Source organism: Catharus ustulatus, chromosome 3 (assembly GCF_009819885.2).
Source record: "Catharus ustulatus isolate bCatUst1 chromosome 3, bCatUst1.pri.v2, whole genome shotgun sequence".
NCBI classification, from domain to species: domain Eukaryota; kingdom Metazoa; phylum Chordata; class Aves; order Passeriformes; family Turdidae; genus Catharus; species Catharus ustulatus.
This window is the reverse complement of record NC_046223.1, coordinates 26,601,335-26,673,423: the sequence shown is the minus strand read 5'-3', so window position 1 is coordinate 26,673,423 and position 72,089 is coordinate 26,601,335. Positions and strand designations below refer to the sequence as shown.

At 39.8% G+C, this 72,089-nt stretch overlaps 2 long non-coding RNA genes across 3 annotated transcripts; both read left to right on the top strand.

Annotated features, from left to right (window-relative positions):
• The first annotated feature begins 18,306 nt into the window (after nt 1–18,306).
• On the top strand, nt 18,307–26,840 carry LOC116994555. Its single transcript, XR_004417510.1, has 3 exons — nt 18,307–18,610; nt 21,615–21,716; nt 26,614–26,840. It is a non-coding gene; the product is annotated as an uncharacterized LOC116994555 (long non-coding RNA).
• A 9,885-nt stretch (nt 26,841–36,725) lies between these two features.
• Nucleotides 36,726–48,735, top strand: LOC116994569. Of its 2 annotated transcripts, none has more exons than XR_004417514.2 (3): nt 36,726–37,175; nt 40,464–40,531; nt 43,936–48,735. It is a non-coding gene; the product is annotated as an uncharacterized LOC116994569 (long non-coding RNA). The 2 variants fall into 2 exon arrangements; XR_004417513.2 differs by having other exon boundaries at nt 36,726–37,179.
• The last annotated feature ends 23,354 nt before the right edge of the window (nt 48,736–72,089 follow it).

The following is a 72,089-nucleotide window of genomic DNA, read 5'->3' as shown; positions in this document are numbered from 1 at the left end:
CATAAATGCTGTGATTGTCCATTGTTTTTGTGGGAGTTTATTGCTGCTTTAGGCTGGCACAGCCAAGGAACTTGCCTTCAAAATAGCCTCAGGGTGTGTGTATGTAGGTGATGCTGATTCCCTTTGGTTCTCATTTAAAATGACAGGGTCCAATACCTGAGGTCTTGCTCCAGTTGGAGGATGATCACCTTAGCGAGTTCCAGGTGAATTTCATTCAGTGTGATTTACTTCAGAACAGCAAACGTAATTTCAGTCCTTTTGCTCTTTGTTCTCACAAAACACCTATGGCCTTTGAACAAATCTTACATAAAATTGACTTTGACTTTATTAAGCTCTTACACAAGGTTGGTAGAAAATTCCAGGAACCCTCTGGACAAAATCCAGTTTCTTTACTGATTTCTCCTTGCCAAAAAAGGCAACTAATGGCTACTTTCACAAGGCTGGGGAATCCACAGCTACAGCTAAGAAGGGTAAAAAAAAAGTCATAAATAAACAAGTCCGTCCACAAACCCTTCCTCAGGAAACCAGCATGGGAAGCACAGACATTTAGAATGACAATCCAGCATGTTTTGCCAAAGAGAGACTTTCCAAAACAGCTGTAGAAATGGTTGCAGTTTCCTTGAATGTCCCTTTTAATAGCATTATAGCCTCAACTGTTTATATGTTAATCTAATTGTTTTCTTGCTGTCAGCTGTATTTATTACCATTCTATAAAGTTGTTAGCCTTCGTCAGTAACCCTTGAGAGGGAGTGACAGGCTTCAGTAAATGCTGCTGTCCATGAACCCAGTTACCTTCCAGTCTCTGTTCGTTCAGGTACAGTCAGTTTTGAGGCTGGGGCAGAAGCTGTTGTTCAGTGTCCCTGCAGGATACCACATTTGCTTCATTTGTTCAGAAAGCTTTTTGTAACTGTCCCATGTCTGGAGCACTCAGGAGTGAATATGCTTCCTCTCTTTGCAGAATGGTTGAACTCCCCAAGGAAGAGGAGTTATTTAAATAACCACGTTGCCGTGTGGAGTATCTCATGATTTCAATCCTCAGAGTCCCTGAGCTATCTGAGCACATATTTATAATCAGCTTGGTGAATGCTCTCCCTGGCTATTTATCAGCTGTGAGCCTGTGTTTCCATTTTACAAGTGCAACTCTATAACTTAGGAATATGGTATGTCCTGTCGTTAGCAGAATTGTTTAATTTTTTTTGTCTCCAAGAACAGAAAGTTCCCAGCATAGGACAAACCTTCTTTGTGTAATAAATACACATATACTTTTTCCTCTTTGCTTTGCTGACTTGGACATAGTTGCTGAGATGCAAAAGTTTCTGTGTCTGGCCCTCACTGCCATGTTAGAGGGTTTAGCTCTAAATATATTTGCAGCTGGCAGGACTTGTGTCCATATTGTTCAACTCTTCTACACTCAAAACTCCCAAATTGACTTTTGGAAGCAGTCTCTGGCCTATGCTAACTAACTTCTGAGCTGTGTCTAGGAGTTGTCTACAACCTGGCACTCTCCCAAATGCTAGCTGACCCACACTACATCTGTGTCAGGGCTGCTACACCACTTTGATAGGAAGGACATTTGACATTGCTTAACCTACAAGGCTATGTGCAGTTCTTAGCTGTAAACAGGCTCATCTGTACTGGGTAAAGGGAAGATTCAAGCCCCTTAAGTGAGACTCAGATGCCTAAATTTCACTTCAGGCTGAAAGTTTGCAAGGCTGTCTGTAGTCACAATGGCTTCTGAAATCCCAGAGACACAATTTTGTAAATAATTTCTTTTTAAGTAGTATTTAAAGTACTTAAGTACTCATAATGATACCATTTTGGCACTGATTGTCCTGGCATGGTGAAAGCACCATCAGAAGTCACAAAATGGGCTTCCCTGGTTTGACATATCCTGAAGGTTTGGGTTTGGTAGTTCTGTTCATGGTGACAGAGGTGGTTTGAGCACAGAAACATGCAGCTGTGGCTGCTTCCATGTAGGAGTGTGGATAGTGCTGGTGGTGCAACACTGAGCTGTGTGTCAGAGCTGCCACCCAAATGTTCAGAGCTGTGTCTTTCACCTCAGACAAGAGCAACTGAGGCATACCTGTAAGTACTCTGTGATTTTCTGCTGAGTGAGGTACACATGGGTTTGGGATCCTGAGGGCACTGTGCTGTAAGGTTCTGATTGCCTGTTTCTTACAGAAGTCTTCTGTCCTCTGAGCTACAGCTTAAGGTGAATGGTGGTATTAACACTGGTTTCTTGGAACAAAGAAGTGAGCTTGACCTAAATATCCTCACCCAAAGGGATGTGTGAAGGTCTTGAGCACAGAAAGCGTTAGTAAGTATTTCCTGTGATGAGCAGTGAGTTTAAAGAAGATCTGTGGCTTAGGGAAATGATGATTTCCTGACACACTCCTCCATTTAGTGTTTCCTTCAGCAGCTTGACCAGCTGATGAATCCCATCTCCATTGCACCTGTGTGATCACACAGGAGTTGCCACCTGTGCTGAGACTTGCCAGCCTGCCTGGCAGCTGTGCCCAGCAGCAGAAGTGAGCATAACACCACCACTGAAACACAGGCAGCATTGAACTAGGGAAATTGAGGGCAGGTGTCTGGTGTCCTCAGTAGTGCATGAGGCTGTATGCTCCAGGGTACATCATCATGCTGCTGTAAATAAAAAAATAGTGCTTTGAAGTGATGATGTTTTTGTCTGTCTCAATTGAACTTGTGCTAGCAAACAAGGAAATGCCAGAAAAATGCTGCAGAGACCTTCCTGTTCTCCAGCTATTGACCTTGCATGAGAATCATGCACCCCTTGCAGCAAGATTCTGCATTTCACTTGTTTTGTCAGCCAGCTTTCCCCTTATAACTGAGCTATATTTGCATCTTATGTTTATTACTGGGTAACCATCAAGCAGATGCTTCAAGACAGGCTTTGGACTAAGACTGCTCTACTGGCCAAAGCTTATATCCTGTTGTCACCTGTAACTCCACTGAGTATCAGGGAATACTGAAGGCACACTTTTTGAAGGCTGTAAACTGACTTGTGTTAGATAATCCAAAATGAGAATCAATACTCAGTTTCAAAAGTTTAGATTTACAGTTTTAAAACAAATCTTCTCACTTCCAGAAAAATATTTTATGTGGAAGGAGTCCTAACTAAAAATTGTGCTTAAGAACAATAGGAACAGTTTTGAAATGGGGATTGACTCAGTATTTTTAAGGATGTGCTAAAAGATCGAAGAAAAAGACCAACTGTTAAAAGTGCATAAAATTCTACTTGTTTGCTATTCAAGTAGGAATTTAACTGAAGTGAAATGGATATAAATTTCTGTTCAGACCTACTTCAGCTGGTTCACATCCTATCCTACCTGGGATAGGACATGAACCAGATTAAAGAGAAAATAATTTAATGCTTTGTGAAGAAAAGAATCCTACTAGGGTGAAGGACTGAATTAGAAATGACTGGATTCCTCATGAAGGAGTCATCAGTCATGAAGTTTTATTTTTCGTGCGTGCTCTCAAGAGAGCAGGCAGATCTAATGTGTGAGGAGCTGACTGCTGACTCAGGCTGCTGCGGGAAGGTGTCGAAGGACAGCCAGGGAAATCTCTGACCTTCACTTTGCTGCTGACTGCCTCTGGGGGTTTTCCTGCCTGGAAAAGTGGCAGTGGGTTGGGGTGGATGGGGAGGAAACAGAGACCAGGACCATTGACCTCAATCTAAACAGAATACAGAAAAAGACAATAAACTCCAGGAGGAAAAACATAGGATTGATTTACCTAGGAGGAAGTGAGAATATTAAATTCTTTCAAGTAACTTCAGGAGGTGTAATAGAGGAAATCTATTGAAAACACACAGCATAGACATCTGTCTCTAGCCAGGGATTCCTATGGCACACAGAAGTGATAGATATCTATTATATAACTAATATTTTACAATTGATTAAACCTGTGAATACTGTGGGAATATTGCAGAGTGAGAGATCTTTGTGCAGTCACTCCTCTTTTTAAAAAACATAAACAGGCCAGACTTTAACAGTGGGCAAGTTGCAAATACTAACCTACAGAATCGCACTGCATAGAAATTCTTTGTTTCTTTTCCCCTAATAGTATTATATTATATTGACTCTGGTTTCTGTGTACCAGAAACATGTATCATATCCTTATCATATCCTTTGGTTCTTAGATGCAGAGATCAATTAACTTGTGTCACGGGAAGTTCTTAGACTCCAACTGCACTTGGCTGGCTGACAGCACCTAAATGTATGGAGAGAACAGAGGACCACAAGTTAGGAATTGTGTCCTGTCTGATGATGAAATAATGGAAAGTATTCTATTTCTCTCCAGTCTGTTGAGTTTAATATTTTTATAAATCTTAACCTAGACTAAATCTTCATACATTTTGAACATGAAAAAAATAGAATTTCTGTGTTTTATAAGATACACATTCATTAAGAAGGAAGCTAAAAAACTGTGTTTAGAGTAATTCCTTCTGTGACAGAGAGACAAAAAGAACCAACTTTTTCCCCCCCAGCTCCACAAGCTAAACTGTAACAACACAATTATATAATTTAAATTAAAATAAATTTTACTCCTTTGTCTTAGTTGATGCCACATTGTCAGGTAATTGCAATCCTTTTTGTTTGTGTGCCTGGGACATTGTGTTCAGGCTCACTGCTCTGAAAGAAAATCCAGTAAAAAGTTTATTTTGCAATATCGAAAGTAGTTCTTATTTCAAGGAAAATAATGAATTTTGTCAAATCAACAGTTATGACTAAGTGGGCCCAAGTACAAGACAAACTGGATAAAATGGTAGGCTTGTAAACCACTTAATTTTTTTCCCCATAGTACCTTGAGAAGAAGTCTCCTCAGAATCTTCCCTGTAGCATATGAGCAAAGGAAAAATATAGGTACAACTTACTATGAGTGCATCTCACCACACCATACTTTATAGCACATCTTTTCTTTATTCCCTGTGTTAATGTTATAAGTGACTGAATGCGTGGAAATACACCTTACTATGTCATGAGTACTTGATGATAACTGTGTTGAACAGTGGCTTGGTAAAAGAATCACTGCTAGGTTTAATGCTCTGTTGGCTGGCCCAGAATGAAAGTGGAGTTTAACATTTTGTTTATTGCTTGTTCGTTGTATATCATCACGGCTACATGATGTGTTTGGACAGTCTAGTTCTCATTCTCATAATTAAAGAATTCCTGAGTGCAAGAATACTTCTGGGATTGCAGCAGAATTAGATCAGTAGAGGAGGTTTGATTTATGTCGTCTCTCTGATATTGGATGTCTCCAGTCTTAATTTAGGAACATCAGGATATCAAATGCATAGGGATTTTGTAACAAGTGCTTTAGATTCAGGTGCACTGTGGATTTAAGTTTTCTGCCCTTCTAATACCTTTTCAATTGAGTTACTCTATTTGTAGAGCCTAGTAAGCAGTTAAACCTAGCTTTCTGAAAATGTGCTGGTCACAAGTGATGGTATGACCAATTGAAAAGTCTTTGGAAGGTATTCTTCTTTAGAGAATATAAGGTTATTTTTCACCTCTGAGTTATCTTGACTCTAAGTCTTCATTCAAATGAGCACCAGCTGGTAGGAATATTTCTGTAATTGCAGTAACATAATAAATAGGACTGAGAAATCTCTGAAGCTGTTCCTGTTCCATGTCAGATGGGCACTCTGGCAGCATTTGCTGTATAAGGGAGTCTTCATCAGCTAATGGCAGACTCAGCTGTAGCAGTGTGGCAGACCTGGGGTTAGATACTGAGGCTGAAGAGCCTTTGGAAAAGTCATGCTCCAGCAGGCCATGTTCCCTGCAGCAGGATCTAGAGGATATGGGGGAATGTTTGGTGGTGTGTCTGGCTTAAGAAATACACAAATCAATATACAAAAGGAAACTTTGTATGCTGTCTGTTGGTATCTACTTCCAGTAAGAAATGAGAAAGTAGGGGTACATGTCAAACCTCATGGCAGTCTTTTGTGTTTGCCTTTCATGCTGTGCAGGTAGAAATATACAGCCTTAATATGTAATTTGTATGTTTTCAACATACTCTGTAGGTTGGTGAATGAAGAACTGTGTTGCAGGCAAATTCTGGAGAAGATAAAAACAGGACAAGCAAATGCTAGAGGTGAACCAGGTAGAAATTTAATATTATGGGGTTGAGAAGCTACTGCAGACACATAGCTGGAGCTGAGGGTTGGGTACTGTGTACATGATCAGCACTATTATATTCTTCTTAAAGAGTAACATTATTTTATTCTTCTTAAAGCCACTGGTGCTGCTGAACAAACCGTGTGGAGTACATTCACTTTTATTTTTGGTTGTTGTAACTTTTTCCTTTAGATAATCTAAAATTAAATACTCTGTGAATTCAGTGACAAAAGCTCAAATAGCTGTGTATGTAAAAGAAACCTCCTTGTAAACTCCCACTACCACAGAGAATCACTGGCACTTGCTGTGGGATGTTTGGTCTGCTGACAGACTGGAGCAGGACAGGGAGTACATGGGGGCTTACTGGAATACATCCCAAGAGTAATGGCTTATAAAGACTTGCAATAAATAATAAATGCCCAAGGTAATATTCTTTCTAATGAACATTTTAATGGTTTCTTTTCCCCAGTAGGGGACTTTCAGACTTCTTAATAGAGGCACAGAATGAACCCTTTGTGCTGCGGCTGTCTCTCTCCATCACTTTTTGTTTTCTTCTCGCCTGTCCCTTATTGCTGGCTGCCCCTGCTTCACTCTGCCTCCAGCTGTGAGGGCAAAGTTTACAGTGTCTTCAAAACCTGCTCTTTGTTTTCTTTGGTTGGGGTAAAGCTTGGTGAGGGACAAAGCAAAGTGCCTCCCTGCCCACTGGAATGCTCTGGGCAGCATTCCTGTGCCTCAGCCCTGCTCCCTGCCCCAAGCATGAACTGGGAACAGAAGAGCCCAGCCTGTGTCTGCAGTAAGACACCATCACAGGCTGCCCATGGTGAAATTAGCTGGTTAAGGTTTTATACCATCAACACAGGAAAACTTGAGACATTTTCACATGGAAGCAATTGTATTGCTCTCCAGTGCACCCATGCTTTCTGCATAGCTCATCTTTTTCTTAAGATTCTTTTCTAGATGCTGTATTCTTTCTCCCATGTTTTGCCTAAAGGTTTTATAAGCAACCTTCATGACAGAAAACAACTTCAAGTTCTGCCCTAGTGATTTACCAAACTCCACAATAACAACAAATATGGATATTAGTTTCCTATCAAAGTGTTTTGTGTGTTTTGTGTTAAAATCCAGCCCTGCTGTGAGATTATGCCTAGCCACCTTTAAATAGTTAAGAACTGTATTTTTAACTGGAGTTCGAATATTTCCTAAAGGAACCTACAGTCTGGGATGGAGTCCAGATGTACATTTGAGATGGCTAAAATGGAAAGCCCTGATTTTTTATTAGGCATGCCATTCAGAGTGCAAAATGAAGTGTGAGCAAAGAGAGTGTGTTGGCATGGCAACAGCAAGTAAAATTTAATGCAACAGGTTTTGATTCTGACCTGCAAAAGGAACTGTTTGTCCTGAGAGACAGCTTGTAGCCCATAAAAATTTTAGAAGACGGTAACTTGTCTTCAGTAAAGGCCGGCCACTGGAGAGCTGGATATCTCATAGGTTTTTAGCCAACAAAAGAATCTAAATATTCTAATGGTTCTTGTTCTGACATAGACGTGCAAAAAGGAATTGCTTCAATAATGTGTCAGTTGCTCATATGACAGCCACCTGCAGGCCAACCTCTTAAGTATAGTCTCTCTCTGTTATTTTTAATAGTGTGTGTGGTGTTTGTAAAACTGTAAAACATAATGAGACTAAATACGTCATAGAAAAATACATAAAATGTCAATAACAATGATTAAAACTTCAGTTTTAGGAATTCCCATTTCCTAAATCTATGATGAATCCACAATTATGTCCTCACTACGTGTTACAGCTATTCAACCAAAAAGACTGAGAGAAGCAGCAAGTTTGGGAAAGCAAGCTTAGTTTATTAAATCTGGAACTATTGGTAGATAGCTTAAATAGTGCAACTCATGCCAGGTATTTGATTCTGAAGGATGCTCGTTTTCCTTTCAAGATTAGCTGCCCTGGATTCCTGAGAGCAGAGCTGGCTGCACAAATCACATTCAAAATATTTGACTGTCTAATTCCGTCTGCAGCCACCTCATCTGTCTCCATGGGAAGAAGCAAATTTACAGGAGCAAAAAGAGGAATGAACTACTTTCCAGTGTTTTGATTCACAGGAAGAAACAAGCTACTCCTTAAGAGTAACTTTGATCTTCCAGGATTTGCAGTTCACCCTCTGGATCAAAGATGCTTGTAGAAGTTTGGCTAAGGGTAAGGGATAATCTTCCAAAATGAAGAACAGATTCTAGACGTGACTCAAGACTCACCTTGGAGAGGACTTGGGTCACCCTACTGGAAGGCAGACAAGTGCAGAGTAGGCATCTGTGTGCCCTTTGTGACCTGAGAAACCTTGTATTGCTTTCACCTTGCTGTTTGCAGGTGTCTTCATAGAAAAGTGGGCAAAGGCATTTGTGCTCACAAACCACATATGCACTGCAGGCAATAAAATCTTCCACTGCTCCTGTGAAGTAAAGCTTCTCCAGTCTTCTGACACACCCCACCATGCTCTCACTACAGACAGATTTAAACAGCTCAAGGCAGAACCAAAGCAGAACATCCTCCTTGTTGCACTGTGACTTGTTGCTGGTCAAGACTTGTATGACCTTCTCACAGCATGAATGCTTCCTATACTGTACAATCATAATTATAAACCACACAAGACTTGAATTTAGTGCATTTCTAACACTGTGACTGCTAGTCATGTTTGGAATCTGCATCCTAGTTAATATAGGTCTATCCTGACCTACATTGACAGACCCTTTGTCTATATATTTAATACTTTATTCAATTTTAAAAGAAAGATGTTTAGAATGCTGTGTGGCTGAAAGCTTTCAGTGAAGTATGCTAAAAAAATGTTACTTTTTTTCAAATCCTACTGAGAGAAGAAACAGCATGTGCGGGGCTGTAACCAGTGAGTTTCAATGTCTTTTCATGCAGTATGGGTCATGACCTGAAGTCCTTTCTAACCCCATTTTATGTGAGTCATCCTTTTCTGGTCTTGGTGAACCTCTGGGATTTTCAGCTGTTGGTGAGGGTTTTTTTTCCCAGAAGTACCCATAAGTGAAATTTTGCTGTTTAATAACATTGCCTAGACCATTTCCCATTGCCTGCTGAAATCAATGGAAAGCCAGTCTCTTGGAAATTTTTTTGCAGTTCTGATATGTTTCTGACAGGTGTATTTTTTCTTGTTGCATGTATTTTGAGCACAGCAGGAGCCAGTGGTACCTACACTGAAATAAATTTTATCAGTCCCACGTATTGTAAATTGCTGCCCACTTAAGATTCATCAGGTAGACAGTGTCCTCGGCTTCATCACCCTGGGATGCACCCCAGGAATGCAGTGGCTTAACAATGCATGATAAAAATACTAAAAAGACAATATTCTTTCCTTCTATTTAAAGTATACCATGCAGCACTTCCTTTGGAGGAACAGAGAAGTAATTATCATCATACCACCATTTCCTCAGTGTCTAGATTAACAACAGGTTATGGGGGTGCAGAGCTGAGTAATTTAGCCTTGTTACCATTTATAGGTTCTCTCTGCATCCTATAATATGCTTTCCCATTAGCTAAAAGTGCCATTTCAGGAAATTGCTTTAAGGCTTGGTTGGATTTGGGGGTGGAGGGTGGTGAGGGAAAAACAAAGTAGCCCTGTTCCACTCTATCTCTAGACAGTTACTAAGAAGCAGGTATGCAATTTTTAAATCTGTCAATTCTTTTCCATTTATTGTTCAGTAGGATTTCATCTTCAAGAAGTTCCCACAGACCACTGCGTCTTAACCTTTTACAGGTAGACAATAATAGCGTAAAAAGAAGGAAGGGATAGTAATAAATGATGTCATTACAATGTTCTAGTATTGCTAGTTGCTAAATTTTATTAGACAAAGACTGCAATATTAACTATATTAATATTGATTAATCATAGATACATGGAAATATATTTGTCTTTAATCCCCAAGACTGGTAATTGTACTGAGATTATTTTCCTTTTTGTGTTGTCACTGGTCCTGACAGAACAACTCCTCCTGGTCTTAAACAAAGCAACTGATAGTCCTGTAGGACTTCTCTAACATGAATTTTTCTAAAAGACCTCAGTAGTTTTGATTTGTGATTTGAGATGTTTCTGTCTTCAGGTCCATATTTATTGAATTCTGAAATTCATACATGTGCAGATGAATGTGTTTGGTCTCAATTCTGGTCTCAAGTACAATTACAATTACTCTTTTTCCTTTTTTTTTTTTTTTTTTTAACCTGTTACTAGATAACATATTATATATATAATAGATAATATATTCATTAAGAATATGTTTTACTTTAAAGTTATGTTATACTTTAAAGGAAGTATTTTTAATCCTGAATGAATTAGATTATTGGGTGATAGAAATCTAAAAAGGGAAATGCTGGATAAATGTGCAAGTAGAGAACCCCATAAATATCTAATTTTTTGCAGAAACATCATAAATGACACCAGAAGTGAATGACCAGCGAGTGCCTCATGTGATATGTATGAATATCATACAATATTCTTTTCACTTGAGCTTTTTAATGTAAATCTGTAATAACTCAGTTTTAAAATACAGTACTCTAAACAAAATCTTTCCCTAAACAACTTGGGAAATTCTATTTTCCAACTGTTATTTAAGCATAATTTAAAAAGTGAAGATGTTCTTCCAGCAACATATTTTACACAAAATCATCTGCAAACAGAAAATTTCAGTAATACTCTTGACCAAATACAATAGATCCTGTAAATACTAATCTACAATTTGGTTTATATTCTTATGTGGCTCATTAGAACAATTAATTTTTATGGGTTTTTTCCCTTGTTTTTACAGAAATCCTCCACACCTAGACACAGAATGACTATTGTAACCATTGTTGGGATTAGTGAAGATTTTATTTTGTTATCTGTGGAGTTGAAGCAGTAGTTGTTTACGTATGTTGTGCATTTGTACTTTATTTTGCATAAGATCTAATAATTCAACCTCTTTATTTTCAAGGGTAATTCTATCAGATGCTTACATCTGAATGCCTCTTGGTCTTCCACATGACTTGTCATTGGATAAAAAGTACATCATCTATTTACTGCTAGTAAATCTGATCAGGGATGTTATGCCACTTCATTTTTAACTCAATTTTCATTTGACAGATGTGTATTTAGATAGCCTATACCATCTGACTGATGGACAAAACTTATTCCTCCAAAGAAACCATGTGTCTTCTGCACCTTTTCCATCTCGTTTATGCATATGTACAGATAGGGCTGGCTATTCAAAAGATATTAATATGAAAACGATGACAATTCATTTTATAGTCAGAACAGGGCATGACTGGAGCAAATCAAGTATGCTCCAAAGACTGTGTGCCAGACCTCCTTGTCAAGAGCAGGTGGCTGAAGAGTCAACAATATGACATAAGTGCTTTGAGTGTGATCCGAATGAGCATAACTGATTCCCTACCACATGGTATCCATATAGTTTGTGGGGGCCTTTATCCCACATTGAGGCATTGAGACATAAATCAGCACACAGGGATGTTTCTGCTATGCTGATCAATGAGATACATCATTTATATCAGATGGTCCTATGCCTGCTCAAGATCTCTTACAGATGCTGCCCCCATAATAGTGAATATTTGAAGAATAAGTTTTACTGACAAGGAATTCAAAACTGCTTTTGATTTTTGCATAAAATTAATTTGCATGATATTGCATGCCAATATTTGATTGTCAGTTCATACTCAATGAGAAAATCACCAAAATCCCTCTGAAAAAATTCAAAATTTTCTAAACATTCCTAAGAAAATACAACACAGCATGGACAAGGGGAATATCTAATAACTTGCTAAATTATGACAAAATAAACTAGCTTCTTGCTCTGATGAGGTATCAGGTCCACAGGAAAGGCTGACTCCAGCTCCTGTGTTACTTACATTTTGGGACTCTTTTAAATGATTCTCTCACCAGAAAGCTAAGGAAATGAAGTCTTGTGAGTAAATGCAGAGTTGGATCAAAAGCGAAACTAGATAATAGTGACCTGATTATATTGTTTAATTGAAATATACTGAGGAGTTTCTACAGGGGATTGTTCTCAATTAAATATTGTTAAATATTCTCATAAATTATCTAAATAAAGGAATAATATTCTATAGAGTAAATTTGCATATGACAGAAGATGGCGGTGGTTCTGAACATGTGGAAAGCAGAATTAGAATCCCAAATGATTTTGACGAATTGGAAACATCATCTGAAAAAAAAACAGGATTAAGTACAATAGGAACAAATGCAAAGTGTTAGGCAGAAATAATCTGCACAGATACAGGATGGGGTAATACAATAGACAGCAGTTCTCTGGAAAAGATCTGGGAATGTGAATCAAATTAAACATGAGTTGATGAATTATTAAAAAGCTAAGTGACCTGCTAGTATGTATATGAAAACCAGAATGCAGCCTGCAGAAGTAATCTTCTAGGAATTTATACTGGTAAGGACTCTGTAGCCAAGGAGAACTTGAAAAATTGTAGTTATTAAGTGCTCAGAAGATGGGAGGGTCAGGCAATTATTAAGATGTAAAAGAACCATACTGTTGTAAAGAGGAAAGGAGTAATATGTTCTTTTTGTTCATGGCAGACATAATAAGAAAGAACAAGAAAAAATTACACCGGGCAATAATTAGTTATTAGTTATTAGGGAAACCTTTGTAAACATAAACATAGCCAAGTCTGGAGAGGTGATGAAGTCACAATCATTGGGAACGTACATTTGTAACAAGTGACACAAAGATTGATTTTGCCCTGAGGACAAACAAAATGACCTTTTAAACTACTTTCCAACTTAACTTCTATAATTTTGTATCAAGACAGGAATAAGTTTTGTACCTTTGCTTATCTCAAATTGCGTGTAGTTCCATGAAAAAATTCAGTAAATCAGAGGAAAAAATTCCTAGTCAATGAGAGCAGTACTTACTTGAGTAGAAGAACTCAATTTTGTGAAGTTATTGCTTAGCATTCATGCTGTGTGAATTTTGTTAAACTTATATTGACTTCTACCAGAAAGTATTTTAATATCCCTAGTTCAAGTTCGTATGAGTACAATAACATAAATTGTAGCTTCTGAAGTGATTTGATCTACTCAGGGAATAAGGGTGAGTATTCAGCAAAATTAGTTCTTCCTCAATTGCCCATGGAAAGTTTTTGGAAAAGAGAGATGGCTGAATCACACCTTTATATATACTCCTGCTGTTTGGACTTGTGGATGCAGCTCTCTAGCTCGTGGCTGGAAGAGACCCACAGGGAGCACTGTGTTCTGGGCACTGCTGTGCTCTGTGTCCATGACCTGAACTTCACCACCGCTCCCTGCAGAGTGGGAGACACGAGTTGTGTAAAGCCAGCACACTGACTTTTCCTCACCTGGGCTTTCTCTTTGGTTATTCCATCTGTGCAATGCAAATGGGGTGATCAAGGGATGAACTGTATCAGTTTAACTCCTGTGTCCATCCTGAACTCTCTCTCTTGGTAGGGACTTGATGTTCTGAAGTATTACTTGAACACTGCTCTCAGTCTGTTTGTTTAGGCTGGTGAGTAAATGCTTAAAGGGTGTAGTGGTGGAGAAATATTTGCACTATCCAAAAAAAATATTGGTTTCTGAATATTTAGGGAAGCTTGTGAAATTCTTCATACCTTTCTGCTCCTTGAAGTCTGTGGTAACTCTTTTGTGTGCTACTTCCTTCCAGCTTTATATACCACATGGTACCAAATATCTGTAGCAGAGATTGGGAAACCTCTGTTTAGCAGGTCTGGTTTATGGTTATGCTATAAATAGAGGTGAAACATGTAACTCATTTCAAGAACATTTTCTTCACTGAGATCACAGGATCATTTAAAGCTGTCCAAACACTTAGGGTGAGTGTCCAGGTAGTCTGGAATTTTTTTTTTCAGGAAATTTGGAAGTGGGACAGCTTATTCACTGTAGATGATTCATATCTTTATATCCTAGTTTGAAGTGGTTCACCACACTGTGGCCACAACTTCAAAAGTGTCAGATGATCATCAGACAACACTCCTGCCTGTAAGACTGATTGATTTTCCTGGCTTTCTAGAGTTTTCGTAACTTACTAACCTCTGCCCCTAAACCCAAACAATTTAGGTTCAAGAACAAGCATTAGGAAACTGTTTATGAAATAGTGAATATACTAAATTCCCCACCAGAGAAAGCTCTTAAAACCAGAGCTCTGGGGACTCAAGTGCAGAGATACTGCCCTTCTTACGGATCCTTAAACCACTTTTTCATCTTCCTTTACAAAGGTTTTATCTTTTCCAGTTTTAAATCTTTTTGTCTAGACAGCAGTAAGTAACTTACATACCTTTCTGTCAAGAATGGTATGGTTAAGTCTTTCAGATAAATATAGCTGGATATTTAAACACAAAAATAAATGTCTAAAGCTCTACTTATTAGTAGCATCTGTCTCGCACTTGATGTGTACTTCTCAGAAATATTCTAATACCTACAGAGGCTATATTTAAGCAACCTTGCTCCTGCTTTGGTGATCACATGTCATGCGCTGCCTATATTGTTGATTTTGTTGCTAAGACCCGCTGTGAGTTCTAGTTTCCAGTGTTTCAGGTTACATGTTTAAACCTGGCCTTCCAACTGTTTCACGCTATCCCGTGTGTCCCCATCTACTAAAGCTGATACTCTGGAGGCCCTTTCTTTCCACACTGGTCCACATTGGCATGAAAAATTGAGTGGAAAGAGGAGTTAGGATTACAGATTTTTTTGTTTATGGTAGTTGTTAATTTTCCATTTTGGAAATGTCACTGAGAGGAAGACTTAGGAAGCACATATTGGGTGTATGTGGTCAGCAGATTGGCCTCTCTCACCTTCTCCCTTCCCAGAGCATTGCAGCCATTAGGGACAGTCCCAGAAACTCTGAGGAACCTGGCAGACATCAAAGCCGACAAACCAAAGAAGACTACAGAGAAAAAGTTTTATTTTAAATCTCTTTTCCATAAGCTTTTGATTCAATTTCTTTCATTAGGATGGATATGGAAAAATTTGGTCTTTATGGACACTTTTTTGGAGGATTATATTCAGTCTCCCTTGTGCAACTGGAAGTGAGCTCCCTGTACACCTGTGAGGTTTTAAGTAACTTACATTGTAAAGCATCAGTGGGACTTGGGCTATCCCAGTTAAGTTCTGTGCATGGTGACATATCAGCCAGCATGACAGGGCTTCACTTCTGCAAATAGAAACCCACCATGCACTGTGTTGTGGAAATTATTACCCCATGCAAAAAACCTGTATGTTACTCTATCAGGCTCAAGTCCATTCCTCTCTGTCCAAATATTTTTTCTACATGGCTATGGTAGTTTGTGTTTCTTCAGTGAAATAACTCTAGGGTTTGTATAAATGTTTTAATGCATTGTAAATTTTCTTGGCAACATGTTAATACTCCTTTGATTAGAACAGCCACTGTTGTTTGTTTTTATATTTAGAGCAAAGAAATGCAAACATCCTTACCATCAAGACTAGGTGGGGTAGCACTGAAGGTAGGTTGTTTTGAATCTCTGTACTGCTTGTCTTCTAAACTTGTGTGTGCCTGTTTTGTCCTCTGATCCAGCAGAAGCTGCTGTTTTCCAGGATGCAGTAAAAACTGTTTTCTGAACACTTTTGTTGAGGGCATAAAAGGGAAGAGGAGAGAAAAAATATCCAAGCTGAACAAATTTATACACTGAGGCTGACTTTACCTTAGAAGAGTTTCTTGGATTTTCATACCCCCACATGGGTTCATTGATCTACATGCCAAAATGTGCTGGTTGGTTTTGATTTACAGATTCTACATTGTTTAGGAGATTATAGTCTGATTCTCCTTCTGCTGTGACTAGTCAGGGCATGAACTGCAGTCATAATGATAGGCACTCTGTTTCTGCATTTGAGCATGCCAGGCAAGGAAGTCACTTCAAAGTAAAGCTGAAACACGTGAAGCTGTGGGGAGAGAGCACTAGGAGGAGGAAATTAGGTTGACCCTGGCTTATTAAAGCGTAGTATACACTGATGAACTGGTGACTTTATGCACTGCTGCAAAGGATAATACAGGATGAAAATGATGGCTGCCTTTATTAATAGAGTTGGTATGAAATAGCAAATGTAAGAAAAATGTAATTTGGAAAAGGGATCCATTTTAATGGGAAAATATTTTGTCAATAGTTGTTGGTGTTATTTGCTTTGGAATTGTGTTCAGGGTCTGCTTTGAGATGAGAGCACAGGGAGGAGCTGCACTGCACTTTTTGCTCTGCATGTGTCTAATAAGAGTCCTTGTCTTCAGTGGTTCACAGCTCCCACAGGGGTGGGATAAAGGGACTTCCTGCTTACAGAGAGCATTGAGGGCAGGAGCTTTACTTTGGACCTTTGAAATATCCTTGAAATTGCTTGCTAAATGTAGCTCATGGCTGCGTAAAGCTCTTTTTGAGGCATTATGGTGTGATTTTTTTTTTTTTTTTAATTTTTCCTCTTCTAAAGTCTGGCCTGAGATCTTAAGAGATGCTACTGTTTAGAGCATTGAATTTTCATAACATTTGTCTCTTTATAATCTCTTATCTTAGCATATCTCAATATGCTATTACAGTACAAATGGAGTACAAGAAACCCTTGACTGGGACTGGATATTTCCTTGTAATAGACAACTTATTTGCTATATTTTTCCTCTTTGTAGCCAAACATGATTCTCTTTCCTTTGATATTTTAAGGTATTTCCTTAACTATTTCTGGAACTAATATTTGGGTTGCTGCTTGTCCAAGAGCAGTCTATTGTATGCTCTTGTGACAATGAGCAGATTAGGCTTGCTGGTATTCGCTTCTATCTCAAATAGATGAGTGTCGCTGTGAGGACTGAGTTTCTGACACAATATTTACAATTATAACTTCAAAAGTTGCTTTCTTTGCATTTGCTTGAATAGTCAATTAGGATTCGTTGTTCTGGTTTCAGTCAGTAAATTTGCTCATTAGAGCGTTTTTATGTAACCACCTTTTGATGAAGACATCTGTGGAAAAGTGACAGGGAAAGGTTAACAAGTTAAACCAAACATTAAACTTTAAAAAAATTTCAAATTTCAGGCATTAGAACTGTCCTTGGTGTAAAATATTTTAGGTCTTAATTCACCAGTTCATCTTCATTCTGGGAGCACTTCAGTTTGGGGACTATAGAGAGATTTTAATTTAGACATGTTCCTCTGCCCTGTAGAATCAACCCAGTGTTATTTTGCTCACCTGGAGATCTACTTCCTCTAGCAGATGGAGGCCAAGTTTGTTTTAAAACTTGAATATTAATGTGTTACCAGATTTCTTAGAGGAAGTTTGATTTAATCTGAAATCCTAAATGTTTCTAACTGGGTGTGCTCGATGCCAGCTGCACACATTCCTGGCAGCAAAGAGAATGCGATGAAGCAAAGACTTCTCAGGCTTTGGCATTGTAGAGCCCCTTTCTTCTTTCTCCCCTGCTCTCCCCTACCCTTTCTTTTTGGACTGAGGGGTCAGAGAGGTTCAATTTGGGTATTGTATGACAATGCTGGCAGTATTTTGGAAAAGAAAATGTTGACTGAAAACCTGAATCCTTTTTTTTCATTCCTTCTGTTTGACACAGGGTATATCCCCACAAGTAAAAGTATATGGATGCAATTGCAGAGCCAAATTAAATGGTACCAAAAGCATGGTAGCTTTAAAATTTTAGACCTATGTGGCAGACTGTTTAATCTTTCACCTGCTGTATGTGATAATAATAATATTGATATATGTTTGAGCAGCCTTTTGGGATTTTTATATATCAGAGAGACTGTGTATTTTGAAATTTAATCCTCATGAAATATTTGACATCCTGAATGGGATAATTGACACAGGGACGCTAATTAGGGAGTTGTAATTCAGAAGGTTCTGATCATGTACTTTATACTGACATGTATATTGTCCCCCTGGTAACTGTGTTAATGGTGCTTAGACATGTGCATCAGGAAAAGAGTGTATACTCCTGGGAGCTCTGGAAATCAATCTCCTGTGTAATGCCATTTCATAACACTCTAGAAGGAGCAGATTTACACATTTTTCCATTTATTAAGCTGATCATATATAAAATATTCTGGTTTTGAAATAGTTTGACTCAGCTGGTGTTTTCATTCTTAAGACTCTGCATTGATTATCTTCCTCTGAAACTGATCTTGTTGCCTAAACTGCTTTGCATTTCTCAGTGTTCACTTGAAATCTTGGGTAAATCTGTTCTGTTTGGCTGAACTGAGTCCTGTTTATCTTATGCAGGAATTATTTCATCAACTCCTGAAATGCAAAACCCGTGGCAAGAGAGAAAAGGCAGTCTTGTGATTGCACCTCTGACCTAGAAGACAAGCTTTCTCCAAGTATGATTTCATTCAGGTAGTGAGAGCAAGAGCTGGATTAAGAAACAAAAAGATTGGCCTTAGGCAAGCAGGTGAGCTCAGTTTTTTCTGTTTTCCCCCTGGCTTTGTGATCATACTATGCACATAATCAGACTGTCTGCCTGCCCCAAACAGAGCATTCCTTTATGGCATTTCAACAAATCCAAGAGCTCTTGAACTCAGCATAATTTTCAAACTTTCTGCATGATCATATAGCTTAAGTCAGGAAATATTTTTAAAGCACTCATTTACTATATGGTAAGTGAATGCAGAAATTTGTTAATACTGCTTATGGTGCAGTGTTCTACCATTGTAGAAAACAAAAGAAAAGAACAGGCTAAAATCCAGTTAAAATTGCTGGAGTCTGGCAAAGTGTATTTACTAAATCTAAAACTACCTGGGGAATAATGATCTCACTGTTGAAAAATGTGTAGAGAGATTTTTAACTTTTTCAAAATTAACAAGTTTTAAGGTCTCCTGGTGTGTAGCTTATACAGAAGCTGGCTCTTTCTGCAGTACAGCATGTCCTCTGATGCTCATGTTTGGACATTGCTTCAGCAATGAGTCAGAGTTCCAGCTATTGTTTCACTAACATCAGTTCCTGCTGTGCTGGGGGTTTCCCCTCTCATCTTTTTCCCAAATTATCATCCAGACCCAACCCTCTACTCTTCATAAAATCTGATGGGAGGCCCCAGATTGGGCTAGGGTGGCTACAAGGTACTATTCTAGCATTGCATCCACCCTGCAGAAGAGATGCTGGCAGTTCATTTCCATGCCTGACCTGGGAACCCGTGTGCTTTGAGGCAGTGAGAGAACAGTCATTGCGAGACAGCGCGGACCGCAGCGCTTTGCCAAAGACGGCGCTTGGGTGGGAGGGCCTCTGTCATCAGCATCGTGCAGCTCCGTGTGGCTTCTCTGCAGAACTGTCATGCTGTCATTTCTGGAGTTCACTTGGGGGAAAAAAAAAATTGTGGCAGATAGGCTTAAAAATGTTAAGAATTACCAATGTATAAAAATCCGTGCAAAGCATGGGGAAAACCTTGTGCTATTTTAAAAAGTACAGATAGAAAGAGAAGTCGGTGTGTTTTGGAAACAAGAAACCAACCAGATGGTTCTACTGCAGCTCTGAATTCAGACTAGTATCAACCTCTTACGTCCTCTAGCACAAGGATATGGAGAATGGAAAAATGAACATGTGATGTACAGACCAGGCCAATGTTGTAAATGTGTCTGAGTCACCACAGCCACCTAGGCTGGAGCCTGTTGTCCTTCAGTCTAATACTAAAGGTTCATAACACAAGCCTTTCACAAAGCTGAACTGTTTATGACAGATGTCATCTGTGCAACACAAATGCCACTGATAGGACTTGCTTTTGTGAACTTCTCTGATGCACTTCATCTCATCAAGGCTAATGAGAATAGCCATTACATGTGTTCAGAAGCATCCTTGACTTATGGCAATGCCCACATCTCATATGGTTTCAATCTTCCTTGCATTTGGATATTTCCAGAAGATTTTTGAAGCTGTCTTTAAACTTTTAATTTATGTTTCTTGTGGAAATGCAAAAGAAATTATATGTATGGTCTTTTCTCTTAATAATACTTAAATCTTTTTCATATGTCCTTAACCTTGCACCTCAGCTGCAGACTAAAATTCAACTTATTCACTATTTAATGCTATCCTCAGAGATGGGCTAGGAAGTAGAATGAGCAGATATCTCAGTCAGACTGAAAAGTTGTTTGGCATTTTGCTTCATTTGTGATGCTTCAGCATGAGACAGGCAGATTTCCATTTTAAGTGCATTGTGCTTTGTTTGCATTGTTGGTAAATTCTAACAGTAATAAGTATGATTATTCTCCTTGAGTCTTAAACTTTCCGCAGACTTTTTTGATTTTGTGCTGCTTACAGCCCTAGGACCCTCAATATAAGAGAGAACAATGCTTTATTAAAACAAGCTGCTATATAAAATGTGTGCTTACTCAGCTGGAAGCTACTTGGCCATTTCTGCTGCTGCTCTCAAATTCCAGAGCTGCAGATGGAGCTGGGTTAATATAACATAACTTTCCCAAGAGCCTGCAATAGGACTTGCTGTGTTTTCTGCTACATATCCTCATCTTCCAAATTAACCTGAAGACAAATGGGATCTATTTATTTGCTACTTCTCTGAGACAATATATTTGGCTGTCATAGTGGTGTCTGCTTTGTATTTTGAATAAAACTGGCTCCCTAAGGAGCTGGTTAACTAAGACCAGAGAATATCCTATGTGCAAAAAAAAAAAAAAAAAAAAAATTAATGGCACACTTGAGCATGCAACTTGACAGGGAAGAAGTCAGCAAAAAAACCCTGAAAAATCTTGTGAGAGAGAGCTTGTATGCCTGATCTTTGGTTCAGTATCTTCTCTAGGCATGTTCTCTAGGCATGTGGCACTCAGTTACAAGTACAGTATTAGGGAAAACCTGAAAAACAATAGCAACAGTGTGGAAATCAACCCATGTGCCCACACTCACTGAGTGGTTCCAGAAGATGCAGCAAATTACATTGATGGAAAAGCTGATTCATACAATTCTCCCTAGCCCAAAAATTTGACAAACAAAACCACTCCAGGATATTTAGAATCTGTCCACTGACTATGCCAGGTGCTAACAGACAATTCCTTTGACCATATTTTTATCAGGAAAGCAAAATCAAATATTTGAGAACAAAGCTTCATGAAAAACAACAATGTGGGGCAGCAAATAGAGGACTGACAACTTTTATCCCTCCTCTTCATGACTCCTTGAAGACAGACAGGAACAGTAGATGTGCAACTTACTGATCTGCTCTGTTATTGAGGCTGTGATGCCAGTAGTTCCAGTTATTACTGACCAGGCATCCACTTGGAGATGTGTGTGCACCATGCCTCTTGTGACCTTTAAAAGAAGGGAGAACACTGTGAAAATGAGGTTGAGATGCAACCCTAAGCACCTAAGTCAAAGCTCTTTTATGCTGAAAGTTGGATTCCTACTGCTTTCAATGTTGTTTTTTTTTTTGTTTCTGTTTTTGTTTTGTTATATAGGTGTCTGTATTTCTGATGACCCAGCCTTTTGGTAAGAGGGAAACTGCTTTCACAGAGGAACACTGTGATTCAGGACTTTTAACAATGAAGTGGCACAGCAAGGTAACTTTTCTCAATGACTCCAGCTTGTAGGAAACAGAATATACTATTGGCATTACCACTTAGGACAAGCCAAAGCCCCTGCAGAGATGTACAAAACTTACAGATGAAAATATACACCTACTGCAGACAGACCAGTTTGGTTTTGAGTCATTCAGCATTTCAAACTAAGTTTTGTCATTATAGCTAAAACCATCAGTGAGTGAGTCCCCAGTTCCCCATGGCTGGCTGTGTATCTGAGTGTCTTTTGTGGCAGCTGCTGCAGGACCAATCAAGCAGTTACTCCTCAGGGAGACCACAGCCTCTTCCCACCTGCTGTTTACATCCCCACCCATTCAGCTCCAGGGTTAGGCAGGGGAAGGAAATGGTCTCACACTGCATGTGCCTACGTGACACAGTACAGTGTGTTAGAAATAAATCAGCTGAGGATTGAAGTTACCAAGGGCCTCTGATCAGCGCTGATCAGCTGCAGCTTCTCCGTGGGTGAAGGGAGCAGGTGACAGGACCACCTCAATGTAGCAATTTAAAATTCAAAAACTTCGGGAAAACACTTCAGGTGGCATTGTGTCCAGGAAAATCTTAGGGTACATTTGCTCTTCTCTGTGCAGGAATATTGATCAACAGGCTGATTTTTTTAACCAGCAGTGGTGATAGAGATGAGGTGATTGTCATTATATTCTGATTGCATTTCTTTAATGAGATAAGCTTTCAGACTATTAGAGGTGCTGAAAGGTTTCAGAAACAGCAAAAGCAAGAGCAAATGAAACCAGGACCAGTTTTCTGGTAAGGTGGGGAATAGAAATTACTTTCAACATTTTAGAAATTGTTTTAGAAGTCATACTGAGAGCAATTAAAAAACCTCCCAACACCCAAACCAGTGAAAACTTCAGTATTCAAAGAGATAAAAATATAGCTCTGGATGACATGGTTTGGTCTGAATTACTGCAGGAAGTTGATGAAGGCAGCTTCTCTTGCAGCATCTAATAGGCTGTGAAAGAACAAGATGTGAAAGATAAGTGCAAACAACACAAAGTGACACATTCCTTTAAGATAGTTATTACTCCTCCTCTTTTCTAGTTCATTTGGAATAAAAGAGAGTCAAACAGCCTTTTCTGTTGCAGTCACATTTGCTAACTGTTTACACTTTCCTGTTAATTACCCTCTACAGTTTAATGGAAAGAAAATCTCAATTTCTTTGTTTTAAAAAGCTTAGATTTGCTATACTAATGAATTAATCAAGTTCATGATCATTTCTAGCTTTCAATCCAAAGTAGGATCTGTCAGAGATTTAAAGAAAAAAAGAGCAAGCACCAAAATAAAGTGCTGCTCATGCTGATACGAAATCAGATAGGAAATGAAAGTTTAACAGTTCAACTAGGGAATATTTCTTCAGCTTCTAGGGCAAGACAGAGCTGCTCAGGAAGTGTGGCATTTCGCCAGAGCAGGGAGCCTCCAGGAACCGAAAGATAGCAGTACTGGTGACCCTTTACTGCCTTAGACCAGCTGGAGAGAAGGAGGCAGGCACTGGAGTGCACACTGCTATGTGAAAAAGGAGCAAGAGTACATGAAACTTCTCATTCCTAACTGGATCTACTCTGTGAAGAGATCTTACCTGAGTGATAGGAGCCAAGTGTGTTGTGCTTCCACATTCAGTTGTGATTCCAATGACTAATTGTGGGATGCCTGTTTTCTGTACTGGCTGAGTTGAAGGGAAGGCACCAGGACTGTCCTGCCAGCACTACACACAGTCCATACTTTTGGAACTTTTGCTGCTTTCCTCTAGTTTTGCCTCTGGATTGTTGGGCTAGCAAAAAAAAAAAAAAATTAAAAAAAATCAGATGTAGCTAAGAAGAATGGGAAGTTTAGGATGTTCACATGGTGTTACTGCAGATAGGTTCACAGGGCATGTGAGGATGGGAATATTTCAGTTGGGATAAGAAGAGCCAAATGTTCAATGGGGAACACATGCTTGTTTAACTTGCACTGTGCTGACACACAGTGGAGGGCTCCACAGTACCCTTTCTAAAATTCACTCCAGTCCTCAGTAAGAAAAGAAAGTACAGATTTTGAGTACAGAGGAGGCACTCAGAAACCCTGGAAGGAGCAGCAGCTGTTGAACCAGCTACAGAGAGGGCTAACCAGAAAACATTGAGTGCTGAGATCAAACAAATGAGAATGAATCAAAGAAACAGCAGGAGGCAAACAAGGGGACGTAGCCCAGTGCACTGCCTTGAACTCAGTTCTCTCTTAATCCATAGTGACCTGGGTTTTGTCCTAGAATGGGAAGTTTTCCCAAAGCATTATTAGCCTTGAATGAGTATTCGATTTCATTTTTCATTTTTTTCATTTTTACTGAGGTATGTTCATTTGTATTACTGAGAGAACTTGTTTTCAACATAATTTCACCTCTCAGGAGTTATAACTATCCAGACTGCTACATAATTTTGGTTTTGGCAGGGAAAGGGCAAATCCACTACAAGTAATTGTTAAGCACTTCTTATCTGTATTTCCTGGATAAGAATTCCAGAGCATGGCCTCTTTTGAAACTCTTCTCACCTGCTTGGGCATGATGCTGCTGGCTTAAATGTATTTCCTTCTGTTTTGAAATAAGCCACGTGAGAGGATACTCCTAATGCTCTTGGCCAAATTGATAGTGCTACGTCCTGCCCTGGGAGTCACGAGCATTTGCTGTGTTCTTCAGAGATATGTATTTGCAATTAGTCATCCATATGAGAGGACTGTTTAAGACAAGCCTTTCCCCCAAAGCAGTTAATTCTTCAAAATGAAAATAATCAGATAATGAGTTCATTTCCGATTTCACATTTAATGCCAAACATTTTTGGGTAAACAAGATATGCTGGCAGAGTCCTGCTCTCATTGTATGTTTTTTATTAACTGGGAAACAGACAGTTGATTCTTATCCTCTCTATCAGCTCAAATAAATTACACATATTTTAGAAGGAGGGACTTGTGCAAACTGGCTGGCTGGTTTCAATGTGGGAGCCCATCAGCCAGTCTGTGTCAACTGCACCCAGGGCCTGCTAGAAAGAAATCAAAACCTATTGAGACCCAACTTGGGAGTCTCCCACTCAGTGGAAAGTTTTACCAGAGTCACTCATATTCCTGCACCATGAAAATAAGTAAGGCAGCAGGGAGTCCATCTCTGGCTGCTCTGCCAAATCAGACAGGCCCAGTGTTGGGGCTGCTGTGCCATTCCTGCTGAGAGCCCCTTGGAAGTGCAAGGGAGCTGATGGAAGCACCTGCTGCTCACAGTGCTCAGGACAACAGACATGCCAGGTATTCTGGGGCTGTGTTTTAAAGAGGTTGTGGGGAGAGCTAAGAAAACAGCAAAGCATGGGACCAAGAGGAGTGTTAAATGCTGTTCTCTCCTCCTGGGGCTCAGCTTTGCTACAGATTTAGAGACCTGCCAAGGAGAACAGAATCTGGCCCCTAATCTTTCAAAAGCAATACTTCTTTCCAGGCAGGAGAAGCTGAAAAGAGAGAAAATTAAAAGCTCTATTTGGAAGCGGTATTTATGACTTACTGTATGTCAAAAACATTTAAAGAAGATTATTCATAAGGTGCCCCAAATTTTAGCAAGAGGTCAAAGGATTCAGAGTAACTTCTTATTTTGAACATTGGAGATTAAAATTCAGATGGATGTCTAATGCCTATTGTACAAATAATATTCTTCCTATCTGTGCACAATGAACTTCAACATGTCATGAAGAGACCAGCCATTCATAAACAAAGCAAAACTGTCTTCTCCATTAATCCTTTATATCAGATTAATGCTTAGGTTGACAGTGTTAGTTCCTGTCCAAACTGAGAAAAAAGGTAAAAGCAATGTCTGTGCTAAAGATCTCACAGTCTGAACATGCAAAAGGAGTCAGGAGATGAATGCAAGAGGCAGGAAAACCAGCACATCAGTATGGATCAGCACAACCTAAGCCAGCAATGAAGATTTAAAGTGGGTGTTGCAGAAAATAAGTATTTCAAGGTAAGGTTTGAAAGAGAGCAATGAGTTTTTTTGAATAGATGTTTTTCTACTTTTTAAAAATAGTGAGAAACAGTGTCAGAGAAAACAGTTTGTCTGAATCCAGACTGCATTTTTAGGAAGACGTAATTGGCCCCAGAAGTCTCAGTTTCAATTGTTGGACAGAGAAAAAGATCAGTGGAGGTTATTGAGATGATTGTTTTTTCTGATCTACAAAATAAACTCCATGACAACGGAGGGTGTATCAGAGCTATATGGTGCAGCTGGAGGAAGACTTTGGCTCTGGTTTGCAAATTCTAGACAAATCCCAGCTTTGACAACTTTGCAGTATAGCTTCTGAGCTTCTGAACTTTGAACAGCAGTAACCTGAGATTTTTCTGAGGTATGGAGCAGAGGGAGTCTGGTGTTCACAAAATAAGGCCAATGAACATTGTGATTTCTGGGAAAAACAGTATTTGCAGCGTGGGCTCCAGACAGGAGAAGCTGGTGTATTAGTAACATGTGACTGGAGGCAGTTTCAGCAGCACAGCTCTTGCTGTCAAGAGAATAAAGGAGTGTCTTGAGAGAACTTCTCCCTTCCAGTCCTCGCCTCAGAGAGGGAAAAGTGCAAATATTTTTCTTTCTGCTGTCATTTTGAGGATGAAGCCCCCATTTGGACTTAATGCAGTGTTTAGCTTTCAGATGACAGAAATACAACAGTTCACAAGAACTCAGGCCTCACACATGCTAGTTAACACATTCATGGCTGAGTTAAATGCTAGGAGACTCTAAGTTGCTTAAATAAGAATTTGGTAAATTACAACCACTACCATACCCCAACCCCCCACTGAGCAGATAAATATGGGTAACTCTTCTCTTTCTTTTTTAAGAACCTTCTCAGATTATTTATTTTTTCTCTTTCAGTAAATACCTGATTTGGAAAGTTATTGTCTGGAGGCTGTATTTGCATAAAGTAAGAAGCTTCAACCTGCATTGTCCAGTGTCCAGTGTCGAGGAAACAAAAAGCCTTCAGAGAAAAGGAAGGCAGTTTGCTCTTGTGAGTCATCAGGAGCTGGGTGCTGAAGGAAGGAGACATTCTTGAAGAAAAAGTTGCTGGCATGAGTCAACTGCAGGGGAGAAGCAGTACTGTACTGTGGGTATGGTTCCACTAGGAAATCGGGTGCGTGCCCTGTTTTTGTGTTCTCAGGAGGCTGTGCTCCCTGGTAGGTTGATAGTGGCAGTTTGTTGCAATGTCTCAGGTTGTGTTAACCACTTCAAGCCTATACCTGGTGTTTGGGTTTACAGAAATTTGAATTTGCCTAAAAGTCTACAACTTTTCTGTACAAACAATGGTTAGATTCTGGGCCAGGTATGTCCTTAATCCAAAGGCTCCTTCTGTGAATGCTTCTGAAATTTCTGGTTCATGGCTGTTTTCTCAGGAGTTGTTTTGTATCCTGTTGGTCTCCAGTTACAGGAACTCTAGTACTATGTGGTTTTTCAAGGAAAAAAGCCTATGGTGAAGGAACACTCAGAAGAGCGCCCAGCTTCTATGGAGGGTCTTTTGAGGAACTCCACTGCAAAAAACCAAAATTGTTATACCTGAATGAAGTGCTATTTTTCTAATGAGTCTTAATGCTTTAACATCTGGTTTGCCAGCCTGTTTCAGCTGTGAGGGGATATTTGGCATGAGTACCCAATTTCGTCACTAGGAGGGTCACCACATGGTATAGCAACATATGGTATATATAACCTTTTGTTGACTTCTGTGCCCTGTCACTCTAGAATACATATAAATACATATATATATATGAATTTTGAGTAGGAATAACCTGTTTAGACTACTCCCTTGCCCTCTCCAAGGCCTGCTGCAGAGCTAATGTCTCCCTGCTCAGACTCAACCCTGAGAGGGCCCCACCTCCAGCAGAAATATCCCGGGACCCGTGCAGCGACCTCCGAGTAAATGTGTAGCACTGGTTTGTCCTTCAAGTGTGAAGCCACTAAGGACTCTCTACCACAGTTTTTGAACACATTTCCAAGTATGGCAGGGTTCAGTGGCAGGCACATAATAGGGCTTTTGGCATGTATTATACTGTGCTCAACAACTCCACTCTCTGATCCAAACATGCCCACCAAAAATAACTTCAGTGAACAGCTTTTATTTTAATTATTCCAGTGTGGGACTCATGAAGTTCTGCCAAAAATCTGGCTTGTAAAGCTTTTTGTACCTAAGCACAGAAACCCCTAGTGTGTAGCTAATCCTCCACTGGGATTTTCCTGAGCCAGTCATAGGTCTATTCTGCAACCTCATCTTTCTTTACCTACCACTTGCTCTCTCTGTTCACTGTACCAGCTCCTTGAATTCTTGCCCTGTCTTGGCTTCTGTGACTGTTCTTTCCCAGCTAACCCCTCTAATTTTCTCTTTTCTCGCTCAGCTCCCCGTTTAGTGGTTGATGGTGTTTTTTGGTGCTTCCACAGTAGTTCAGATCTCTGCAGGGATTTCCAGTATGTGGACTCTTCTCCCTTTATGCTCTCTGTCCAACCTATTACATGGCATCATAACCAAACAACTGCACTTTTGCCAATGACTTGCAAACTTACCTTTTCCTACATGATCTGTTTCATTTCATCACTGAGGCTCTTTTCTTCCAATCTCCTTCCCTTCTTCCCCATTGTAGCACGTGTGTATACATTTGTACATGTAAAAGTCATAAAGCAAATGTAAGAAAAAGGGATGTCTCAGTGGTGTGGTGGGACAGGCTACTGGGCTGTGCAGAACACTTCCAGTCCCTGAGAGGGCTGACTGTGGTAGTTACCCTCTCATCTCTATGTTGGATTATTCATTTAACCTTTCCTTCATCAAACCCTAATTTGCTTTGTGGGGAAATACATGCAATTTAGGACATTGGTATTTAAAGAAGTATTTACTGTTATTTTCTAAATAACCTCAGATAGTTAATAAAGTGTCCCTCTAAGAATATTAAATGTGAAGGAAAAAAACAAAAAAAAGTTTTATATGGCTTTCAGTTTTGGGTTCATTTCCTAAGCATGCTAGAAGAGAAGGAAAAGGAGGAACTGTCTAGGGCAGGATAACCTATAGCATGATCGTTTTCAGTACAGGTGGGGAAAATACAGATTCAGATGCCCAGAGGGAAGTGAGCCCAGCTCTCCTGCAGTCTGAGGGAGTGCTCTGGTTGTAACTTGATTGCTGAAAGCAAGTCTGGCTGCAACAGACCCACTTCTTTACTGTTTTGGTGGAGGAGGTCTGCATAGCAGTGGAGGAGGATGGTAATCCCTGCATTGAGATAGGTGACCAAATTCCAGAGGGGCTTAAGCTAATTCTAATACCTTCTGCATTTGCTAATGGCTCACTTGAGCAACTCCTGCTCAGTCTTCTGTTTGGGATGTCTTTATTCTCTGCTTCTCAAACCTCTGGATCCCAGCATACAAACACACTCCTGGAAGTCAGGAGCTGTGGTTTTCAGCAATGTAGGGCCTAAACATTGCTTGTGTCCAGAACAAAATATTTATCTGTATTTATGTAAATGCTTAGTTTTACAGGGTCTGTACTTGCTTACCTTGATAAGTGCTGCTAAAAATAACAGTATGGACATTGTGGCATTTATGTGCAGCATTCATATAACATCTGTTACAGCATCAATAACACCATGCTGGAATTTATGGAGCAAAACCATGGGGAATGTCTTTGTACCAGCCAGGGACAGACAAGACATATACTTTTGAAAGAACCCCTTTGCATTCAGGGTGCTTTTGAACTGCTACTTACTAGCATGATACCCTGTGTTTGACTCAACCTGAAACACAGTATATAATACTGGCATTTTCATTTTGTCTCACATTTGGCCTGTGCTCTGGTTCTGCTACCGTAAATTTCTGTGCCTATGCAGTGGGGAATATAAAACTGGGGATTTTCAAAGGTCTGGAGGTCCTTCAGTGTCAAATTACTTTTGGAATTCTACTTCAGCACTTCTACAGGGCCCCCAGTATTCTTGGCAGTTTACAATGGTCCTTGTCCCAAAGCATTTAAAATACATTTCAGATGTACTGAGAATAATAAATCTAGAAGAAGGGAGAAAAAAGGAATTAAATAATCCAGAATTTAGTTAGTGTATCAGTGATTATATGGGTACACTTTGATTTATTTTCAAGGCTTGGATGGAAGGACACTTTTAATTATTTTTTTATTGACTTACATTGTGACAGCGTAAGGAATATTTCTAGAATTCAGATTTGAATTAGAGGGTTTCACATGAACTCTGACTGTTTTTGAAAGAATGATTTGCAGACACCAGACTTCATTGTTGTGTAGAACGACTAGAAACGAAATGGTTTATTCATCTTTTCTCATCAGCTACTCTTTTCCAAATATACTGATGCATTTGCCCATCTGTGGTTGAAAGTGTAGATAACTGAGAAACTTTTGCCTTATGGTTAGAACATAAAGTTCTGCTGCTTTATTATAAAAAGAGGGATGCTGCAACATTTGAGCAAGTATCAGCTGGAAGCTGTTAAAAAACCCTAAAAACCAAAAAGTTTTAAAAATCTGAAATAAAGGGAAAGCTTCTACTTTAAATATGTAAAACTTCTCAAAAACAGCAACCTTGGATCATATAGATTTGGTGCCTACTCACTGGAATGTCACCAAATCTCACTTGTTTTGCTTGGGCCGCACTCAAACATAACTGGCCTCGAGCTAGCAAGCAAGCCAGCAAATGTCCTGGCTTGTAAAGAAATCTGATCCAACCCTGTAAACCAAACCCAGCCTAAGAGCAGTGGTGAGGGGAACATATGGAAAATTAATGACAGATAATAGAATGGTGGGACTCCTTAAAGAAAAGATTGTTGTTGAGTTTATGCAACAATGCCAGCTAATGGTTTTATAGAGTATCTGAGCAATTTTGACTTTGCCAGCACTTAAGCTCTAGAAAGGGCTGCTGTGTTTCTCATGTCCCATTGCACATTCTTAATTGATACCTGTAGCTGCTGGTTCAGCTGCAGCAGCACTTTGGGAAGCACAGAGATCCTGGTCCCCACCTGTTTAAATAAATGGGAGCCTCAGGAAGAGGAGTGCATTGGAATTTCCTTGGGCTCAAACTGGGCATAACAGCAAAAGCCAGGCTGAGAGCTAGAAGCCTGCCCAAGCACTGGGAGGAGGAGGTGAGGGTGGTGTGTGTGTTTGCTTTTTTTCTCTGCAGACCTCCAGGCATTTTGCAGAGATAAGGAACTTTGTGATATGATGTCACAGATGGGGAAATAGTCCCCGTAGTTTCGCAATCCCTCTCTGGTAAAGAAACTGGAAATGGAATGAATGGAAAGAATAATTTTGGTGAAAGTTTATGTATTTCTGGAATACACAAATCACATATTTATTTGGCTGATGGCCTGGAATGCTCATTTAAGGTAGGCTTTGAAATGTGACACCATACAGTAGCTACTTTGTACCAGGAGAAAAGTGATCCCTTTCCCCTCATTCCTCCACTTTTGTTTTATTGAAGACCAGCTAAAATCCTAACATTCTTCCTGCCTGGACCCTAAAGTGTCTCTCATTTTTCCCATGGCTGCTTCCATCCTGCTGCATAGGCAAACGCTGAGGTTGATTTGCCCACTTAGAGACCCTTTAGGGCCAAAGTTGTGAAACCTGTTCATTTGGGTGTTTAAAAAACTCATGTGTCATTCAATATACTTATTTTTTCTTCCTGAACCTGTTACCTCTGGGCCAGCACAGTGGCTCAGGTTCCTTCCCAGAAAAGCAATGAGAGTCTGTGGAGAGGACCCCTCAGATTCCTGAAAAGCAGCACTGAATGTCTCTGATGTCAGCCCTAAGCTTCTTTCCCCACTCAGCTGAGAGGAGAGATGGATTTTGCCAACAAAAGCTGATTTATTGCATCGTTACTAGAGTTTAAAGGAATATACTGAGATCAACAGGTGAATTCAGTAGCTTACATTAAACAGATGATCATATTAGACCATCATAAGGATTCATACTAAGCATAAAAATGGATGTCTATAAAACAACAAAAAAAAGAAAGCTGACTTGTATAAGACAAAATGAATATGTAACAGACAAATACATAAGTATATCTTATATATAGACATACACAGTGGTAGTTGTAATACCTGTAGTGCAACAGAAAGCCTTAATTATGCATGTGGGGTGAGTTAGCAGACAGACTTTTTTTTCCCTGAGAAGTAACTTTTAAGCCACTTCACATGGCTCAAAGACTGGGAATTGGTATCAGTGGGAAAGGAAAGAAATGAGGAATGTTTAGAAATACCAATGCTTCCAAACATAAATATTTCTATTTCTGGTTTGTTAAACCTGTTTTAATCCTTTTGGGTTCCTGGGGAGGAGTAAAACAGGTAAAACAGGAGCCTAAAGGTAAGACTTATGATGACTTATGATGACTAAAAGGGTGTTTGCTGTGACCTTGACAAACCTATGAACTGACCAAGAGAGGTGATGGCTCCGGAGTGCACAGTGCATGTGTTGCTTTTCTTATATGTAGAAGACTCAATACATCTGAAATATAGCAAGAAAATTTCCTGCAGGGCAGTGGAGATGTCCTACTGGCAAGAGGGAGCTGTATTCTTTTCTCATCACCTCATAAACAGTGGGGTTCTGACTGAGGATGTTAGGTAATGCTTGCCACATACAGAACCCAAAGGGGGTATTACTTTCATTGTATAACCCTTTGAGATCTGAGGCAGTATTGTTTAACAAAGCATATTGTTTTTCCCTCTTGCTTTTACTGAGCTTTGATGCTGATTTTAGAACCTGACAGCTGTGTTTATACTTGTCTTACAGCTCTTGTACAGAGCGGGGGAAATAGAGATGTTTGGGGCAGCAGGACACGTGAGCTGTGTGGAGGGAACAGAGTCAAGATTTGCCTTGGGAAACTGTGGAATTGGTCCCCAGTGATGATCTTGAGCCACCCTCCTTTTGGGAGACTCCTCAGAGATGGGTGCTGGTCCCTTGTGGCCCACCCTGTGTGCCTCAGGGAGGGGCTCACAGCCACTCAGCACCTCTGGTGCAAGGTGTGAGCTCCAGCCAGGAACCATCCTTCATCCTGCCTTGGCTTGGATTGGCATCCACAAGATCTTAATGGACCCCCAGGACTGCTTGATTTTCCCTGCAGTGCTCTTAATTTTTACAGTGTTTAGGTATGAGTATTTTATGTGGCTAAAGAATTAGAATGAAAGAATAATTCTTAGGCATGGTTTTAAAAAAATAGTAAAAATTTGTTACACCTATTATGATAAACGAAGAGAAAACAACCTTTTTGTCATTACTCTCAAATCCCTAACAACAATCCTTGTAGAATTATGTAGGTTCATCAGTTCATCCTCTGTGGCATAAAGAAAAGTGTATAGTTTGATTTTATTCAGTAGCTGAGTTTATAGGCCTATCTTTGAATAATTGTGGATATATTGTTCAATATCTGAAAATTGTGGTCTTCTGCCATCTCTGCAGATACCAGAGGAGAATGATTTGAATGAGTTAGTGGGACTGCACACAGGAAAACAGGGATTGGGCTGAAATAGAAAAAAAAAGGGCATTCAAAATTAATAAAATAGAATTCAGCACAATCCTATTCAAGTTCTGAATATCTTGTCTCTCCTCTCTCATCATCTCTCCTCTCTAATGCAGAAGAAGACCCAAGAATCTTAATTATTTTCAACTTATGTAAGGTACCATGCAAAAAAGGACTCTTAAAGAGTTGTATGTCACAATATGTTTTGGTTATCTTTTGAGAAAATATTTTGATGGTGTTTTCTTAAGGCAAAGTACTGAGGAGAGGATTCCTGAGTTTCAGTAAGATTGTACCAAAAGGAAGGTGCAAAACCCCAGGTACCCTCAGATATTTGTCTCTCTGATGTTTAGGTACATTCTGGTTTCCAAGATGGAGTGAATTTTATGAGTGCAGAGCCCTGGGCAGCTTCTACAGTTTCTGTGTAAAAACACCGTCTCCCTAAACTATGAGCTTGTCTGTAAAAACACTTCTCCCACTCTGGGATGTCCTCGACTCTGTTTTCTCACCTTCTTTCCAGAATTTATTTGCCTTTGGCAGCTGATGGATGTGGCATGATGAGCAATCCTTGCCATCCATTGCAACACTTGAATACATTTGGAATTAATTTTTAACTGGATATCAGAAACAAGGATAATTTAATAGGTTCAACTTTAAACAATTTCACAATTGATGGTTTAGCAGGAATGTAAAATCAGTATACTTCTAAACCAATATAATGTTCTTTGTTGTGGGTCAGTATCATTTGTATCCTGTATAAATGAAAATTAGAAGTTTAGAGGCTTTATTTTGGCACTGAGTACTATCTGCATTTATTTTCAAAGAACAAAATGTACTACAGGATTTTCACTTCTAACATAAGATGCTAAACCATACCCCTACAACTTAGCCCCCAGGTTTCAGTCATTTTGGAGAGAAAAAATCTAAAAATCCTTAGAGTATGTTTTGTCCATTTAGAACCAGACCCAAATTTCATCACTTGGACAGTTCTTCATTTTTGAATCTCTGTGTTTGGCAGAAATGTCTGGAATGTGGAGTATTGTATTTAAAAATAAAGCAAAACAATTCTTAATAGCCACTCTATCATTTAACTAAACAAAATCCCATACCACATCATTCTGGAAGCAGGGAGTAGTGAGGATGGGAGAAGTAGTGGGGAAAATAAAGAATTAGGAGTAAAACTGCATATACAGTGACCAGAATTAATCTCTCTGAGGTTTGGAACAAAGATGAAAATATAAATTAAATAAAACTGCCTTTAATCCATTAATACTTAAAATGCTAGTGCAAGAATTCAGAGGGTGCAGTGTTTAGTTCTCAAGAAAACTGTATGAAAGGCCAGGAAGCCACTTCTGCTTATACCAGGGATCAAAGCAGAAAGGTATCTCATTTCCATGTATAACTTTGAAGTATTTTATAAAGAAATTCAGAAAATGTGCCTTAGAGTGGTTCTTACCAGGCTGCCTTGCATCAGAAGAATAAATAAAAACTAGAATGTCTCATTGCTGGAAGATATACCAGTACTGTATTGTTCAAAACTTCCTCATGTCTCTAGTAATTCTTGGTTTGCAAAGACCAAGAAAGAGTCAGACAGGTTTTTTATTGCCTTGGGATAATTTTTTTTTCTTCTGCTCTCATAAACCTTCCATATGCTTCTACATCTATGTCTTGTTTTCAATTTTAGTGAAGGTTTTTATTTGGAGTCTCATAAAATTCTAATTTATTGCAGCTTCTTTTTATAAAATGCAGAGGGGAGGAGGAGGGTATTGAGATAGCATGTGCAAGGCAGTCCCAAGGAATGCATTTGAGAATTTATAATGTTGGGCAGTTTATCAACCTCTACTTCAGTTATTGGCAACTCCTTTTCCTAACTAACCTATGAGCCTGTGTTCTCATGGTGTGTGTGGAAGACATGCCATATCAGTCTATTTAAGTAAGAAAGTCTGCTTTCTTATGAAAACTGTCTGCATTTGCAGAGAGTGAAGGGAAATCAGGTAAAAGAGCCTCCCCTGTACATGATGTGCTCCTACAGCTGTCATTTCTCACTGTCCTGTTGGGGACTCATTTCCATCAGTGTACACTATTTGTTGAATACTCATGAGAAATAAGGTAGGAGTGACATATCCCTCTGGAAGTCACAGATGACAGCTGACCCTTTCCTAGGTTAGGAGCAGAGTGTTTGCTTTTGAGGGGGCAGGAATACACCAGGCTCACCTACTTGTGCTCTGTTCAGAATTGACTCGGGACCAAACTGAACAAAAAGGAACAAAGTGTATTTCCCACCAGCAGAGCTGTTTTTCTTTGCCCCTCTCTGGTATTAAGTTGACCAATCTAAATGAAAGCCTCATACTTCAAATAGTGAAGAACTGTGGTGCTAATGTGTTACCATGGTTCAAAGTTACTGTGAAATTTTAAGCAGTCTTTGGCTTCAGCAGAATGAACACAAACTTTTCTGAGCAAGGAACTACATCACTTTCATATAATGAAGTGATGTGCTGAAAATATCTGTGAAAACAACTGTCCAGAGTTAAGGGAGCGAGAGCACAAGGTACCTGAAAGGTGTCATCAGGCAAAACAGTAGCGTGAGAACTTTGTGCAAATGGCATGTATACTTTTGCATATGTTGTATGTTTGATGTACATGTAAACATATGTATGTACACACATGCAGGTATTTTCTGAACATATTCTTATTTGGGAATGTGAAACCCTTCCCACTCTGTATGGGTTGTGGTATATCAGTAATACAACACTTGTGATGTTTAAATGTTTGGGGGGGAAGATCCTCCTTGAAAAAGTTCATGGGGGCGGGTCAGCCTAAGTACTGAAAGAGAAATTCAAGTCCTTAGCACATTTGAAATCTATTCTGCAGGGGCTGTAAGGAAATATGAGAGCTGCTCTGCTGGAGAGAAACTGCCAGGCACTGGACCCTTTTTTTTCTCCTCTAAATACAACATAGAATAGGCTTTTAACTGCCTTTTCTCTATAATAGCTGCTTAACCCTGTTCACTAACATTAAGGGGGAAAAAAAAGGAAAATTCCAAGAAAAATTCCTATTCAGGGTAAAAAATATAAATTAAACCAAAGTGCGCAATGCACACCCTTTTCTTTCCTTCCTGTTTTGTTTGGTGTTTTCTAACTCTGCTTTTTGGACAGCTGAATGGGGGCTGGGAAAGTGTTTACAATATTTTCACATGATTGAGATGGCAGAGTTCTTGCACTCTGTGAAAGGCCTTCTGTTTTCAGATGGCATTGAAAGTTTACCGTCTTTCCAGACAAAAGGAAGAGAGCTCGTTGCCAGCGGATGAGTAATGGGCATGGCCTCTGCACAATACCTCCTATCCAGTCCTAAATCTACATGGTGTTCTTAGGCTTCCCAGCTTCTCCAAAGCAACCTTTGTCTCTGCTCTGGGAGACCAAAACTGCTCGTTGGGCAAGTGGGGATGCAGCCAAGAGGGGAAGGCTCAGTGACAACAGTTGCTCAGTGCTCACTGCCCAGTATCTGCCTCCTTACCATGCCACTATAATAGTTGGGAACCCATCAACAATTGAGCATCTTCTATACAAATATGTTGCAGACCATCTGTATAGTTTTCAGTTCCAGAAGATTCCAGTAACTCACTAAGTTTTAATACTTTTTTTTTTCTTCTTGTTAATCTGATGGGCTGGCCTGAGATAAGTGATTAAAGCAAAAGCCTGAAATAATTTCTTCGGAGCTAAAACTGCACAGAAGTTGCCAATTCCTGTATTTGTTTTCTTACAAGAAACTTGAAGCAGGCATTTTCCACTGTTATCAATTTTTAGGTTCTATCAAGTCATCTTTTTTTTTTTTTGTTCAGAAAAATGTTTTGGTGAAAACGATTGCTAACATAATCTTAGAAAATATTTGAACAGGCAATTCTGAAGTTTTTCCAGAGACTTGTTGGTGTTATAGAGACCAGTAGGTAATTTTTTTCTCGTTTCTCTTACAAAGCTTCCTAGAGCTTGTCTATTTGGAATTTATCTAAATGTGTATATGTGTATGTAGGCTGCCTATGTGTGGGGCATGTATGTGTGTGTAAGCATGTCTCTCTCTGTGTATCTGTCTAAAAGAACTTGCATTTCACTGTGCTGTAAAGGGCATGAAGAAGAGCTTTCTAAGAATTAACTAAGCGTTCATTAACTGCCCTTAATTTTGACTGTGTTCTTGGCTGAGAAATATCAGTATTAAGTTCTTATTCTTTCATGCTAATTTGTGTTGCATAGCGACTCTTGTATTGTTGTCAGGAAAATAGAAGCAAAGACGTAAGAGATACAGGATTTCTTAAGGGTTGGTTGCAGCTGGTATCTGCAATTTACTGACTAACCTGTGGTAACCTGTAGTGCTGACAGTCCTGGGTACACAAGCAGTGCATTAAGGTTATTAGCAAAACAATTTTCTAAATTACCTGAATGAAGCTTTCAAGGTAACTAATTCTATTCTTTGGACTTTTTTTCTTTCCCCTCCCCCTCCATCTCATTTGGCTTTTTTTGAGGAGTTAACAATCTAAGGCAGCATTAAAATAATCTGGCTTAATTTCCTCTGGTGAAAGAGCAAGTCAGCTGAAGTTTGGACATTTTGCTGAAAGGGGGGAAGAAAAACAGGTAGTTTTTGCTTTAAAGAGCATGACCATACACATTCTGCTCTGCTGCCTTTAAAGAGAACTTCCCTGTCTAAATGCCCTTGAGCAGAGAAATACCAACACCTCTTAATTGTTTAATATATTACAGCCTAAAACATTTACAGAAGCGCTTTCCAAGTATTTCACTGTTCCAGGTGCTTGGTCCTGCACCTCCTAAAATAATAGGCTATTTCCCCTCAGTTTTCCTGTGCTTGGTGCCACAATGAAACATATGCTCTGTATCAAGGGAAGGGGAAGTGAGGGAAGTAAGTGGGATGCCTGACATGGGTGCTGGTGCTTGCGGCATACACAGACCTCTCTGTCTTGCGTCACAGAGCTGCTAAAGAAGGAGAAAATAACATGGCTTGTACTTGGGCTGGAAGGTCCAAGGAGAAAAATATCATATTGTTAAGCATTTGAATGTCACTCTGCACAAAGACCCCTTATCACTGTGTCCTCTGAGAAGCATCACAAAAAGAATAATAATTCTACTAATCAGGAGGGCAGGACATACACCGGTGCACAGTACAGCTGTCTTGCAGCTGCCTTAGGGCCATGCTCCAAATGTATTTATTCTTGCATGGAGGTGTCATGAAGCCAAAGTCTGGTGTCTGTCACATGTGACCATGTTCCAGACTGAGGCAAAAGGGTTTTTTGGAAAAAAAATTATGCCTTATTTTGACCCAGTAGGGATAAAATAAAATACAGTTTTCTTGGCCTCTGCTTAAATAATTTATTTTTCAACTTGCTTAGGCAAAATGGACTGAGGCTTTTCCCCACTGGAAAATAAGTCTCCTAATACAGAGCACCTGGGGCTCCCAGGGTTCTGTGAGACTCTGCCCTGACATATCAGGACTGGAGCTGTGCTGTCTCTCTTATCCACACATCGTGCCTCTGCTCACAGGGAGTGGCAGCTCATGGGCACTGAGAGAAACTGGGCAGGCAAAGGAACTTAGCCTGGAAATGCCTCCTCAGAAAGCTCCTTCTCAAAAATCCTCCCTACTGTGCAAAGGCAGGCTAATGAAAATGGTTTAAAGAGCTGGGGTCTCAAACCCTTCCAACAGTTCTGTGTAAGGGAGCAGCAGCTGGATGGCTTCCAGTGAGGAGCTGGAGGGAGAGAGGCTCTGTCTGGCCCGAGGGAGGAGATAATGTGAAGTTAAACAATTCTGTGAGAGTGGAGGACTGGATCTTTCCGTGGCTGCACTTTCCATCAAGCACTTCCCAGCACAGTTGCCTGCCATCCCTTTGAACCCATGTCTGCCATGTGACAGAGCAGTGATCTGGCTGCTGAGCCACTAGACTAATATTGTTCTTTTAATCTCACAAAAATGTGTTATAAAGGAGTTGGATTCACATGAGAAATTAAGTATAAGATCTGTCCTCATAAAGACATTATACCATGAATGCTCTCTTTCTGCTGGCTGCAAGAATAGGTGGCTCAAGGGTGAAAGGGTAGCATTTACATTTAAATACACCTATTGGAATTGCACAAACAGAAGGCTAAGGCTACTGCTCCCTCTCTGAATGCTTTTAGAGTTTGATGCTTTTTTTTTTTTTTACATAGTAGCATCTTTTTTTTTTTTTTTACATAATCAAAAAGGGGAATCGAGGTGCTTAAGATCCCATAAAGTAAAGGAGGTCTTTGTGCCAGCAAGATAAATGGATGAGCCTTTTCAAAGTAATTATTTTACTTTTTTCGTCTGTATATGCCACTCAGGAGGCGAAATCCAGATTTCAACCAGAGCTTTCTCTGCTGTTACACTAGCTGGTGGTGCTGGCTTGGTGGATGCTGTTTACATTTCCCAGAGAAAATGAAATGCACCTCGTGTTTTTTTTGTATCTGCCAAACCCAGATTTACCCTGTGATAAAACAGAAAGCCTCTTAACACCTGGATAAAACAGAAACTGAAACAGGGTGGAAAGGGCATTTGGTGCAAGGGTAGCCTGGTAGCCATGGTGCAAGCTCAGTGAAACCCCTGAAAGGCACCTGCTTGACCCAGACCAGGGCTTATTCCTTTTCCTCTCCAACATCTTTCTCCCCTCTGTACAGTGAGCGAGGCTTATGGACTTGAGTTGCAAAAACTCTGGGCTTACCTTTGTTCTTTAGGATCTCTTATTGAAGAAAAAACAAACAAACAAACAAACAAAAATTTAAAAAGTCCCCCAACCTATTTTCCTTGATTTTTTCTTCAAATTTTTGGTGGCTCTTTTAGGGTGATTTTCGACTACACACACAAGGGCCAAAACCAAAGTGCATGAAAAAATGCCTTAGAATGACAATGTAGCTGGAAATCAGAAATTCAGGAGTTCCATCTTAAACGATTTTGCTCATACTCCCTGATATGTATTAAATTGCTATACAGCCTATAGCTAATAACACAAATCATTAAATATATTCCAGATATCTCTGAACATTTAAGAACTTGAAATTCAGATCTGATGTACCAGTTTCTTAATATGTAGTTAATAATTTTTCCACTGAATATGTATGTACAACTGCTATCTTAATATATAACTTGGGCTGTTGGGAATACTAAGTAATTTTAAAAAAAATTAATCAAATGTTATGAACTTTGGAATCTCTGCAGAGTGAAATGATCCCATCATCAAAAATATATGCAGAAAAAAGAAGAGTGAAGGAATCCATAACTCCATGGTCAGTATCCCCTTATGGGTCTTTGTTTTTAGAGTATATGTGACTGTATTTTGTTTGGGTTTTTACAGTTTTGGCCTTTACAACACTGAGTGTCTGTATAAGACAAAACAGTGTGTCCCTCAGTCTTCCTAGTCTAGCAAGTCCTAGTCCTCCTAGTAAGTCTTCCTAACATTTATGGTCTAAGAAATGTTGAATATTTTTTGCCTGTATACTTTCTCGATTTTGAATAATGTCAACTACTCATCAGTAATTTTTTCTTTCCAAGCCAAGGAATCCTCTGCCATGTGAACTCTCCATGTAGAGAAGCATGTCAGACAATCTTTGTTGCACCCTGCTTTAGCTCTCCTCTTCTGCTGTGCCTTTTGGAAGTGAGGGCTCAGAGGTGTGCTCAGTATTCACTCTGAACATCCTAGAAATTGTTATTCCTCCCCTCAAAAGGACTCTTGAAATGCTGTGTGCTGTCTGACTGCTAGCAAGCATTGTGATGACATTCTCATGGAGTTTAAAGGTCCATTTTAAGGAGGAATTATCCTTATGGCCCACGGATTCATAGGGCCACATCACCTGAATCCAGAGGATTTTATGCCCTCTGCAGGGCAGTTTAGACAACCTAAATTTCATACCTGTGTTTTGAATTTGCGGCACAATGAAGGTGCCTCAGTGCTCCTGAAGGAGAAATCCCTTCCAGCAGCCAACAGTCAATATTATGCATCTCAGCCCATGGAAAATTTAGGCAAAAATTATCTTCTGAGTAATAAAATAGAAAGTAAAGCCCATATGCAAAAAGTAGAGGGGATGGTAGATATTCTGAGGTTCTGGTTCCTGGCCTCAGTTTCCTGTTTTCAGTGGCGGTGTAACATAAAATACAAAGTTTTTTCCAAGAAAAAGAACCAGATTCAATCTCTTACCATGATTTGAGAGGTAAGTAATTTCTCTTGTTTCTGGAGAAACCTTGTCAGGTTTCTCTTCCAGGTCAAAAAAGGAAGTTTGTAGTTGCTTTTGGGTTTTCATATCATTAGACTGTGGTCAGAAGATGGTGCAAGTTGCTGTTTGAGGTTAGAATCAGACACCTCCATTCAAATTCAGGCTGTATTATTGGATATGGGCTGAAAAGTTAATGCTAGAAGTTAGTATCATGAAATTATATCAAGCATAGCTCAGTTACAATCAAATATTTATTTCCTAGTTTAAGGCTCTCATTTTGCATCTGAATGGATACAACACAGCCAAGCACAGGTTGTGAGACAAGTGCAAGCTCTCCTAGGAGGTTAACAACCTGATTTCTCTCTCACACCAGTTTTACGGTCATTTAGCTCCATTGACTGGTGGAATGAGTCCTGATTTACAACAGTGCTCCCAAAGACCTGACACCAGCACTGCTATTGTGCAGCACAGCTTTAAACCTGCACTGAAACACAGCGTCTTTGCATTGTGCTTGCTGCAGTAGCATCAGTTCCGAGGTAATAAAGAAAATCTTAATTCTAGATCCATAGAGAGCACATTTTGCAAAGATTATTTTGGTTTCTTGTTTGTGGCATTATTTTATAATTTAATATTGGTTATGAGGTTTGTTGTTTTCTTATTTTTTCTCCAGTGATTTTCACTTACTGAGGTAATCCTGGGGTTTCAGGTGAGAAATATAGGCCTTTGTATAGGTTTACAAAGTCCATATTTGTGCGTAATTGTGGTTGGGATAGACACCGTCCAACTGAAATTAAATCTAAATCATCCTGTTAAATTTAAAAACAGAAGCAAATAAAAAGATAGAATTAGTAATTTTAGACATGACTTGGAAATTAGTTTACCTCCTGTCGTCTTTCCTAGGTGTGACTGTAAGTTTGTACACAATGGACTACCATTTCTTCCATTTAGTGTGCACCACCATAGGAGGTCCCCTGTGCTGCTTCTTACCTCATATTGACTTCCTAGTGTAGAGCAGGCAGGAAAAAACATCTGAGTGCATGCATCTGATCAAGCAATGACAATCTGTGCTCTTGGCTTGACTCATGTAGAGACAAAATACTGTGGGAAAGCTAAGCCAGCTGAACACAATAAACTTTCAGTCTGCTTTTCTGCTAGGTAGATACAACCTTTCCTGCTGCAGTTCTCCTTTAGGATCTTTAGCTCATTAGGCTGAGGATATGGAGGAGCACATGTGCTTTTGATGTGTCTCTGGTGTACTGCTTAAATTGCCAGAGTTCACTTTTCACAGTCCTTAGTGTGTCACTGGGAAGCTGTAGAATGACCTTCCTTGTGAGCTAGCCCTTGTCTTCTTCCCAGTGCAATGGCCGAGTTCTTTGGAGAAGAGATCAGCTCTCTTCTCTTCCTCCTTAACACAACCTGAAGTGTGGTAAGAACATCAGGAGGGCAGGGCAGCTTTGAAAAGAAGGATTTGATTCCTGAGAGATGGCATTGTTTCTCAGTTCCCAGCAGCAGAAACTTTAAACTAGCGACCTTTCCAGAACATGTAAGCCAGTTGAGCCCAAGACTCATGTTCATTCTGATGATTTGATATTTTGTTATGATAATTTCTAGCAGGGATGATGTTTTGCAATATCATACTAATGATAAGAATAAATAAAACCATTCTTCCTTCTGTCTCCCCAAAACAACCTCCACTGTGGTTATTTACCCAATGGGTCTTGGGGGGCCTCTAAGCTTTTACAGTTGTCAGGGTCAGTGCAAGACAGACTCTGCTGAAAGAACCAGGTATGTGTAGCACCACTTGTGTTTCTCTTTCTCCCCCTCTCCCAAATCCTGACTGTAGGGAGGGAGAAGATATTTTTTTCTTATGTGCCTGGCTTGCTGGGAAAGCCACATAGCTGTGGTCTGTTTGCTCAACATTAGCTGTGCTGCCCAAGTGTGAAAGCAAGCATGGAGTGTAGATTCTCTCTGACTTCTGTGGGATCTGGAGCAGATCCATGAGGAATGCTACTGTTTTCAGCACTTCCCTTGCTCTGCCTAAGACCAGGCACACTGAGATATGAATGTTGTTACAGCTGCCACATACTATATATGAGCCTCATGTTGATGATTATTGCTTTAAACTAGGTCTTTGTTTAAAAATGTTTTCATCCATCTAGAATTTACCAGGCTGTGTTACACTTAAAGTAATGCTTTCTATTTTTATTACTGTTAACAGTGTACCTGGAATTTACATAATCTCACAGTTTGTGTTTATAAAAAAATACTGTCTATTTTTAAATTTATTTATTGTGCAGACAGCTTTATAGTAGTGGAGAACTAGCCCCGAATTAATTGAAACGAATTGGCCTATTCATTTTTCAATTGTTTGTACCATTTTCTGTTTTGGTTTCTTTATTACTTCTAGTGGATCTGTTTCGATCCACTCCCTCAATTATAGTGCTTTCCTTTAAAATATAATTAACTCTGTTGCATTTCAGAGAGCTGCATGGTCAACTTGTGTCACTTCTGCCACCCTGCTGAATGCCATGTCACACTGCCAGCGCTTGGAAGCACTCACTGCTGGCTTCTGCGGGACTGGAAGGAAAGGAAGACCTGGACACACTGACTACATCTAAACTATTAAACAAAATTAGTCAGAGAATTTTCCTGGAGGCCAACTGGCATGAAAGAGCTTGAATCCACGCAGCTAAACTCTCTCACCCTCCAAATCACAGTGACCACATCCAAAATATCTGTTGGAGGTGGTGCCTGACCTGGGTCAATACCCAAGCTGTGCTTTGGCATTGTCTGGAAGAGCATTAGCAGGCTTGCACCAAAATCATGCCAGGGACCAGTTTAGTAGTATGGATGGTTTCAGGCCCATGCCTTGCTGGTCTTGTTCAGTTTATTTAGTGTCAGAGGGAAACCTCAGGAATTCTGCCAGGAGTCAACAGGAAACTCCTTCTGGCCTCAGCAACCAGAATCTGCTGAGAAGTATAATCATTAGGTTGTTCACCTCCTTCACATTTAGATTATTTTTCTTATTTTATTGTCTACCAAATGGGCACTGAAAATTTTTGAAATCTCATGGAGTAATAAAGTTTGCTTGTTGCCTGCACAAAACTTGTTAGTTTTGAACTACCAAGAGATTTTTCACACAAGCTGAGCTTCTTGAAAAGCCAGCTTCAGCTCTCCTCCCTGATGAAGGATCTCCTCTGGCTTCGAGCAAGTTGCTAAGAGCTTGTGTGACCAGCACCCTGTTTGGATATAGGGTTAAAAAGCAATGAGGTGTTGAGATACAAAAACACCAGATGCTTGAGGTCACATAAGCATGCTAAACTGGTGTGAACATAAAACTCCCCTTGATTTCTGTGGCAAATTATTTCACATGTCTGGGAAGGCAAATTATTTTAAACTCTGCAAAAAGAGTATGTTTTATATAAGGGTCTTTTCAAAGTCTGAGCTTTGGGGCTGGCTTTGGATAAGCCTGATATGTACTTCATACAGTGTGAGGTAGTTTGGAAAGCTTGTGCTCTGTGTTTCTAGAGCTAACTCTGTGCAATGGTACCCCAATTATCCCATGGATCACTGTACTTCACACTACTGTGAGATACTTTTGCCTGCAGCAATATAAATCAGAATCAGGCAATTAATGCCTGAATCTTTTTCTCTATTCTGAAGATAAATGGCAGTGAAGGCCGAGTCGTTTTAAAAAGCTCATAGTACAAAATTATTATATTAGGCCATGCTGTATTACTGAGATTACAGAAAATTACCTACGTGTATTGAATTAAGCCATGATTTTCCAATGATCTCAGCAGCAGCAGCAGAACTGGGACAATTTAATCATTGCGTTATCAGTTTGGTAGGTAGCTACTATCCTGAATTGCTGCTCAGAATGAAACAAATGGTATTGTTTTATCCAGAAACTAGCCCTTATTTAACTTCCAGGACTAGCCCTTACTTTTCTTAGACCTCAGGTCTATGTTTGAATTTCTGAAGCTGACAGGCACTGATGTCAACAACATTTAAGCAATGCATATTTTGCCTCAGGTTTGCTACAGGAGAAGTGTGCTCTTAATTAATGTGGTCATCTGATGTACAGCACCTTGCTGAGCTATCAGAACTTGGTTGTGTGCTTTTACCCAGTGTTCCTTTTTGGGTACAAAGTCTGTTTCATAACTGACCTATTCATGGATCTGTCTCATAAAGGGGGTTGTAGAGCCCTACATGTGCATAGTCATACCTGGCCCAGGCAAATCTTATTTAATGAAAATGTTCTGAAGCAAAGAATCAAGTTGTTGTCCTTGATGATATACTCAGAAATAGGTATTTTTTTCTCTGAGGTGGATGTTGAAAAGCAGGAAGTATGGTAAAGCAGAAGAGGAACATTTAACCTTATCTGATTTTGCCTCCATTTTCCTTCCCTTTTCTGTCTTGCCCCTCAATCTCCAAGCAGTCTCCCATGGTTGCTTGCATATGGCAGTGGCTGTACTCAGACCTACTGAGACCAGAGCATCAGCTAAGGTTTGTGAGGCCATAATGTGTTTATTTTTGCAGTCTGATTTTGTGAGAAACTGAGGAGGTCTTGCATCTCCCTCCTACTGATAACGGTGGTGTTGAAAGAGCTCAGTGCATTCCAGGGCAAAGCCTTGGAGGCTGTGGGTTAGAGAGCTGCTAATTCTCCTTTGGAAGTACATGCAGATTCCTTTGGCCTTCACTGGGGGAAAGCCTGGCTCCCCACTAAAGAAAAAGAAAAGAAAACAACAAAAACCTAAGATACAAACCCCCAACACAATAGTTGTGGTGGTCCAAATAAAACACAAAAACCCCAGTCTCAGCCCAAGCACTCAGTCTGGGGAGGCTTTGGAGCTCGACCCAGGGATGAGTCCATGGTTTCTTTGTGGAAGAAAGGCACAGGCTCTGGCCATGCATAAGTGGGCTTTGGTGGGCAAGGATGTTGCCCAGTGCCCTGGGCTGGTAGTCCCTGCCTGCTGGCTCAGTGCTCATTCACCCTGCACTGGCTCTGAGCTATGCTCTGCAGCCATCACCCCAGGCTTCATCTCAGGCTCTTTCTGACCCTCTTTGGCTGTTTTAAAGCTGGATCCTTTCAGCTTTAAACTCTCTCAAACAATTCCTGCTCCTCCCCCCACCCCTTCTCTACTTCCACAACTGAATTCACTTTTCCAAACCCCCCATTCCACCATCTATCCACTCCATATGTTTATATTTTCCTATTGCTGAGGTATGGCATGCTGACCTGCCTGGACAGAGCTCCTTTATCACAGAGATAAACATGATGTCCCCCCTCACATAGAGTTTCTATCATGTGTGACCTTTCATCTTGAACTGCCATGACCTTTTTTTTATTAATGCTGTACTGTGCTGCTTGCAGAAGCCAGGAAAGAAAATCTTTTGTTTCTAGATAGAATACTGCTAAAGGACATGATACGGTCTTGTTTTTAATCCAGCTAATTAAAATCTGCATGTGCAGTGTAACTGAGAATGCAGCCTTCGCCCACCACTTTCCCACAGGCAGGGAATAAAGGCCTTTAGTGCAGCAGCAGCTAGCCACCCTTGGATAACAGAGAACAGAGACCACAATTCATCCCAGCTTTCCTTATCATATTCGCAGAGGGCTTTCCCCTCCCTCCCTCTCTCCCTCCCCCTCTCTCTCCATGGAATCACTTACTGTAGCTATGTGCCTCTATATATCACTGCAGAATGTAATCAAGTTAAAATTATGTTAGCTCGCATTTATCTATGCTCCAGTGAGCTTCAAATATAATTCATTTCCAGTAAAAAAAAGAAAGAAGGGGGAGGGGGGGAAGGGGGGAAAAAAGAGAAAGAAAAAAGAGAAAGAAAAAGGAAAATAAAGTGTCTATTTCTAATCAGACATCAACCCTACTTATTTTTAAACAGTTCTGCCAAGAACTACTAAATATCACGGTTTAGCAGTTCACACTTTTGTATGTTCATTATGTTGGCTTTTTTGGATTTACTGGATGGTTGTGGTTATTACTAAGCTGTCTTTGTGTGTGTGTGTGTTAGGGAGAGGGTGCCATGGAATTTTTTCTTATGAAACATTTCCTTGGTTAGTTTTTCACTTGTTGGTTTTTGTTGGGTAACTGAAGTGGGGAGGGAGGAGGGAAAGGAAGGCAGCCTGGTGGGAAGGAGCAGTGAGGGCAGAATGGGAAGCACTAAAATTGAGCCCCCACCTGTTTTCTCTTTCTTCAAGTCATGTTTTATATGATGATGATGAGGTCATCAGGAAGTATAAAAATGTGCCAGGAGATTCAAAACTTGGAAGGAGATTGTACAACATGAGTAGAAAATACATTTCAGTGCATGTGCAGAAGCCCTTCCCCCCAAGCAGCACACAAACAGGCTTTCTGTGGTCATTCCCTGGTAACCCTCACAAAGAGCTGCTCAAACAGCTGTGCCCTTGGCTCAGCACCATCCATGGGGCTGCTGTGGAAAATGCTGATTTGGGGGGCATTAACTTCCCCAGCACAAATTGAGAGAAATACACTCACAGTTATTAATGGAAGGATTGTGAATCCTGAATAAATAAATATGTGCCATGCTGGGGAATTATTTCTCTTCTTTATTGTAACAAAAGTTTCATAGGTGCATTGTACTCAATGAATGATTAAAGATATATGAAAAAGTGATGTTTTGAATTTCAATAAAGCTTATTAGGTGTCATCAGTACCTGACACCACATTTTAAAAATATCTAAATATTTTGAAAACAGAGAACAGTATGATTAAATGATGTCAGAAGTACCATGCTGCCTATATATTAAAATATGCCACGTTGACCAAACATGAGAGTGCTTTTCATCACAATTTGGTTATCTTATGCTGGACTCTAGAAGCAGAAATAGAGATCTGTACACTTTTCTGCTTTTACTGCCTATGGAAGGACAATATTAAATAAGAAATAGCTATTACCGTACCTGTAAAATTCTGATAGATTATATTTATACACCATGGCATAAGTTTTGACATATTTTGGAATTAGTATGAAATCAGCAAAACAGGGGTAGCCAAGAATACATTTATCTATTTTACCTAGTTAAGGATTTTTGCTTCTCATATTTTGAGGAATATATTCAATGATTGCTCTTTAATAGTGACACCTACTTTGACACACTGAAACGCTTGTTAATGTCAAGTCACATATTTTATATAAAATTAGTGTTTGTATATTGTATAAGCAATATAAGACTTATGAAGTTTTATGTATTCCCTTTAAGTGGGCTAATCCTAATAAATATGACATTATTTATTGTTGCATAGCAGTCTTCCTTAGACATAAAATTAATTTGTATTTTGGGGGACAATTACAATTTTTATTGGCAGAGCCAACGTTAAATTATGTCCTGTAATTCTGTTTAACTAATAACATAAATTAAGGTGGTGATTATTGTTTTTGTCACTAATAGCTGTTGCTGTAGAGCTTTTTAAGGAGAGGGCACATAACAAGAACTGAAAATCAACCCATTGCTATGTTAGTCACACGTGGCAAGCAACATGGCATAAATTCCCTCTCAGAGTTACTGGAGGGTACTGAACATCAGAGCATGCTAAAGGTCAGGCTTAATAATGGGGCAGAAGTCTCAGATCCTGACAGTGAACATCTAATGTATTGAAAATCAGGATGTCTTCACTAAGTCCCTAAATCACTTTATGCACTCAAAGCCACATTCACGAAGTTTAGCTTCTGCTAGGATCCAGAAGGGTTTCAGAGGTTCTTGTCAATACACTTAATGAAAAGAGGATCAAAATGACATTCTGTAATCTCACATGTGGGACCTGAACCTGCACTTCTGATGTTCTGATTCATCTGTGTCATCAGCAACCACTTATAGGGATTCCATGTTGGTGATACCATGGAAAATAAGACTGTGACAGGTGGCCATACCTGAAATTTTGTATCAATTTTTTGGTAGTTTTTAATTCCCATTTCAAAAATTTATTTCAAAGTTTTCAAATTTTCATTGTTTATACATCTACATTTTATGCCACCTTTTTATTAATCTTGAGCACAACAGTTATGTACTGATCTTTAAGAACCAAGAGGATACTCTACACTAATTGAAAGTTCAGAATACTGAAGAGGCTGACATGTCATCGATGGCAGTTATTTAAAATATTTATCTGTGGCTGCAGAAAGATCCCTTTAAAAATGACCATTTTTCTTTCCTATGCTACTCATATCAAAGTAAGTACTTAAATCAGAGCCAAAGGAGTGAAAAGAATAATTGTGATTAAATTCCTTTTGACTCTAGAAATTTCCCTCACAATCCAATTCTCAGATTTCACTGCATCCCTTCTTAACAAAAGCTGGCTGGCCCCAATTGTCCAAGACTTTTTTATAAGGCTATGAAACCAAGGGCTGGTTAATCAGGCCCTTTCTGCAAACGATAAAGACCAAGGCAGAAATGCTGCAACCAAACTGATGATTCAGGGGGACAGTAGGAGGCAGCTGCTGAACTGCAAACAGAATGTGAGTCACCCCCTCCCTCCCTCACTCATGAATGAAAAAACCCAAACCAAAACAATAATATGATTAGAAATTACTTTCTCTACCCTTAGACTGAAGGAAGAGAATGGCAGCCCATCTGTCCTTGCTTAAATAACCAGGTGAGTTTATTACTGGTGGTGGATGGAATGGTGTAGCCACATAGCTCTGAAAATGGAAGAGTAATGCTGACCAAATAATCATGCCAAAGTCAGGTTTTACCTACTAGGAATAATTCTGTGTGAATAAAAACAAGTTTGGAAGCTGGGATTTAGCCTTCTGCAACAGTGTACTCACAACATAATCCTAGTAAGTAATGGGAACATAGGCACAGCACTCATTAGTTATAAATAATTTATTATCAGCAATAGGAAGCCTGTAGTAGCAGCAGGAGCCCAAGGCTGGCGCGCTGCAGGTACCTGGCAAATGAAATGGGATGGGCACACACCGTGCGTCCTGCCCTCGCCAGGCTGGAGGGAGAGGTATAAACTACTGAAACAGAAAGGGGAGTTGCTTCCTGAGGGGATTGTAAAGACTTCTTTCTACTCATTTATCCCTTGTTTGTCAGTAAGGTCCCAGGCGTTTTTCTGGAACGTGATTTTGTCCAGAAGGAGCGAGGTGAGCTTCCATTCAGTTCAGCATTAAAATGAAAATGGTCCTTGCAAACTCTTCTTCTCTACCTGTGATAAGAAGCCTTGAACTCCTTTAAAGAAAAAACAACTGAAATTGTTTTTCCAAATCCAAGCCTGATGCTGTTCCCATTCATATTGCTTGGATCAGTGTGCCTACCTGCTCCAGCATCAGGGTTTTACCTTTCCCTGCGGGAAATAAAGTTCTGAAATGTGCCTTCTACCTAAAATCAGGAACACAGTCTTGCAAAGTTCAGATTTCTGAAATTGTGCCCACAAGCAACTAGACAGAGTTTGGCTCTCTCCATTTGTTCACTTCTTATGAGGATGGCAGTATTATGACATTTAATATGAATGTAATAATCCACAGAAAAACAAAATAACATGTTTTACACATTTTCTGGTACCAAGGTAATTACCATTTACTGCTGCTGTTATTTAGAAATACTTATATCCATATATAAGCCCTTCTAATTTTTCTCAAAAAAAAATGGGAACAGGATTATATCTGAGCAAGCTATCTAAACATTTACTATTGTGACTAAAATAATTTGTGGTTCATCTCACTTTTACATTTTTGTGTAATAAACATTGAATAATTCCTCTCTGACAGACAAGTGCTATTCATATGCATGGCCCAGCACTTCCACCTTGCTGCCTTTCGTGGCAGGAGGATTGGGATAATTCTCCTGTTTTGCACCAGACCAGGCAGGACATTGGTAGCAGCAGACCTTTTACTGCCACTACTGCAGTTTCTGGGTTCCAAACAGCTGACAACTTTAACCAATTGAAAAAAAAAAGGAACATCCCTGAAAGCTTCAGTTCAAAATTTAGCCAGCATCAAATCTGGCATAATGTGTTTTTCAGAAGCAAACATGTGAATGCTTACAAAATAATACTCCTGAACACATGCATTTGTTGAAGTTTACATCTGATGACATCTTTGGGAAACGCACTGAAACAACCCATAGGAGCAAGGGATGCATAAGGCCTGCAAGCTCTTTACCAGGAAAAAATAATTTACATGGAAAAGTCATTCTGTGACAGCCAAGAGATTAAATGAATCAAAAGAGACCCAGTTCAACACACATGAGCTTTCAGAATGAAGGCAAATGAAAGGTCAAGAGAATAATCTGAGTGATCAGCAAGGTGGTGAGGCACACACCAAAAGTCAACTTCAGGTGTGCTTCCAATCAGCTGCTTGTTTTGAGAAAACATAGTTTCAACCTTATTTTTTTGCACCTGCAAGCTGGTTATCTGGATTAGCCTGATAATTAACATGTGCCCTGAGAGTCTATTGATGCCTGACCTTAGTGCTCTGGCTTAGGGTCCTGCATGCTTTGCTTATACATTACAACATTGTATTCCCTTTTCTTTGGCTTTGCTTCCATAAATCTATTGAAAAACCTGTGCTTTTGTTTTTGTTTTTCATTGTCTACCATTTTTTCTTCTGTGAAATGATACTGCTCATGTCTTGAAGGTCAGTAAATGTCCTTTATGTAAATCTGCAAATGCTCATCAAGATGCTTTGATCTCTCTTTAATGTCTTTCTCTGAACTTTCTTTTAATTTCTAGGTTTAGTATTTTCCTCATCTTTTGTCTCAAATGCTTTTCAAGATTTTTGATTTCTACTTTCTAACTTTGTTCTCTCATATATTTCAAATTGCTCAAAACATTCTGATCCCTTAAAAAAGTCCTTGCTTAGGTATGCTTTTTCAGAGACTCAGCTGCTCACACCATGTTATTTCTAAGAGTTTTTTAATTTTAATGTTACTACCCTGACAGATGGATTTCTTGACTTTTCCATTTGAATCTGGTAAGTAATCTAAAAAAAGTTAGGTGGCGTTGGTGACCCTTGTGAGGTTGGCATTTCATTTATTTCTTTATTTGTGAACAACCAAGAACATTATTGGTTTCTATAGTGAAGATGGAAGTATTGCCATTGGAGCTAAACTGAGGCTCAGGAGAGACCATTGTTTTTAAAGCAGTGAATTTAGGAGGCAAATGTAACCTTTATAAGTGTGATGAAACATAATGTGTTCCTTTGAAGTATGTCTCAAAAAATGAAAAGTTTTTGATTGATCATGCTTTGAACTTAGTATATGACTTGACTTTTCATGTCTGACTTTGATTTGGTTAGCTGTCAAAATACTACTAATTATAATATTATTTAAAATTCTTTTTTAGAAATTCTTTATACACTGGCTTAAAGAAGATCATAACATAAATTTAAGTAGTTGAAAAACCCTTCCTTCCATTTCTAAGCATCTACTCTTGGAACAAATCCTGCTGAAGTCCCTGGGAGTAAGGGACAATGTGGCCCATGATCCGGGAGAGTTGCTAATCTTATTCTTACCATAGCTGTGTCTTGCCTGGTATCCTGCTTTGTGTCTGTCAGGCTCACTGTGGAAATAAATTATCCTTTGTCAATGTCTTGATGGTAGATTTAAATAAGTCTTAGAAAATGAGCGAGACAGTTTTCTCTGTGGAAACTCTGCTGATTTGACTCTGGGGCATCCTGAACACCCAGTCATTTTATTATTTTGATTTTAATTTTGCCTTTAATGACTATTTCAAAGTAATGCCTTGAACAACCAGTAGAGACTCTTCTAAATAAAGGTATGACACTTGTTCCCTCCACTCTTCTGAAACAATTGTTGTTTTCATGTAGTCTGAAATTCTAGTTTCCTGACAACTTGCATGGCTTGTTGGTCCAGTAATTTTAAAAAAGTTTCATATACTGGCAAGTCAAAATTTTGCACAGCTGCTCCTCTTTATTAAAAACCAAACAAATGCCTCCCCACCCTAAAAATCCCAACTCCCAAAAAAATTCCAAACCTAAAACAAAACAATGAAACCCAAGAAGTTTTGAGATTTGCAATTCCCTGATGTTCTGGGCAAAGAAAACTGATGCAGGAGAATAATATAGCTCTCCAACAAAATGTCAGCAATTTTCTAATTGCTTTCTTCAGGTCCTTCTAATCTAATGCCATCACTGGGTGTTGTATGAGCATTTTACTTCTGATGGACTTACTTCTTTTCCACCATCTCTCAGTTTGTGACAAACCCTCCAATTCATGCCCAAGTTTCCCGTTCCTGATATGCAGAGCACGTGAGACCAACTGGCCTAACTGGAAATTAAAGAAAACAACAAAACCTACAGAAAAAACCCCAAAAAATTAGTGAGAAAAACTACACAATAAAAAATAGAGAAGTATAAGCACCAATCCAATACAAGCTTTAGGGTGTTAAAATTGAGGTTTTGGAGAATTCTAGTGATTTAGTAGTCGTGTAAATGAATCTGAGATTTTTTTTGTTGTTGTTGTTGCTAATATAAATTTCTTTGGCTTGTAAAAGATTCAACGAACCCATGGCTGTTTCTCATTAGTGGTGGCTGTCACTAAAATGAATATGTTGCTGAGTGTTCAGTTTCTGGGAAACGTGGTTGAAACACGAGCAGCTCTCTCGATGCAGAGCTCAGAGTCAGATGTTTTCAGAGGGGATGTTCCCCATTAAGTAGTGACAGAGAACCATACGGAACACATTACAAATCGAAATACTGATTGATGAAGTGCCTGTGGTCAGCTTTCTACAGAAATGAGAATTCTGAACGTATTATCACGTCAGCATGGAATTGATCTCATGTACAATCACATTTTGTTTTCATTTCTTTTTTGCTTTACAGTCTCACACGTGCTGTTCCAGATCACGTTTATAGCAAGCAGAACCTCAGACTAAAGGAAATAAAGCATCAAGTTTGAGCTCTGATGTTTCATTGATTTAGCCAAGTTCACAGAAGCCAAATATGTCTGAGTTTGTTCACACAGCTGGTGAGCTATAAAGTCTTTATCCTTATAGCAAACTTCTCCCCTCCTTCCAAGAGTTGGGAGAAGGGACTCGGAGTTTGCTGGAGCATGCAGACCTTGGGGAGGGAGAAGTGGGGTCACCTGGCCAGGCAGAGTGGCTCTTGTGTGAGATTGCATTTATCAGAGTAAAAGCTCCTTTTTGTCTTCCCCAAAGTAGATGCTTTCCTTCTTCCACGTAGCTCATTTGCAGGGGTTCGGTGAGGAAAATCCACTGGTTCGTGCTTACTTTAGGGCGAGATTGCTTGATTTGTTTGCATTCAAGTTACTTATTAGTCTAGCTGTAAGTTCAGGTTTGTTTCAGACAGAGTGACCTCTTCTGTTTTACACAGAGAGCAAACAGGGCTGAGCATATGAAACCTGTGTACACAAATCACAATGAATGTGTGTCTGAGTACAGCGTATTGAGAGAGAAATATATAGTCACATGATAAGTTCAGAACCTTGGGTCAAAGCATCTAGCCCTCTTTTTGGCCAAACAGTTCTCAAATGGTGCTTCAGTAAAAGCCTGAGCTGGAATAGACTTAGACATATTTAGCACAGTGTTATGGACACTTGAGTATTTCTGTTTCTGAGACCCCAACATGAGATTATTAGAGTGGTAGGGTACATCAGGTGTGAGAGCCAGGTCTTGCTTGTGCCTTTGCTGATGGAAACTCACCCAAGTGAACAGAGTTGCTTTGGTTTACATTTGCACAGCTGATGCCACGGCTTGGCCTAGGACCTAAAAGTTTGAGGGAAAAATAACAATCAAATGTCTGCTAACACCTAGAAATGTGAACAACGGACTGCTTCTACAATTGAAAGCAAGGAGAGGAATATCAGGCGTTTGTGTAAAGTACTTGGGTAAAATTAAGGGTCTGTTTTTTCACAATTGTTGATTTGAGACAATTGGACCTGATTATTCAGAATTGTTAAGAATGGAGTATCCTTAGCTGAGTTATCTGAAAATGAAATCTTTGAGGCTTAAAACAAAAATTAAGTCTCCTAGCCCTCTTAAATACATGTGAGTGGTTGGATTTTTTCTAAGAATTAGCCACGGTAAACTGTCTATTAGGTATCTGATTTCTACCCTTCAGACTTCTACAGATGTTCTTCAAAATGCAGAACAAATGTACCTTCCTGATAAGCAATTTGTTACTTTTCACTTTGTATTTATTCATGTCAGAAATGTGCATTGGTATGTAAGCAAACAATAGTGTTTAAGTGCTTAATTATTTCAAAGGATAAATAAATGTGGAATGATATGGGGAAATATTTACAAGCAGCTGTTCAGGGATATCAGATTTCAAGTTATCTGTAGCTTCATAATTATTACAATGCTCTTGTGCTATTAAAAATATAATGCAGATATCATAGTGATTGTAATGATGAGTAATTAGCTGAGATTCTACTACCTTTCAGATATTTAAATCAGGAAAATACTGGAAGTCTTTTTGTCAGTGATGGTTAATCTTTGGCAACAGATACAGATTTTTGGTGGGGCTGAAGGGCTTCCTGGCAGGAGGAAGGTTGAGAGAGCTGCAAATGTCATTCAGATTGCCTTCCCCACGTACGATTTTCTTACCTTACACAAAGACCCTGTGCTGTCTTCATGGCTCTTCAGCCCAGCACTATGAGCTGTGTGCTCAGAGATGTTGCAATCGTATTTTTGCTACTGTCCAGGAATTGCAAGTTTGAGCTTAGACTGGGCACACATTAGGAAAGACTCACTGAGCTTTTATCTGGCATGAGGTTCAGATCTCCTGAATCCTGCCAGTCTTGGAGGATCAGATATTCCGAAGTCCTCGCTGAGGCTGCTCCCCCAGCCCAAGATGGGCAATAGTCACAGCCCTTTATCTGAATAGGGGAGCATCTTGGGTGAGATGAGGGAAAGGCTGATGGTGTTTCCTCAGACCTTGTGTGTATCTCAGGAGGACTGTCAGTCCCACAGTACAGCTTGGCCTGGGAGAGATGATTGAGGCTTTGGTGCCAGAAAGACTAATTAGCACTGGACTGGGTGCACACATGCACATTTCTGGCAGTGTAACCAATAGATAGATTTTGTGACTTCTAGGCTTGTTCTGCTGTGACAGGAAGCAAGGATGTGGTTCCTGGCTCCTAAAGCTGCTCCAAGCAGGGGCTGAGCAGGCTTGTCCTGCAACCCCTGACTATGTGCCTGAGCTGCCCTCCTGAGCTGGAACTAGCACTGATGGGAATGTGTGGTGAATAAACTTAGAGCTGCAGAGTGAGGTCAGTCAAACAGGTTATCTGCAGGTTTGGGCTGCCTTTTTTTTCCTTCTAGCTCTAGGCACCCTAAAACTGATAGAGTACCTCAATATACTTGAGGTTTTCCTATGGATCAGATAAAATAAGGAAACTCCTCTTTCTCCTTCCACTGAAAGTTTCTAAGCTTCTCCTGGGACCTAAATCAGGGAATTAGGACTCTAGATATTGACTTAATCTGCTCCAGAACTTGTTTTTTCCTGTACACATGAAGTGTAGTTTCAGTGTAGTTTTGTCTCAGATAAAAATATTGAGACAGCATTATGTGAATTGCTATAGCTGCAGTTACCATTTTCCGCAAGTATGTGTTATGGACAGAGAAGACTTGCCAAAATAATCATCACTAATAGAGATTTCTCTTTCCTTTCATTACTATTTCTTTTGAATGGTTGTGTTTGATTTTCTTCCTTTGAAGAGGATTGTTTTATTTTTCTAACTTGCCAATTCTTATACATTTCAGCAACTCTAAAAAGAATATTTTCAAAATGGTCAAGTAACTAAAGACTTCTCTCTTTCTCAGATGTGATCTGGTGCTTATATGTGGGCCTGGAAATGCTATTACTTGCCAAAACTCTAGTGAAACTGGTGTGATACAGACATCTAAATCTTCTGAGACTCTTGGTCTCATATAGAAGGTCTGGCACTAGTACAATCATTTAGGTTACTAGTATGTGTTTTTATTGAAAAATATCCCAGTACAACAGCATTTATAGATATGAAGGTATCCCATGTTGTTTCTTCCCTGTACTGCTATTTCCTTTCTAGATTGAAGTAGGTGATACTGCTAAGAGTACCAGTATAACTGCACCAATATTAAATGTTATATTAACTATATCTGACATCTTGTTGAAAGTTGTGACATGCACCTAAGTGCTAGTCTGTTCTGAAACTGAGATTTAAGGTCTAATTCCAAAAAACTTTGCTTTCTTTTTAGATTGGGGCTTTTTGTCTCTTTGGCTCTTTTGGAAGATTTTTCTGTGGTTATATTTATGCTGCCAAATCAGATTGGGATTCAGACTTCGGGTAGGACTTTGGGTGTTATTATTTTTGTCTCATAATAATGATAAAACCAGGATTAGGAGCAGTGTGAATGAAGAATAAGGCTGGAAGTTTTTGAAGCACAACTATCTCTCACCGGAAACAAGTCCAAGCTAAGGTTGCACTTCTTTATGAGACTTATTTTGAGCTTCCCTAGAATTTTTGAGGCAGTCATCTGAGATCTAAACAGCAAGGCTGCCTAAAAAGTAAATGAATCCTTTTAGATGTGGTGAGCAGATCAGATTGGATATGAATTCCAAGAATGTACAAAATTAAATCTGTTTAATTTAGCAGCAGAAATGTTACTGCACAGCGATAGCACACACATGACTCATCTCCAGTGTCGCAACACCACTAACCAGAGAGATTGGACACAGAGATGACTGTTCTTGGCCTTGCTGGGAATACCAGTTAGAAACCTAACCACTGCCAGTCATGCTCTTTTTCAGCTCATGTGTTAGTCATATACAAAAAATTTATTCCCAACTAAGTCACCAAGTTAACTAAGTAGCACCAAACTATTACACTTGCTGGATTTCCATGGCCATTCCATGTCCTGTCAGAATATCATGGCTGGGTGATCACATCTGGCCATCAGAGAGCAACTTGAGGTCTGCTGTTTCAATAGTTAAACTTGTTTGGACCTGTGTTTTCTAGTCAGGATCATGTACTGATCTGCTGTTTCAGTCCTATTAGGTTATTGATTATGTAACACAAATCATTACTATTTTCCAGAGTGGCACAAGGTTTCCACCATGTTTTGCTTTTCTGGAGTGATGTGGGACATAACCCTCACCCCTGAAAAAAAATCCTCAGGCCTCTTTTTTTTCTGATCATCTCACCTGTATGGTGCAAAACTGTCTTTGCTAGAAGAATCAGCAGATACTGCAAAACAAATCATGCATTGTACAGTTTTGCTTCTTTTTATCCCTCTCATTTTTTTCTGAATCGTCTGATTACTGAAATGCACCAAATACAAAAGGAGAACATAATGCAAAGGTAGGACTTTTCATTTGCTTGGGGCCACCCAGTTTCCAAGAGATCTGAAACAAGAGGGCCCTTCTAAATCCCAGAGAAAGAGCACGTTTTTCTGCAAATGCTCTCACATTCTCCCTTGCTCTCACTTGCTTTAAAGCATACATCTGATACAAATTAATCTGCAGGGTTTTTAGTCATTTCCCATCCGCTGCTGGGGCAAATTAGACTTGCTGATGTTGTTTTGGCCTAACCCTGAAGCTGCATGAAAGGAATGGCCCAGAGGGAGAGCGAGCATGTTCTCCTTGGCTCTTCTTCCATGTACTCTCCAGTCTGTTCAACAAAAAAAAAAATAGTTCAATTGGCCTGAAAGGCACTGAAAACCCTCTGTAGTACCTTAAAGAACCAAAATTACTTAATTAATGTGGAGACCATTATGTGGGGTTACCATATGAATGAGTAAGTGGACTGCCTGAGTTACAGAGCAGGAAAGAGGAAAGGATATCTGAGGTCAGACTTGTCAGGGTAAAGGAATCCTAAACAATGAGGGCATTGGTTTAAGATTTGAGGAAGAATTTGAAAAAGAGCCCTGAGAGTGAAATTAAATGAAGCATGGGAGAGTATTAGTGGAGATTAGCAGTGCAGTGAAGGAACCCAGAGCAGACTGCCAATCGCCCTAAGCACAGGCAGCTTTAACTGGGCTGATGCAGACAGGAATTAGGCAGTGCTGGAGTCTGACTGAAAACTATTTTCTTGAGCAATGTTAAAGAGTTTCTCTTCCACACCCCCTTTCTTTCACTGACTTCTGAAAGTGAACATGCCCCTGTCTAAGCTGCATGTGTTTTTTTTTTTTTTTTGCCAGGCAGACTTATGACAGAAGCAGATAAAGCAGAGTCAAGACTTGAAAAGCACTTGGGCGCGCTCAGTGTAAATGTGAGATTCACTTAGTAGCACAGGATTGTCATTGCAGACGTGCTGCTTCAGATGAAGAGAGGACAAAGCCTAGTGAAACTAAAGAAGTCTGAAAACTAAAAAGGTCTTGACGTCTGGGAGACATTTGCTTACATACAGATACTGGTTTAGTAAAAACTATATTATTTTTCTGAAACGAGTGTTTACAGTGCTTTTCACAGCTCTTTGAGGCCATTTCAAGATTTTTCTCCTTGGAGTTTTTCTTGTTAGTTATAGTTTTCAGGAAGTAGTATCTATGATAGAACAAGTATCCAGTAATGAGGTGAAGGTGGCAATATTTTGTAAGGTGTTGACTGCAGTACTTATTTTATTGCCTTTGGTTTTATTTGCTGTCTTTTTGAAACAGTATTTGCATATTCTGGAATAAAAATCCTGACTGCTGCATATGAGTTCCTAGAGCTTTTCCTATCAGTTACAAGCAGAGTTCTTGCTAAAAGCAAGGGGAAAGTGAATCATCTCTCTGAAAATACTTTAATCGTGTACTTTTACAGAGGACAATGGACTAGATCTTGAGTAACATTTGCAAAACCATCCAAAGAATCCCAAAGTAATACCTATCAGAGCCTGTAGGAAGTCAGAGATTGTATTTAGACCCTGTTTTTCAGATATAACTAATGTCTCCAGTTGACTACATGGTTTGGGAGGACCTAAGAACTTTGGAGAAGAGTAATTCAGTGCTTTGGTGTTAAATCCTGCTGCACTGTGATAACCAATGGCTGGCTGAATAGCTGGAAAAAGTTCTTTATTGTGAGGGTGGTGAGGCACTGGCACAGATTGCCCAGAGAAGCTGTGGGTGCATCATCCCTGCAAGTGTTCAAGGCCAGGCTGGATGGGGTTTTGAGAAAACTGGCCTAGAGGAAGGTGTCCCTGCCCTTGGCAGGGGGATTGGATCTCTAAGGTCCCTTCCAATCCATACTATGATTGTATGGATTAATGTGTGTCTTAAATAAGCTGCCTTGAATCTTTAGCAGTAAGTAGGTAATTTGTGTTCTACAGCTGTGAGTCTTCGACACTGGGGCTTAGACTACATTCTCTTGGGGCATCAAGGGAACCTGTGTGCCTAAATTGCCTCTGGGTAATGGACTGAAATGCTTATGTTGCCTCGTGAAGAGTCATTCCTAAAACTTCACTGGCTTGTGTCCCTACAACCTCTAGGTGCTTCTGGGAAAAGGGTGGAGGTGGACCCTGACTGTCAGCAATCGTAGTAGTTTCCAAGTGACACTGAAACTGGTGCCTGGCTGACGTTCTAAAATGGAGTGGATTAGTGGAATCCACACAAATGTTGCTTCATTGCATAAACTGCATTTCAGGAGCAGTTTGGATGACATTTCCATGTTCCCCTTTGCAGCAATTGTTTCATTTCTCTGCAAAAGAATAATTTAAGTAATTGGAATTTTCCTGCAGGATAGGAAAAAATTACCCGCCTTCCATCCCTTTCTGTTTTATTTTCCCATCTATTATTTTAATTGAAACCAAAATTGTTTGAAATATTAAATACCATTCGAGGCCTCCCATAACTAGAGTTGTGTGGGAAATACTTTTCTAACCTGCACAACTTCTTCTCTGTTTTCCTGAATACTTCTGGTCTGTTCTGAGACAAAACCAAGCCCCTTTAAAGGCAGGAGTGCTGATGCTTGTGTTGCTACATAGGTGTTAGCGTTATGAGAGGGGAGTGTAACCCCCCAGAAGTTTCAGCTTCAAGATACCTCATTTACTTCCCAACCAAAGAAAAGATTGCTAGTAAAATGCTCCATGATTTTGTTCTCTCTCCAGCTCTTGAGCAGGCATGCTAGCAGGGCACTGCCTTCAAACACACCTTGCAGCCGGGCTGAGTGAGGATTGAATTGCCCTTGGGAAGCAATGTTGCTCTGGGAGACGTGGGACTCACAGCCACCTGCTCTCTAGCTGTCAGGCAGGACTTCCCTGGGAGCTTTGCAAGCTAGGCCTGACTGATATGTCCCACCTGCTCCAGAGGAGCTGTGTGTGAGGTGCTTAAGCTGGGCTTAGCAGAGGAGGTGAGCTCAGGCAGTCGGCTGCAGGTGCAGCTGCAAGGCAGGACTGTGGAGCCACAGACGAGGCCAGTGCATGATGGCATGTGCATTTTGCCACAGCGGGAAGCTGCCAGGAAGCCCTCCAGAAAAAATCCCTGGCCAAATCTGTTGTGTGGTTCTACATTGAGTTTTTTGTTTCTTGGTTGTTGTTGTTGAGTTTTTTTTTGTTTGGGTTTTTTTTCATAAAAAAAGAGAATCACACCATATAAATGAGAAACAAAGACAAAGTGGTTTTCCTTAACTCTAGAGCTAAACAAGCTGACAGAGGAACTGCACACCCTCTAAACAGTCTGCATTGCTTCTGCTGACAATAACATATGTGATGCTCCTGTGAATTCTGACTTGACCATGGTGTTACTCAATTTGTTGTCCTGTACTGTAGCAGTGATGGCTCAATGTGCAACCTAAACAGGGTTAACAGCAGAGTGTGACTTTCTGTTAAGTTAATGTATAATGGCCAAATTTTGCCAACTATTAATCTAATCAGTGCTGGAGGACATGCTTGGCTAAGAATACTTTTTCTGTGAAATATGTTAAAGGCAATGTGTTCCTGAGCAATAAACTACCACTGTTTCTCCACTCCCATCTGAATAACACACAGTAACTTTTTATTGAAAGATTTTTGTGTTACTTCAAACAGACTTTAACCCTGGTATTCCTTCTGCATGAAATCTAATTAGTGAAATGTGATTTCATTTTAAGAGGTTTTTCTCTGTCCTAGCCAGTTCATAGCAATTAGAAATGCTTTGCTTTAGAGCCCACATAGGAGAGACTTGGATTACTAAAATTTTCAAGTCTTTTCCATGTGTGAGCCACAATATATTAACTTTCAATGATTCACAAATTAAGCTGATGAAAATAAAGGCAGGGAGGCTGGTAGCTTGATACTTTCTAAGAGTTTGTGAAGGTTTGGGAGTTTATAAAAATTATTTTTAAAAATGGCAATCAGCCAAAATCAAGAAAACATGAGAGACACATGAGATAAAAAGCTGCATAGTTCTTTTAAATGATTCTGAATAACTAATCCATCATTAAGAATCCTTTTAATGGCTGGTGCTCCTTCTAATTGGTTAAACTACTTAAAGTATTTCAGTGCAATCATTAGCATAGAAAGCCTGATTGTTTATGCCTTTTGATCATTGATGGCTATCAGGGAAGAAGCTGGATTTTAATATTCTTGAGAAGGATGTGTAGAGTTCTGCCTGCCATCCATGCTTCTTGCTTGTAATACTATATGTCTAAGATCCTTAAGTTGCATAGAGATATCATCTTATTTCCTCTCATCAAATGTTTTCATAATAAATGCCCTTTTTGTACTATCTGTTATATGCTATCCAGTGAGCTCCTTGGGAATCAAATAACTTGGAAAGAAGGGGGAGAGACAACATGTTCTTTTTGTAGGTTTTGGGGACTATCTATGTTGTGCCTTGGAGATAAATGCTGGCTTTGGGATTTTTGATGATGTATCAGACTTCCTCTGATTCAATGTGAATTTTTGTAGGGGCTAAACCATCTGCCATCTGGATTTTGTCTCTTTGTATTTGACCCAGGTCAAAAAGATCTACCAGAGTGGTGATAAAGGTATTTATAAAAAGAAATGTATGGCCTGCTTTTGGGTTTGGCAAGTTTATTGGCATGCTCTTTTGCTTTGAAAATTGAGAAGGAATCCTTTCAGGTGGAGCCTTCTTTCTACTGTTTCTAGCCTTGAGTCATTGCTGCCTTACTGGGCTTTGCTTTTGGCTCTTTCAATTCAGCCCAGAGGCAACATGCATGCTGTGAAGAATGACAAATTATAAGCTGGCTGGTAGGATGACATACTTTCAGTACCCAAAGTAGTCCATGGCATTTGTCATGGGCTAAATTCACTCTTAGCGTCAGTGGGTGCTCTGATAGTGTGTGGTTGTTAGTGACACACGGGAATAGAAACCAAAGGATGAGGAGCTGCTGACTCCCTCAGAAGCAGAGAGGCTCTGCAGAGAGACATCAACAAATTAGAGGACTTAGAAATCATCAACCATGTGAAGTTCAACAAGGGAGTGTTGGATTCTGCACCTGGGATGGGACAGCCCTGGATGTGCAGACTGGGAAATGTGATGCTGGAAAGCAATGCTGTAGAAAGGGACCTGGGGGTCCTGGTCCATGGCAAGTTGAGCACGAACCAGCAGTGCCCTGGCAGCCAGAGGGACAGCCCTGTCCTGGGGGACATCAGGCACAGCATCACTGGGTAAGGGAGGGGATTGTCCTGCTCTGCTCTGCACTGGGGCAGCCTCACCTTGAATGCTGTCACCACTTTTGGGTGCCACAAAATAAGAAAGACATGAAACTATGAGAGAGTGTCCAAAGGAGGGCAACCAAGATGATGAAGGGCCTTCAGGGGAAGCTGTATGAGAAATGGCTGAAGTCTGTTCAGCTGGGAGAGGAGGAGACTGAGGAGAGACCTCACTGCAGTTACACTTTCCTTGTGAGGGGAAGAGCAGGGGCAGCACTGCTCTCTGCTCTATGCTGACAGTGACAGGACCTGAGGGAATGGGCTGAAGCTGTGTCAGGGGAGGTTTGCGATGGATATCAGGGAAAGGTTTTTTCCCCAGACAGTGGCTGGGCACTGGAACAGCTCCCCAGGGAAGTGGTCACAGCACCCAGCCTGGCAGAGCGCAAGCATTTGGACAATGCACATGGTGTGATTCTTGGGCATGGTGCAGTGCACAGCCAGAAGTCAAACTCTGTGGTCTTTGAGAGCCCCTTTCAACTCAGCTTATGCTATGATTCTGTGGAATTCCTTGGAAACCATAATTTTACTGTCAGGGATCTGTAACTGTAACTTTTCTGGACTGAAACCAGCAGGACCTTCATACTTAAGAGATCCATTACATGTGCACACATGGAGCTGAAATTTTGATCTAGAGAGGAACTGTACTGGTTGTAGAGTCCTTCTGCTGCCTTGGGCAATAACCAACAGTAAGGTTGATTAAAGTCTGTCAAATCTAGTGTCAAAAAGCTCTTTGTTGGGTAGGATAGGGGTATTTTATGCAATCTGCTTCAGAGTAAGGCTGGAAAATAATTTTTTAAAACCACAGTTGTTTCTGAATTCAAAACTGTGTTTCATGAATCATAGGCTCACACTGTGTGCATAGATAGGCTCCATTATTTTGAACTGTCTTTCAAAATGTTGATGGGAGCACACCCATAGATGTTGAGCTGAGTGAATAAAGACACAGAGAATTATTATGATGATACATTTTGCTTGGGTTCAGGATCTTTCCAAGAAAATTTATTTGGAATGGGGACTAATTTACACTGAGGAGCAGCTTCCAAGCCCTGGAAATATGAGCTGTGCTGTCTAGCTGCACTCCACCTATGAGTGCTCACATGCTGCTGTGGCATGCAGGCCAGAGGATGCAAATGAAACCTTTGGTTCTGGAAAACCACATCTGCCACTCTCCTCCTTGTCCTGCTTCCTGCTAGCATGTTTGCCAGCAAGACTCAACCCTGTGAACATTAGCAGACACCAGTCATAAAAACAGGCCAGGCACAGCAACAGTTAAAGCTTAACAGAAAAAGTAAGAGTCACAGAAAATAGGTGGGCTTTGTTCCCCCACACCTCCCTCTCAGCTGTCCTCCTAGGAGCATTTTGATGGGAAGGAAAATAGTTATCATGGGTATTGTTAAATGTTGCTGAGTGTTTGATTTAGGCAAAGCTTGCACATTCGATTCCTAATTTTTGCTTATGCAGACTAACAACATTTTTCAGAAAACCATTTCTAAAAGGTCTTTGAATCATTGCAACTTAGTTGCATCAAAAAGTTCAGCAGCAGTCTCTCATTTCCAGTCATGGCCATTGCAACTTAGACTGTAAAGGAAAAGAAACCTGAGGAGGGTGGCTGTTTCAGAATGAAAGGTGTGATGGCTGCCCACTCAGCTATTTAGTCAGAGGTCTTGTTTAACACCATCCTGAGTTACAGGAATTTTGCATTTAGCACACTGTTATGCTGTGTACTCCCCTTCCCCCAACATGTATTTGGAAAGCCTCTGTCAGCAATCACAGGGAGAAGAGACAGTTTCATGAGGTGAGTAGGAGGTTATCCCTAATTACAGCTGTGTTATACCAGCATTTTATTTCAAGCCCTTCTGCTCATGTGCATGATTCACTCAATATGCTATGTGATTATCTACCTGACTTGTGAACTTCTGTGGTGAGGAGGAAATGCCTAGCTTGGAGAAGTAGCTATGGTTACAATTCATATAAAGTTCTGATGTTTATCAGAACAAAAGATAATGCTTAACTTGCTGACTGCTCAGGTCTCCAATTCTGTAATGCGCAGAAAAGTAGATACACACACTGCCCACTTATCAGAGAGGGATTAAAGTTGAATGTCTAAAGCATTTGACAGTTCTCTCTGGCCTCAGATGCATCAGGTACCATTAGTATAGGAAATAAGAGGTTTTTTCATATAGGCGAGAAAAAGCTACAAATCTCTGCCACACATTAAAAATCCATCTGTGGGCCTGCAAGTTTTCTTTTGACTCTACCACCTGGCCTAAAAGGTTTCTTTCTCACAGTACAAACCCTGCCTCAGAAATGTCATGGGTTATCACTTATTTCCAAATTCTCCCTTCAGAGCAGACTGTATGTCTGTGTTTCAGCAGTGGAAAGCCTCAGTTTTGAGAGGGATCCATAATTAACAGCTCTGCAGCTAAGTCTCAAACAGTTTTCTGTGTAAGGGGACCCAAAGTGTCATTAGTTCATTCTTGATCCCTGTACTTAAATTAAAGATTGCTATTAATTGAGATCCAGACTGTACATGGTTATCTTACCCTCAGCAATAAAGTTCAAACAGTTACAGCTCTCCATTAATTTACTGGGTAACCTCATCCATAAATTTCCCGTTTAGCATTCCACGAAGAAGAAATGAAACAGAATTCTCCAGAGTAAACTCTGGTCTTCTACACAGTCTGAAGCATCACAGCTCCAAATGATCAAAATGGATTGCCTTTTTTGTGACCTGAGCTTCAAGAGCATATACCTGCCCAGTTTACTTCTAAAAGTGCAGGCTAAACTGCAAATGAGTTATTTGAAAGAAGCATTAATGTTCTGAAAACACAGAGGTTGTCCTGAAGCAGCAGACCTGGCATGTTAAAAGGCAACATGGGAATTTGGTAGGTGTATTTGTTTAATTAAAGGAAATTATTTACCTAAGTTGTAACCCTCTGGTGGACAGAGTTGCAGATATCACACAAGATTTTCTGCCTAATGGCTGTTTTCAGTATGTGTTGAACTATATTTTGTTCTTATTTCTGTGCAGGAGTTTTCTATTTTTTAAAAGAATCTGTTAGAAGTTATATTTTGTACTGCTATATTTATTTCAATTTTAGAACTTTATCGAATTTTCATGATTTTATAGGAATTTTTATGGTGGATTATTCTGCTTTATATTCTCTAAACGGTAGCTGACACTGGTCCCCATCATCATGTTTTGCTCTGAACACCTGATATGTGATGCTTTTGCAGCTGGCTTGGTTTTGTTCTGTTCTGAAGATTTTCTGTCACTAGATTTAACACCATCAGTGTGGCACCTGGCACTGTCCTGACTAGTGAGGATCACTTTTGAGGCTTAGAATACCTGGCTATTTTGCTCTCATTATTTACTGGACCATTTTTGTAAAGTTGGTCTTAGAAACTTTTCTGTAACCATCCTTCTCAGATGCTTTTGAGTGTTCCTAGTGATGAGTTGGCACAAATAGTCATGCTGTGTGGTGGAAAATCAGTCCAGAAAGTGCATTTGACAAGCTGGTATTTAAAAAAAAACTTCTCCTTTTCCCCTGTCCAACTGCCTGGTCACATCTGTTTGGCTATATCCTTGTGATCTGATGAAACTGATAGAGTAAATTTTTGCAATGAATAATTCAGACACCCCTCTGAATTCCCCAGCCCTTTGCTTTCCCCATATGTGATTTAAAGAAATAAGTTTACCCCATGGTATTGTTCAGCAATCTAGACACACCAACCCTGAGCTGAAAAGGTTATGTTTTAGGAGGAATGTAGTTGTTGAATAATTAATCTTTTCACTGATCATCCTTATTTCCCTTTGGATGAAGACATTAAATTTGGGCTTGTATTTTGACTTATGTAGGAGGCTTAAAAATTAACAGAGAAAGTTTTGAGTCAGTCAGTATCATGATCTTTTCAAATAAGTCCCAGGTAAAATTTTTATCATGTTCATTGCTCTTCTACTCTAGCTTTTCTATTGAATGTAATAAGAATACTTTCTTTGAATGTAATAAGAATAGGTTGATAGTGGCATTTCATTTTGCACTACATTTCCATATCTCAAAATCTGCCATTAACTGCTTCTCCTAAAATATATGCAGAATTCCCTGCCTCCTTTTCAGTCTGTTTCCATACTCCTAGACACGCTTTATCACCAAAACCTTTCTGTTTATGGATTCAAGACGTACAACACAGTGCACAAATTGCTACCCACAAATTGCTAGAATAAATTCAGGTATGAACATTGTATAATTAACTCCAAGACTTTCAAATTACATATTGTACTAATTACACATAAAGAGGCAAATTACATGGCCAGAGTTGCCTGTTGCTGCTTGTGCAAGTTTGCAAAGCACAGGACCTCCTTTATCTATACCATGGTTCTCCAGCTATCAGCCTTCTGAGGTGTGATGATTCAGAAGCAACTTTTCCAAAGGTCAATACAAGTCACTGAAGTATCCTTGGAGATTTAAGTTGCAGCTTTCTTACATCCTGGCTCAGCCAGGTTTCTGATTCTTGGTTCAGACTTATGACCTTCCTTTGTTCTCCTGATTAGACCATGGAAGTTGCAAAATACTGTTGGGAAGTATATGTCAGAGAAGCATGTTTTCCACACAATTTTATTGCAGTCAGTGAGATTCTCAGTGCTAGGACACTTCATTAGTAGTTGGATAACAACTCTTACACACTCACTTGTGGAACTATTACAAAAGTAATGTAGTGATATTAGGGGAAAAAAGATGAAAGTATTTTTGAGAGGATATATTGATGAAGCTGAAAAGATAATTTACCCAACATTTCTGGGGACACTTTTCATTTTCTAGCCAACTTAGGCAGGTTGCTGTCTGGAATCTGAGAGTCTCAACACTTTCAGTGATACAGCAAACAACTGCAGGAATGTCCAGATCAAAGTGCAAAAGCAAAACTACACCTTTTTGCATATCTCCTTGATCTTAACACCAGTGAATCAAAATGTCTTGATATTATCTGAAACCACTTAGCCTTTCCAAAATTAGCCCCAAAGTTGGAAAGACTGCAGAGATTAATTGCAGAAAGCTCTTGCATTGCACTGTCATTCCAACCCTGCATTTTACAGACTTTGAGCATCTCATCTGTGTTGTACCTCATGGGAATATTGTGCTAGAGAGGGGAGATTTAAAGCAAGGATAATTACAGGGAGTAATGAATATTTTCTCCAAAAGAATAGTGGCACTTTGGGAAGAAACTAAGAGCACGGAAAGAGGTGATAATTTGGAGAATCACACATAAAGGAGGCAGGAGCATTGTATTCATCTTTGTGTTTGAGTTAGCTTCCCTAGGCAATGTATGTAATGTAATGTGTGTATGTAGTGTGCTGTGATTTTTGGGGGTGTCCTGTGCAAGGCTGAGAGCTGGACTTCAGTGATCTTTTTGGGTCCCTTCCAGCTCAGGATATTCTATGATCCTATCAATGCTTCTGTGAGTGTGGACTCACAGTATTGCACGTCAAGCACCCTTAGCAGTCATCCCTGTTTTCTGGCAACAAGTTATTGGGGACCCCTTTAGAAATGAAGGATCTGGGCCCTCAACCCTATGACCAGTCAGGAGAAGACAGGATTACCTGAATTGAGTTTGAGTAAATAGCAAGTAAGTGTGCTAGACCAGGGGCGTTCAATGATCCCACTCGTTTCTCGTAAGAAAAGCCACCCTCATTGTGTTAGCAGTATAACATCCTTCTGTGATTGAAAACACTTGTAAGGCAATGCCAGCATGTTTCTGTTTGCATCCAAACAATAATCAAGATCTCACACAGTGATGATTTGTTGTCAGCTGTTTTTCCTGCACTAAACAAGTCTGACACTAGCAGCCCACGAGCTAATTAACTCAAGTATCTGGCATGGGAATCGACATTATAGCTATCAGCAGAATATCTGCACAACTGAAATAACCAGCCAAGTGGACTGATGCTTGGGGGAGATGAAGAGTGTCTCCTTGAGGTAGAAAAAAGAAAGATGAATGCTGATGCATAGGATTTCCACTCTCCCACCCCATACATTTATCACTTAGATTTTTTTTTAAAACAAAAACTTTGAAACAAAACACGATGCTGAATACTGTGGGCTGAATATTGGCAACTTGAACTTTTATTTCCTTATTAATTTCTATCTCCCTTTTTAACCTTTCTGGTTTACCTTTACCCTCTTCTTAACATGCAAAAATGGATTCTGGCATCAGTTTGCTTTTAATATCTGCCCAGGTTCCTTGATGAGACAAGATTGTGGGATGCCTTGCTGTTCAACAACTTTTATTTCTCCCTTGGGGGACTGTTGGCATCAGACACTCCTGAGGCAACCAGAATAGAGAAACAGCAAAACCTTTAGGAATTCAACACTGTGGGTACAGAGTTGTGCTGTCCAAGATGAAAAGGTAACAGGAAGAAACTGAATAAACAGGGCATTAGTATTTTGACACCTTGTCAAGTTCCTCATATTTCAGGGTTTTTTTCTGTGTGTGTTATAGAGTTAAAAGAACACTCATTGTTTGCTATCACTTTTTTTTTTTGCTTTGTTCAAATAGATCCATGGGATCTCTATCCCTTTAAGAGTGGGGCCTGGGTTGGTTTCTAATCAGGGAAAAAATGGTCCATTAGTGTCCTCTCATCAATGTAACATTGATAGTGAACTTCTTTTTCTAAAAAAAAAAAGGAAGAGAGACATGATTTTATGCCTCACGAGCAAGGAATAGATATACGTAACTAGGTCTGTACAAAAAGTCTAGTTTAGTAGCTAAAGGCAGGTCCTAGGAGAGCTAATAGAGGCATAGATTTTTTAATTTAAAGCAAATTAGATTCCTTTTGAGCAGCCAGACAAGAGCTGTAGGGTCCATATCCTTTAAGGAATGCATTTGGCTCATAGGGTCATATTTACTCACTAAAATAAAGTACTTGTGAGCAGTTTTAGTAGTGAGTCACCTTCCTCAGAAAGAGACTCTTGGGTACCACAGGCCAATCAGGAAATATGCAAAACTTCTCTCTTTGCTGAGTATCCCTGCAAAGGCAGGGATTTCTCTCCAGAGTTGCAGTGCAGTGATCTCTTCCCACCAGCCTTTCATATGGCAGATACTGGCACAGATTTAGAGTTCTAAAAGATGTTTCTGACCTCCAAAGACAGGGGAGTTAGAAGTGAATAATTCTGTTTAAACTGCAATATTCATTAAATCCCAAGATAATAAAAGGAGAGGGATAAATGACTCCTCAGGACTGCGGGGAACATGCAACACCTTGGAGCACTGGCATTCCAAATAGCTCTGTATAGATCATTAACAAGCATATCCCCAGTTATAACTGTCTAGATCAAGAAGTCTAGATCAAGAGGACCACTCCTCAGTTTTTAAGGAGGGGGTCTACATTGTCATTCAAAAGCCCCAAGACATCAAGCATGTCCACTTGCTGTCAACTGATCTATCTCCTGTAACAATAATGTCACTGCAGCAGCATTGATTTCAAGATGTGAGCAATTGTGATGAAATCAGTGCTGAGTCAGGAGGGAAGGGAGTTAGCCATCCTTTTGCCTGCTTTTGAACTCTTAAACTGCCCTGAGTTTGCTGGTGTTGGTAGCCCACAAAGAATTGATTGTAAACCATAGGTTTTGGGTCTGATCCATTATGGTCAGTGCAGATAACCTTCAGTGTAAGCTGAATGAAAATGGCTGTGTGAAGTTGTACCTTTTGTAAGTAGACAGGAAGCTGGCTTTGCCACTTACCCTCTCCAGTTTTGAAATTATTTCAACTTCTTGGCCAGTTTCAAACAACGACTAAACAAAGGCGAAAAAACAACCAAACCCAAAACAAAGCATCATAAACTTGAACTCTCTTTGTCTTACTGCTGTTTAATTGGGGGTTGACATGGCAATTTAGTTGTACATCTATGGCAGAGTTAAATTATATTTATTGAAAAACAATTTTTGGAGCAATGCGTACAGTTTCTTTTGCTCACTTTTGTATTGGCCTGGAAGATTTCACTACAGCATTCCTCTCTAGGTTGCAGCTGCACAATCTGAGTGTTAATTATCAAATTAATTTCTGCTT